Source organism: Heterodontus francisci, chromosome 48, assembly GCF_036365525.1.
Source record: "Heterodontus francisci isolate sHetFra1 chromosome 48, sHetFra1.hap1, whole genome shotgun sequence".
In the NCBI taxonomy this organism is placed as follows: Eukaryota; Metazoa; Chordata; class Chondrichthyes; order Heterodontiformes; family Heterodontidae; genus Heterodontus; species Heterodontus francisci.
This window is the reverse complement of record NC_090418.1, coordinates 14,993,649-15,065,737: the sequence shown is the minus strand read 5'-3', so window position 1 is coordinate 15,065,737 and position 72,089 is coordinate 14,993,649.

Sequence of the window (72,089 nt, the reverse complement as noted above, 5' to 3'; positions counted from 1 at the left end):
TTAATTTACTGAACTCAGACAACTCCAGGGCGTCATGCTCTACTAACTTTGCAGCACAGCTTGACTCACAAGCCCATTGTGTTTACTTTGTTGCTATCACCTTCATCAGATTTGCCTCCGGCTCAAATACTGCTGGAAGCCAAATGTACAGATGCTATCAGGACTCACTCTGTCTTATGTTATCGGATAAATGCCCATGGTTGGGGCCCACATTGTAGATTAAAGGATTGGAATCTAGAACCAGCAGGAATAAACCTGAATAAGTAGTTTGTTGCCAATCCAAATAGTGTGGACAGATTCTCCTCCCCATCCCCACTTGAAACATCAGCATTGGTTAACTTTTGTTTCTCAACACATGAACACCAGACTAGAATTATGACAAGGTTGAGGAAAATCGTTACTTATCTGTGAATGAGATTCACAATCCCTTCCAGAAAAGAGCACGTTAAGGGATGACCTGATCGAGATATTTAAAATTATGAAGGTGTTTGACACTTGTGGAGGAGATAAAAACTAGGAGCCGTAAATATAAGATAGGCAGTAAGAAATCTAATAAGAATTTCAGGCGAGTATTCAGAAAATGGATCTTGCCATCACCTAGAACAGTTGTGCCAGATAAATTTAAAGAGAGACTAGATAAGTACATGAGCCATAAAGGAATAGAGAGATATGCAGACAGGTTCGGATGAAGTACGCTAGAAGGAGTCTCATAGAGTCATAGAGTTATACAGCACAGAAACAGGACCTTCGGCCCATCATGTCTGTGCCGGCCATCAAGCACCTAACTATTTCAATCCCAATTTCCAGCACTTGGCCCGTAGCTTTGCATGCTATGACGTTTCAAGTGCTTATCTAAATACTTCTTAAAAGTTGTGAGGGTTTCTGCCTCTACTACCCTTCAGGCAGTGCATTCCAGATTCCAACCACCCTCTTGGGTGAAATTTCTTTCTTCAAACCCCCTCCAAACATCCTTCCCCTTACCTTAAATCTATGCCCCCTAGTTATTGACCCCTCCGCTAAGGGAAAACGTTTCTTCCTATCGAACCTATCAATGCCCCTCATAATTTTGTATACCTCAATTATGTCCCCCCTCAGCCTTCTCTGCTCTAAGGAAAAAAAACCTAGCCTTTTCAGTCTCTCGTCATAGATGAAATGCTCCAACCCAGGTAACATCCTGGTGAATCTCCTCTGCACCCTCTCCAGTGCAATCACATCCTTCCAATAGTGTGGTGCCCAGAACTGAACGCAGTACTCCAGCTGTGGCCTAAGTAGCGTTTTATATAGCTCCATCATAACCTCCCTACACCTATATTCTATACTCTAGCTAATAAAGTCAAGTATCCCATATGCCTTCCTCACCACCTTATCTACCTATGCTGCTGCTTTCAGTGGACAAGTACACCAAGGTCCTTCTGACCTTCTGCAATTCCTAGGGTCCTACCATCCATTGTTTATTCCCTTGCCTTGTTAGTCCTCCCAAAATGCATCACCTCACACTTCTCAAGATTAAATTCCATTTGCCCCTGCATCGCCCATCTATACCATTCTGTAATCTAAGGCTTTCCTCCTCATTATTTACAACACCACCAATTTTCGTGTCATCTGCAAACTTACTTATCATACCTCCGATATTCACGTGTAAATCATTAATGTACACGACAAACTGGAAGGGTTCCAGCAACGATCCCTGTGCTACACCACTGGGCATAGGCTTCCACTCACATAAATAACCCTCGACTATTACCCTCTGTTTGCTACCACTAAGCCAATTTTGGATCCAATTTACTTAATTGTCCTGGATCCCATGGGCTCTTACCTTCTTAACCAATCTCCCATGTGGGACCTTATCAAAAGCCTTACTGAAGTCCATGTAGACTACATCAGCTGCTTTACCCTCATCTACACATCTAGTCACCACCTCGAAAAATTCAAGCATGTTCGTTAGACATGATCGCCCCCTAACAAAGCCGTGCTGACACTCCCTGATTAATCCCTGCATCTCCAAGTGGAAATTAACCCTGTCCCTCAGAATCTTTTCCCATATTATCCCAACCACTGATTTTGACTCAATGGCCCATAATTACCAGGTCTGTCCCTGCTACCCTTCTTGAATAATGGTACCACATTCTCTGTCCTCCAGTCCTCTGGCACTTCTCCCGTGGCCAGAGAGGATCAGAAAATTTTTGTCAGAGCCCCTGCTATCTTCTCCCTTGCCATACATAATAGCCTGTGATACATCTCATCTGAGCCTGGGGATTTATCCACTTTTAAGCCCGCTAAAACATCCAATACTTCCTCCCTTTCGATGCTAATATGTTCAGGTATATCACAATCCCCCTCCCTGTTCTCAACACCTACATTGTCCTTCACCATACTGAACACAGATGAAAAGTAATCATGTAAAACCTCACCTATGCCCTCTGGCTCCACACAGATTTCCACTTTGGTCCCTAATGGACCCTACTTTTCCCCTGGTTATCCTCTTGCCCTTAATATACTTCTAAAATGTCTTAGGATTTTCCTTTATCTTGCCTGCCAATGTTTTTTCATATCCCCTCTTCGCTCTCCTCATTTCTTTTTAAAGTACCCCACTACACTCTCTATATTCCTCTCGTGTGCCTGCTGTTTTCAGCACTAGGAATCTGCCATAATCTTCCTTTTTCCCCCTGATCCAATACTCTATTTTACTTGATATGCAGGGTTCCCTGGACTTGTTGGTCCTACCCTTCACCTTAGTTTTAGAGATACAGCACTGAAACAGGCCCTTCAGCCCACCGAGTCTGTGCCAACCATCAACCACCCATTTTACACTAATCTACACTAATCCCATATTCCTACCACATCCGCACCTGTCCCTATATTTCCCTACCACCTACACTAGGGGCAATTTATAATGGCCAATTTACCTACCAACCTGCAAGTCTTTTAAGAGATTATAAGAGGTTATAAGAGATAGGATTTATAATCATCTTGAAAAGAATAAGTTCATTAGCGATAGTCAGCACGGTTTTGTGAAGGGTAGGTCGTGCCTCACAAACCTTATTGAGTTTTTTGAGAAGGTGACCAAACAGGTGGATGAGGGCAAAGCCGTGGATGTGGTGTATATGGATTTCAGTAAGTCGTTTGATAACGTGCCCACGGTAGGGTATTGCAGAAAATACGGAAGTATGGGATTGAAGGTGATTTAGTGCTTTGGATCAGAAATTGGCTAGCTGAAAGAAGACAGAGGGTGGTGGTTGATGGCAAATGTTCATCCTGGACTTTAGTTACAAGTGGTGTACCACAAGGATCTGTTTTGGGACCACTGCTGTTTGTCATTTTTATAAATGACCTGGATGAGGGTGTAGAAGGGTGGGTTAGTAAATTTGCGGATGACACGAAGGTCGGTGGAGTTGTGGATAGTGCCAAAGGATGTTGTAGGTTACAGAGGGATATAGATAGGCTGCAGAGCTGGGCTGAGAGATGGCAAATGGAGTTTAATGCGGAAAAGTGCGAGGTGATTCACTTTGGAAGGAGTAACAGAGTACTGGGCTAATGGGAAGATACTTGGTAGTGTAGATGAGCAGAGAGATCTTGGTGTCCAGGTACATAAATCCCTGAAAGTTGCCACCCAGGTTAATAGGGCTGTTAAGAAGGCATATGGTGTGTTAGCTTTTATTAGTAGGGGGATCAAGTTTCGGAGCCACGAGGTCATGCTGCAGCTGTACAAAACTCTGGTGCGGCCGCACCTGGAGTATTGCGTGCAGTTCTGGTCACCGCATTATAGGAAGGATGTGGAAGCTTTGGAAAAGGTGCAGAGGAGATTTACAAGGATGTTGCCTGGTATGGAGGGAAGGTCTGATGAGGAAAGGCTGAGGGACTTGAGGTTGTTTTCGTTGGAGAGAAGGAGGAGGAGAGGTGACTTAATAGAGACATATAAGATAATATGAGGGTTAGATAGGGTGGATAGTGAGAGTCTTTATCCTCGGATGGTGATGGCAAACACGAGGGGACATAGCTTTAAGTTGAGGGTTGATAGATATAGGACAGATGTCAGAGGTAGTTTCTTTACTCAGAGAGTAGTATGGGCGTGGAACGCCCTGCCTGCAACAGTAGTAGAGTCGCCAACATTAAGGGCATTTCAGTGGTCATTGGATAGACATATGGATGAAAATGGAATAGTGTAGGTCAGATGGTTTCACAGGTCGGCGCAACATCGAGGGCCGAAGAGCCTGTACTGCGCTGTAATGTTCTTTTGGCTTGTGGGAGGAAACTGGAGCACCCGGAGAAAACCCACACAGACACAGGGAGAACTTGCAAACTCCACACAGGCAGTACCTGGAATTGAACCCGTGTCGCTGGAGCTGTGAGGCTGCGGTGCTAGCCACTGTGCCCTTAACGGGTAGATATTAGCTCTGAAGCCTCACTATTTCCTCTTTGAATGACTCCCACTATAAAGCTTGGGTCTCTGGGTTACTAGTCCAGTGACAATACTCCGATGCCACCGCCTTCATGTGAAACATTATGCCAGCATGGGCAGATTGGACTGAATGGCCTGTTTCTCTGCTGTAAACTCTATGTGATATAAAGTGCATCAGTGAGTTAATTAAACAAGCAAAGGATCTTCTGGATCGGTCTCCAATCAGTTTTGTTGCACAGCCCCTTTTGTGGCTTAGATGGGTTAGTGCCTCACTTCAACGACCCATATTCTCGTGCAACACTTCCAGGCTAGTCCAATGAAGCTCTGTATTGTGGAATGTGCTGTTCTTCGGAGGAAGCATGAATTCTTTTGTTTAGAGTGATACTAAGCCAAGGTCCCGTCTCCTGGTTCAGTGGGGTGCTAAACCAAAGCAACCCCCCCCCCGCCACCCCCACCACAGTGGGAAGTTAAACCAAGGCCCCATCTCTATTTATAAATCAATGGCTAGACTGCCTCTATATTTTGACCGCTCTTTCTTCACTGCCTCTGTGTAGCACAGAGATACAGCAACAAAGAGAGATACAGTGAAAATATTAAGCTCTACAGAGATCATACACCAGCAGAGGGGGATAGAGAACATACATACATACGAACATACATATGAATGAGGAGCAGGAGTAGGCCACTCGGCCCTTCGAGCCTGTTCCGCCATTCAATAAGTTCATGGCTGAACTGATTACTCCAATTTTCCACCTAACCCCGATAACCATCCACCCCTTTTATTAAATCAAGAATCTATCTACCGCTGCCTTAAAATATTCAAAGACTCTGCTTCCACCACATTTTGTGGAAGAGAATTCCAAAGACTCACGGCCCTCTGAGGGAAAGAATTTCTCCTCATCTCTTTCTTAAATGGGCGACCCCTTATTTTTAAACAGTGACCCCTAGTTCCAGATTCTCCCAAAAGGGGAAACATTCCTTCCACATCCACCCTGTCAAGTCCCCTCAGGATCTTATATGTTTCAATCAAGTCGCCTCTTACTCTTCTAAATTCCAGTGGATACAAACCTAGCATGTCCAATCTTTCCTCATAAGACAGTCGCCCATTCCAGGTATTAGTCCAGTAAAACTTCTCTGTACTGCCTCCAACGCATTTACATCCTTCTTTAAATAAGGAGACCAGTACTTTACACAGTGCTCCAGATGTGGTCTCATCAATGCCCTGTATAGCTGAAGCATAAGCTCCCTACTTTTGCATTCCATTCCCCTCGCAATAAACAGTAACATTCTATTACGTGCTGTACCTGCATATTAACCTTTTGTGATTCATGCACTAGGCCACCCAGATCCCTCTGCATCTCAGAGCTTTGCAATCCCTCACCATTTAGATAATATACTTCTTTTTATTATTCCTGCCAAAGTGGACAATTTCCCACTTTCCCACATTATACTCCATTTGCCAGGTCCTTGCCCACTCACTTAACCTATCTAGATCCTTTTGCAGCCTCCACTGTCCTCTTCACAAGTTACTTTCCTACAAATCTTTGTGCCATCGGCAAATTTAGCAACCATATCTTCGGTCCCTTCATATAAGTCATTTATATAAATTGTAAAACGTTGAAGCCCCAGCACAGATCCATGTGGCACACCACTCATTACATCTTGCCAATCAGAAAAATGACCCATTTATGCCTACTCTGTTTCCTATTAGCTAACCAATCTTCTGGGTGCCAATAGGTTACCCATATACAGTGAGCTTTTATTATCTGCAATAACCTTTGATGTGGAACCTTATCAAATACCTTCTGTAAATCTAAGTGCAATACATCCACCGGTTCCCCTTTATCCACAGCACCTGTAACTCCCTCAAAGAACTCCAATAAATTGGTTCAACATGATTTCCCTTTCACAAAACCAAGTTGACTCTGCCTGATAACCTTGAATTATTCTAAATGCCCGGCTATAACATCTTTAATCACAGCTTCTAACATTTTCCCTAAGCCAGATGTTAAGCTAACTGGCCTGTAGTTTCCTGATTTCTATGTCCCTCCCTTTTTGAATAAAGGAGCTACATGCGCTATTTTCCAATCTAACGGAACCTTCCCCGAACTTAGGGAATTTTTGAGCATTAAACCTAACGCATCAACTATCTCACTGGTCTAGTATGAAAAGTATAACTGTGGACAGCGCTGCAGGAAGACGCCAGTAGAGGGAGATAGAGAGGTGTGGCTGAGTACAGTGAATGTGCTTTATATTAAATAAACCTTTCTCACAATTTAATTCCATAGCCTCTAAATTACATTGCAATTCCGAATGTCTACATATGTGCCCAGGTTTTGCTCTGGAAACTATATGTAGGATGCTACACAATATGAACTGACTGTTAATGGATGCCATCTCACCTAAAATTTCGCACATTGGCTGCTATGCCAGTGAAACAAAGGGGCGGCCTTGACAATGAAATTATCTCACCGTGCAAGCAACTAACACATATATTTTTAAGAATTACACGTGTTTCCTTCTGCAATTCAGAGGATGGAAATCCGGGATAAACTTTAAATTAATGAACTGGAAAAACTCGGGCCTCTGGGCTGATCTCAGTTGTTCATATTATTAAATTAATTTAACAATCCGGTTAACCAGTTTGTACACAGTTCTTATGAACTCCACGCTGAACCTGGGACGAGTCAACCCTTAAATAAAAGTGTTTGAGCAGGAATGGTAGAATAGTGGTTATATTACATCGTCGCTGACTTACAAAGAGTCCCATCACAAGGCTGAACCGGGTATGAATGAAGTATTTCCCTCAGTAAGAGGACAGATAAATTGAACTGGATTAGGAACATTTAGTTAAAACAAATCTGCTTCACCTGATGCAGATAAGAAATGAATTTTCTGGATATCAGTGAGGTGGGAGCAGTTGAAGGAAGAATTCAGAAGGGGAGCTGGAGCACAAAATATTTGCCTTTCCATTTTGAGCTAGTGGCGATGAAATAAATGTCATTTTCTATCTTACACTCAGCACTCATTACGTAGGGACATTTTACACACTGCAACTATACTCAAGTTCCCAGGATGACTGAAGAGTATCTACCTAGAACAGAGAGATGTGGCCCCGGTATACTCTCGTGAACAAGGAAATGGGCCTTTGATTAAACATCACCAGAAGATGGAGATGAAAGCTCTATTTAACATTGCCTGAACTGAGAGACGGGGCTTTAGTTTAACATTTCCTGGATAAGAAACCACAGTCTTGTTTTAATATCACCCTGATAGTGAATGTGTCACCTCCCAAATCTGTTCCCATCTTTCCTGGAGCTTCATGCTTGAATTCCTCCAATCAGGTTACGCCCTTTGCCACAGCACCGAATGAAGACTTATCAAAGTCACAAATTACATACTTTGCGACTGTGAAAAGGACAAACACTCCCTCCTTGTACTTCACGAACTGCCTGCAGCCTTTGACATGGTTGACCACACATCTTCCTCTAACGCCTCTTCACTGTCATACAGGTGGGTGGCACTGCTCTCGCCTGGTTCTATTTTTATCTATCTAATGGGAGCTAGAGAATCACTTGCAATGGTTTCTCTTCCTGCTCCTGCACAGTTACCTCTGGTGTTCCCCAAGGATCTATTCTTGGTCCCCTTTGATTTCTCATTCACGTACCGTCCCTTAGCAACATCATCCAAAAGCATGGTGTTAGTTTTCACATGTATGCTGATGACACTCAGCTCTGCCTCGCTACTAATTCTCTTGACTCCTCCACTGCTGCTAAATTATAAGACTGCTTATCCAAACTCCAGTACTGGATGAGCAGAAATTTCCTCCAATTAAATATTAGAAAGATTGGAATCAGTTTTTTCATTCCCTGCTCCATAATCTGTTCCCTAGCTTCTGACTCCATTCCTTTCTCTGGGGTTATGAATGCTGGACCACGTAACATGATTATCTATTAAAGTTTGTGACATTTAAAAGTTAAAGATGGAGTTCAGAAGATCAGCTGGCCTCACCGCCACTCTGTGAAAGGTCACCAGGACAACAGGGAGTACAGATCAAAGACTGTCTTCTGAAGAAGAAAAACTACAGCGTTAACACCTGAAGAACAATGGATTTCGCTCTACCAGACCTTTGGACGATAAAACAAGGAGTCAACCATTGAGAAAATTCTAACTAACTAAACAGGAGGTAGCACCTGGGGGAATGGAAACGCCTGTGGAACTCAGACTATTGGTCTCTACATTTTGGTGCAGAAAAATTAAATATTGAATACTAAGTCCAGATAAATTTAACAGACTTCCTATGTTTCTATGTTCCTATGACTTCAGCTCTGCATTAGATCATCTGCTGCCTAAATTCTCATTTAAGGCCTTCATTACCTCTAGCCTATTCCAATACTATGTTGACTGGTCTCCCACATTCCATAGAACCATAAACCATAGAAAAGTTACTGTACAGAAGGAGGCCATTCAGCCCGTCGTGTCTGCACTGGTCAGAAAATCTAGCGCCCAATCTAATCCCCCCCCTTTCAGCTCCTAGTCCATAGCCTCGCGGGTTACAGAACTTTAGGTGCATGTCGAGGTACATTTTAAATGACTCGAGGGTTTCTGCCTCCACCATCATTACTGGCAGTGAATTCCAGGCACCCACCACCCTCTGAATAAAAAAGTTTTTCATCATGTCACCTCTAATCCCTCTACCAATAACCTTAAATCTGTGCCTTCTTTTAACTGACCTCTCCATCAGGCCACTCATAATGTTGTATGCCTCTATTACGTCACCCCTCAGCCTCCTCTGTTCTAAGGAAAACAACCCTAGCCGATCCAATCTTTCCTCATAGCTGCAACTTTCAAGCCCTGGCAACATTCTTATAAATCACCTCTGTACTGTCTCCAGAGCAATTATGTTCTTCCTGTAATGTGGTGACCAGAACTGTACACAATACTCCAGCTGTGGCCGAACCAGCGTTTTATACAGTTGCATCCCTGCTTTTGTATTCTATACCTCGGCCAATAAAGGAAAGCATTCCATATGCCTTCTTCACCACTCTATCTACCTGTCCTGCGATATTCAGGGACCTGTGGACATGTACTCCAAGGTTTCTCACTTCTTCTACCCCTCTCAATATCCTCTCGTTTATTGTGTATTCCCTTGCTTTTTTTCCGACTCACCACAAACTGACAGTATCCAAAGCTATGCTTCTCGTGTATTAAATTGTATCAAATCCCATCCTCTTATCACCCTCGTGCTCACTGACCTACATTGGCTCCCGGTTAAGTCGCATCTTAATTTTAAAATTCTCATACATATTTCCAGATCCCTCCATGGCCTCGCCCCTCCTTATCTCTGTAATCTCCTCTAGCCCCATAACTCTCCAAGATATCTGCATTCTTCTAATTCTGGGCCTGTTCTGCTTCCCTGATTTTAATTGCTCCAAAATTGGTGGCTGCGCCTTCAGTTGCCTCGGAGTCAATTTCTGGTATACTACCCTCTCCACATCTCTCCATCTCTCCACCTCACTTCTCTCCTTTAAGGCACCCCTTAAAACCAACCGCTTTGTCCAAGCTTTTTGTCATCAGACCGTGGATCACCTTTTGTGTCTTGGTGTCATATTTTGTTTTATAATGCTCCTGTATAGCATTTTGTGATACTTTATCACATTAAAGGAGGTATATAAATATAAGTTGTTGTTGTTGAAAGGGAGATGTGACCGCAGGGCAACACTCCATCAATATAAAACCTCAGTTTCCTGACCAAATGATAATTAGATGGGACCTCGGCTTCATATTCCGCTGAATAAGGAGACAGGGTCTGGAGTTATTCTGAGTCTGAATAGATGAGCTTTTCTGTTTAACATTCGCCTGAACAGGAAAACTGGGTTTTGGCTTAATATCTTCTGAACAGGGAGCCCCAGTCTTGTTTTAACATCCACCTGGCAGGGAAACGCGACCTTGGTGCAACACACTCTTGAACAGGAAGGAGCAGCATCATAATAACATTTCAAATGAACATGGAGGGTAACCATCAATTTAGCATCCCGATGAGCAGCGGACAGGATCTAGAGTTAACAAGCCCCATGAACAGAGAGATAAGAGCCTAGGTTTAACATTTCCCAGAGCAGGGAGATCGATTCTTGGGTAAGGACACACCTGAAATTAAAGGCACCTTCGTTTTACCATCACCATGAATAGAGAGGTTGGGCTCAGTTTAACATTCCTCTGAACAATTACAGGTAAGAGCATCTCCTTACACCTGCTTCATGCACTTCCCTCTTCCAAGCCCAAATCCTACTCCCTTCTGTATCCGCCCTGGAAAAATAAGCAAATACCCCCATTTGGTTACAACTGCATTTTCAGAATTGCACTGTCTAGCCTTTGGCCCTCCATTCGCTACATGATTGTCTGGGAAGCCAGGGAGGAGATTGCAGAGCCTTTGTCCTTGATTTTTATGTCGTCATTGTCGACAGGAATAGTGCCGGAAGACTGGAGGATAGCAAATGTTGTCCCCTTGTTCAAGAAGGGGAGTAGAGACAGCCCTGGTAATTATAGACCTGTGAGCCTTACTTCGGTTGTGGGTAAAATGTTGGAAAAGGTTATAAGAGATAGGATTTATAATCATCTTGAAAAGAATAAGTTCATTAGCGATATTCAGCACGGTTTTGTGAAGGGTAGGTCGTGCCTCACAAACCTTATTGAGTTTTTTGAGAAGGTGACCAAACAGGTGGATGAGGGTAAAACCGTGGATGTGGTGTATATGGATTTCAGTAAGGCGTTTGATAAGGTTCCCCACGGTAGGCTATTGCAGAAAATAGGGAAGTATGGGATTGAAGGTGATTTAGTGCTTTGGATCAGAAATTGGCTAACTGAAAGAAGACAGAGGGTGGTGGTTGATGGCAAATGTTCATCCTGGAGTTTAGTTACTAGTGGTGTACCACCAGGATCTGTTTTGGGGCCACTGCTGTTTGTCATTTTTATAAATGACCTGGATGAGGGTGTAGAAGGGTGGGTTAGTAAATTTGCGGATGACACGAAGGTCGGTGGAGTTGTGGATAGTGCCGAAGGATGTTGTAGGTTACAGAGGGGCATTGATAGGCTGCAGAGCTGGGCTGAGAGATGGCAAACGGAGTTTAATGCGGAAAAGTGTGAGGTGATTCACTTTGGAAGGAGTAACAGGAATGCAGAGTACTGGGCTAATGGGAAGATTCTTGGTAGTGTAGATGAGCAGAGAGATCTTGGTGTCCAGGTACATAAATCCCTGAAAGTTGCCACCCAGGTTAATAGGGCTGTTAAGAAGGCATATGGTGTGTTAGCTTTTATTAGTAGGGGGATCGAGTTTCGGAGCCACGAGGTCATGCTGCAACTGTACAAAACTCTGGTGCGGCCGCACCTGGAGTATTGCGTGCAGTTCTGGTCACCGCATTATAGGAAGGATGTGGAAGCTTTGGAAAGGGTGCAGAGGAGATTTACTGGGATGTTGCCTGGTATGGAGGGAAGGTCTTACGAGGAAAGACTGAGGGACTTGAGGTTGTTTTCGTTGGAGAGAAGGAGGAGGAGAGGTGACTTAATAGAGACATATAAGACAATCAGAGGGTTAGATAGGGTGGAAATTAGGATGGTGATGGCAAACACGAGGGGACATAGCTTTAAGTTGAGGGTTGATAGATATAGGACAGATTTCAGAGGTAGTTTCTTTACTCAGAGAGTAGTAGAGGCGTGGAACGCCCTGCCTGCAACAGTAGTAGACTCGCCAACTTTAAGGTCATTTAAGTGGTCATTGGATAGACATATGGATGAAAATGGAATCGTGTAGGTCAGATGGTTTCACAGGTCGGCGCAACATCGAGGGCCGAAGGGCCTGTACTGCGCTGTAATGTTCTATGTTCTCTGTTCTAATATTTCTACAACTACTGAAAGGCTCAACCACACCCTCACTTCCACCTTGTATGCCATATTTCCAAGAAAACTATAACTCTCGCCTTCACCCTGGCTGTTTCTCCTAGTATGGCCCTCATCCCTGCTCCCTTAATTTTAAGGCACACAGACTTGTAAAGATGTGACAGGCCATTGGTTTAGCCATTCAACAGCAAATCTGGCGGGACTACATAAAGCAATATCGGGACCTGATCCCGTCTGCTAAAACTGCTCATGTATCCTGAATCATCCTGGAATGTAAAGATAACCCCTGGCTTTTGTTAAACATTCCATTAACAGGGAGAACGGGGTCTCAATTTAGCAAACCCTGAGTGAAAGATGAGCCCTCGGTTTAACATATGAATGGAGAGACCTCGACTCGGTTTACCATCCCCTGAGCAGACAGATCCTCTTCAAAGAAGCCCGGCCTCAGCTTAACACACCTCTAAGCATTTCCCCCGAACAGAGAAAGAGGTCATCCATTCAGCATTTTGCTGAACAGGGAGGAAGAAACTGCAGTTAAAACGCCCCTCAATAGAGAAACGAGAGTTTTGGTTTCACATGACGCTGGGCAGCGTGATTGGGCCTTGTTGAAAAGAAAGGCGGACATTCAGTTTAATCTCCCATGAATAAGGAATGTTGCCTTGGTGCAACATTCCTTGCAATAGGCGTATGGGGCCTCAGTTCGGTCCCGCACCCACGCACCCTGAATGGACAGACAGGACTTCAATTACCAATCCTCCTTTACTGGACAAGCGAGATGGCGTTTCAGTTTAACATTCCTTTGAATATGGAGGTGGGTCTCCGTTTAACAGCATCATAATCAGGGAGGTGGAGGTTTGGTTGAACACCTCCCTGGAAAGCGAGAAGAAACATCATGTGAACATCCACATGAACCATGAAGCAAAACATTGTTTAAGACCCCTCTTTGTAGGGAGACCACCTAGGTTTAACGCAACCCCTGAGAATGTAGATGGGGCTCGGATTAATCCCCAACGTGAACAGTTCAGAGAACCATAAAGCACAGCAGGAGGTCATTCCACTCATCATGACTGTGCCAGCTCTGTGAAAGAGTTAACGATTTCTCCCACTTCCTTGGTCTTTCCCCATAGTTGTGGGAATATTTAGTGTTAAAGTCGTACTCCGATTTCCCTTTGTAAGGCACTATTAAATCTGCTTCCACCACCCTTTCAGGCGATGAATTCCGGGCATGACAACTCGCTGAGTAAAGGAAAATAATCGCCTCAGCTTTTCTTTGGCTTGAATGGCAAAGACTTTAGATCGGTGTCTCTGGTTATCAACTCTTATGCCAGTGGAAACAACGTCTCATAGCTACTCTATTAAATCCTTCCTTATTTTGAAAGTTTCTGTTAAATCTCCTTTTAATCATCTCTGCAGTAAGGAGAATAACCTCAACTTCACCTTCTTCATGAACAGAAGTACTACATCCCTGGAACTATTCTAGCATCTCTGCACTGACTGCAAGGTTGTGGCATCCTTTCAATATATTTATGCCCAGAATTAGGTACCAAACTCTTTCTTAGGACTAACCACTGATTTATAAAATGGGGAGACGGGACCTTGGTTTAATCCTCATCCTGAAAAGCGAGACGGGACCTTGGTATAGTATCACCCTGCACAGAGAGATGTTGCCTCGTCTTAACATCCTTCCGTACAGGGATATAAGGGTTAGTGTCCCATCTGAAGGACAATACATGGCACAATAGAGAGCTCCCTCGTACGTACGGCCCACAGCCATCTAACAAACTGAGAGGGGGTCGTGCTACCAAAGTAGTGGGGACCAATGCAGAAGATCCTTTAAAGCTTTAGTTATTAACTTGATATACACTATACATGTCAGCGTTTGTTGCATACGAGCCTCATTCTGCTGCAATGGCTTCAGCTGTGGCTCAGTTGATAGCAGATTTGCCTCTTAGTCAATAAGTATCGGGTTCAAATCCTGCTCCAGGGGCCACATTTCCAAAGTGGAGATGGGAAACAGCAGACGTGTCGGGTATTTATACTGAAATTTGTCACTGCTGAGAAGCTGATTCAGATGGCAATTTTCAAGTGGGAAAGCTTTAATTGGTATGCAGACGTGTTTCCCGCCCTCGAAGAACAAGTAGGATTGAAGGGGCAGAATGAACACTTGCTCATGGCTGTCCACCTGGGTCTATTGCTGGAGGCCATGAGGGAGAGGAGGGAGGTCTCTTCTTGGAGGGTGAGATGAGGAGGGCACCTCATCATGCAGCAGGTGCATCTCTCTGTTCAGTGTTATTTCCCACTGCCCTCTCACGTCCTGCTCATCTCAGATGAGCTATCTCCTTCCAGGGCATCACTGTCCTCAAGGTCCACACCTCTCTGGAGGGCCATGTTATGCAGAGCACAGCAGACCACCACAATGACTGAGACCCTTGCAGGAGGGCATTGGACAGTGTCATGCGACCCAGCCAGGCACTAGATTCACATTCACAGATGCCCGATGGCCTGCTGAGCAGTAGCATTGATTGTTTTGCCTCTGTGCCTGTCTGAGACTCCTGTAGAGGGTTCAGTAGCCAGCTTTTCAAGGTTTTGCCCTTGGAGCCAAGGGGATGGTATGAAGCACCAAAGCAGCCCTGAATGGCTGATGATGAAGGCGATATGGCAGCTGATAGGAATACAAGTGCACACATTGAGGAAGTTGTTATTGTGGTGTTGGACCACTTGGACAGTTCAGGAATGGACGCCCTTCCTGTTGATGGAACTCATTGTCTGGTCGCTGGGTAATTTGATGGCCACATGGGTACAACCAGTGATGGGCTGCTTGAAGGAATCCATTGATGGTGTCAAATCCGAATAGCCTCTGGCACAGTACAGTCTTATCTGTGTCAAAGTGCGTGGCGTCCCCATCCCCCTGAAAAGGGCATCCGTGACCTGCCTGATTGCCTGATGAGATGCTGGCTACTCGATGCCACCTAGATCCACAGCTGATTCCTGGAATGTCCCGGTTGCATAGAAGTTCAGGGTGCCTGAAACTTTGACGGCATCAGGTAGGGGAGTGCCATGGAGGCCATGAGGCCTCAGGTCATTGTGGATGAGAACACATAGGACAGAGACCACCTGCCTAGATAGGGGTATATCCCCTAGGGCACTGGCGCACTGTTATTTGCAGGTATCTGACACTTGGGCTGTGTACCTGATGGCTTAGATGGCGCCTCCCTTCCCTTGCAGCCACCCTACAACTCCACCCCCCTCCACTGCACTCCACTGGTCTCCAATCGTCAATGAGGTTGCATCTGCCACAGTTCATTCTGACTGCTCTGTCCTAAGTCAAAGTAGCTTGTTCCCATATGACCTCCATCAACTGGGGCTTGACTGCTCACCAGGCCTTCCGATGCCAAACCGAGCTACCACTGTGATTCTAGTGGCTTCACTTCTCTAGCCGGTTCCTTGGCACTCTTCAATATGACATTTAACTCTTCCAGCTTCAACAATATCAACAACGATATCTAAGGCAGCTACTTTTATTTGCTGCTTCTCCTTTAATTTAGTCAGCCTTTCCCATAGCCCTCATGTCCCTCACGATACTGACATCTTCACAATCCTGTCGTGATGTGATTACTCCATGGCGTTTTCCACGTTCCCTGGCATATTAAAAGCTCCCTGCTCCTGACAAGCCTGCTTTTTTATTCGTTCATGGGATGTGGGCGTCGCTGCTTAGGACAGCATTTATTTCTCATCCGTAATTGCCATTGAGAAGGTGGCAGTGAGCTGCCCTCTTGAACCACTGCAGGCCTGGGGGTATAGGTACACCCACAGTACTGTAAGGAAGGGAGTTCCATAATTTTGACCCAGTGACAGTGAAGGAACGGCGATATAGTTCCAAGTCAGAATGATGTGAGGCTTGGAGGGGAACTTGCAGGTGGTGGTGTTCCCTTGCATCTGCTCCCCTTGTCCTTCTATGTGGTAGAGATCGTGGGCTTATAAGGTGCTGTCTGAGGAGCCTTCGTTCATTGCTGCAGTGAATCTTGTAGACGGTACACACTGCTGCCACTGTGCGCTGGTGGTGGATGTGTGCCAAAACGTGGGTTGTTTTGTCCTGGATTGTGTCGAGCTTCTTGAGTGTTGTTGGAGCTGCACCCATCCAGGGAAGTGCAGAGTATTCCATCACACTCCTGACTTGTGCCTTGTAGATGGTGGACAGACTTTGGGGAGTTAGGAGGTGAGTTACTCACCACAGTAGCCGCTGACCTGCTCTTGTAGCCATGGTATTTATATGGTTACTCCAGTTCAGTTTCAGGTCAATGGTAACCTGCATGTTGTTGATAGTGGGCGATTCAGCGATTGTAATACCATTGAATGTCAAGGGAAGATGGCTCAATTGCCTCTTGTTTGAGATAGCCATTGCCTGACACTTGTGTGGCCCGAATGTTACTTGCCACTTATCAAACCAATCCTAGATATTGTCCTGATCTTGCTGCATTTCTGCACATACTGAGTCTGTACTTGATGAGTTGTGAATGGCGCTGAACGTCAACGAGCTTCCCCACTTCTGACCTTATGATTAAAGGAAGGTAATTAATGAGGCAGTTGAAGATGGTTGGGACCAGGACACTACCCTGAGGAACATTTGAATTGAGGTCCTGCAGCTGAGATGATTGACCTCCAACGAACACAATCACCTTTCTTTGTGCTCAGTACGACTCTAACCAGTGAAGATTCCCGCACCCCCCACCCCCTCTCCTCCGATTCCCATTGACTCCAGTTGGTTGGGGCTCCTTGATGCTGCACTCGGTCAAATGTTGCCTTGATGTCAAGGGTACTCACTCTCACCTCACCTCTTGGATTCAGCTCCTTTGGCCATGTTTGAACCAAGACTGTAATGATGTCAGGAGCTGAGTGGCCCTGGCAAAACCATAACTAAGCGTCACTGTGCAGGTCATGGCCCCTTGATAGAACTATTAATGGCACCTTCCATCACTTTACTGATGATTGAGAGCAGACTGATGAGGATGTAATTGGCCAGGTTGAATTTGTTCTATTTTTGTGTACAAGACATTCCTGGACAAATTTCCTCATTGCTAGATAGATGCCAATGTTTTTGCTTTACTGGTACAGTTTGGCTCGGGGCACAGCAAGTTCTGGAGCACAGGCCTTCAGTACTATTGCTGGAATGTTGTCAGAGCCCGTAGCCTTTGCAGTATCTAGTACCTTCAGTCGTTTCTTGATATCACGTGGAATGAATCGAATTTGTTGCAGACTGGCATCTGTGATGCTGGGGACTTCAGAAGGAGGCCATGATGGATCAGCAACTCAGCATGTCTCGTTGAGGATATTTGCAAATGTTTCAGCCTTATCTTTTGCACTGATGTTCTGGGCTTGTTCATCATTGAGGATAAGAATATTTGTGGAGCCACCTCCTCCAGTTATTTGTGAAGGTGTTCATCAGTTCTTTAATGAGTTTAACATGTACTTAACTGGATGCGGGCGTCCGACCCACAATCTAACTGCAAGTTGCACTTTAAATATAGCATCACGTTCCAGATGCAGAGAGTCCCACTGTTGACTTCCAAGAATTCTATCTTCAAATCGCACTCACTGCTGGTCCCTGCTCTCAGCAGAGTCTGAAATTCCGGCACCAGAACTTAATCATAAAAGTCCAGTATTAGAGTGAGAGAGTGCTGGAATCCAGAGGCGATGTCTTTTGGATGAAATATTAAACCAAGGCGTCATCTGCTTTCTTAGTTATACACAAAAGATCCCATAGCACTATTTCGAAGAAGAGCTGTATTGTCATCCTCGGTGTCCTGGGCAATATTTGTGCCTCAATCAACATTATTAAAACAGATTATCTGGTAATTATTACAGTACTGTTTGTGGGAGCTTGCTGTGTGCAAATTGAATGTGAGTTTCCGACGACAGTGACTATACTTGAAAAGTACTTTATTGGCTGTGAAGCTCTTTGAGATGTCAGCTGGTCATGAAAGGCCTGATATAAATTCAACCCTTTCTTTCTTACTTCGACTAACCCTTCTGCACATCTTCCTATTGTGACTAATGCGCTAATCTAGCGTCCTTCAAAATGCCTCAGTGTTATTCACCTCAGCTAACCCATGAGATAGTCAGATCCATTTTTAAAAAACCCTCTGGGTGAAGAGGTTTCTCCTGAGTTCTCAATTAGATCACTTAGCGTCTATCTTATATTTATGCCCCCTGGTTTGGAGTCACCCACAGTCGAAGCATCTTCTCTACATGTACTTTAGCAAATCTCTTCATATTTTTTAAATACCTCTATCAGGTCACTCTGCCCCCCGCCCCGCCACCTTCACCCCTACCCCAGTCTTTTTTTATAGATAGAGCTGGGAGCTGTGTACCTCATTCACAAATAAATGCCAAACTGTGCTCCAGCTCTGTAATAATTTGAGCCTTGTGTTCATATCTTGAGAAAATAAAGTTAATTAAAGCTAATGTTTAAGCTGGGAAGAAGAATTTATTCCACCTTGTTGCAAACGTCTTCAGGTATATTCGTGGTGTTTCTGCATTCTAAGCCTTTACTGCATGATGCAGCCCTGAACTGTGGGCCTTTGGCCGATAAGATATGCCACTGAGTCCTTATATCATCTGTACATTTGGGTTCCAGCTGTTCTTGTGTCAAAGGCTAATCATTATTTGTACTTTGATTAAAACGATAGCAGAAACATAAACACAATGGGCTTGTGAGAGAAACTGTGCTGCCAATTTTGCTTAGCAGAGCATGACGTCCTGGCTTGAACACAAGCTGCACCTAGTTTCAGTAAATGAAGTTAACTAATATTTTTACACTGATACTTAAGTTTTTCTCCATTTTTATGCTCTTATGCAATTGTTCTTAGAATATCGGTGGCTATGGCAAGGTGGCATTCCTTGCCTTTCTCTAGTTACCCTTTCGAAGGAAGCGGTTAGTCTCTTTCTGAATCATTGTAGTCTGTGTAATGAAAGTGCTCGTACAATGGTCTAAGATGGGGAATTTTAGGATGGAACACTCACGATATATGTGCAAGAATGGATAATGTGTGATTTGGAGGAAAATGGGCAAGTGGAGGTGATTTACGGTACCACAGAGGCCGAATTCCACCCCGTCCTCCTGTGTACCTTGAACTCGTAAAACAAATTTACGACTCCAATCAACATCCTGGGGTGGGGAGGGAGGGGATAAGTAATTATGATAAAGTACGAAAAAGAAGCAAGGTCAAAAAGCATTTTGGGGATGCATTCACTTTAATGTGCCCTTGGCAGTGTGTAGGAGCTGGTCAGTGCTCCATGTTTACCCCTCTGTGACTGTTCTTGCCTTGGAAATGTATTGAAGCTGGTCAATACTCGATGTTTGCTCTATTTTACATAGTCTTGCCAGGCCAGTTTACTCCAGAGGAAAGCGGCCGTGCTTCCCCCGGGTGTCTAGTAGGTCTGAAAGGCGCAATCATTTTTTTAAAAAGTGCATCTGTTTTTCCATTTTCTGAGCAGGGGAACATTTATTAGCTTGACATCTTTGGTAGGACTAAATTGACAACTCCTTCATCAGATCTGGAGGTTCTCGTCTCACTCCAGAACCTTGAGTAACTAACCTATGTTGACCCAAAAGTGGATTACTGATGAAGCACAATATTTTCAGAGGTGCCGTGCTTCACACGAGAAACTTCTCTATCTATGTGAATTGGTGTAAAATACCCAAGAACATTACACGAAGTAAACCCAACTAACGCTTAGCCTGCAAACAACACTAAATATGGTTTAACCAGCCATTCATCGCATTGTTGCCTGTGGGAATATTTTGTGTTTAACTTGGTAGCTGTGTTTGCACTGAATTACACCGGTGACCGCATAAGAAACTAAATTGTCTGAAACTGTAAAAAAAAAGCTCAATGTAATAAAAATTCTTCTCCTTTACCTTTCATTCACAGTGGCGCAGTGGTTAGCACTGCAGCCTCACAGCTCCAGCGACCTGGGTTCAATTCTAGGTACTGCCTGTGTGGGGTTTGCAAGTTCTCCCTGTGTCTGCGTGGGTTTCCTCCGGGTGCTCCAGTTTCCTCCCACAAGCCAAAGACTTGCAGGTTGATAGGTAAATTGGCCATTAGCAATTGCCCCTAGTATAGGTAGGTGGTAGGGAAATATAGGGAAGGTGGGGATGTGGTAGGAATATGGAATTAGTGTAGGATTAGTATAAATGGGTGGTTGATGGTTGGCACAGACTCGGTGGGCTGAAGGGCCTGTTTCAGTGCTGTATCTCTAAAACTAAAAACTAAAGAAGTGACATCAGTTACAGGTTGGAATCTGTCTGGTGGCTTATTCTGTTAATAGTCTATTGCCTACAGGAAACACAATAGAACATAGAAACATCGAACATCTAAGGCACAGAAAGGGACCATTCAGCCCATCGTATCTCTGCCTGCCAGAAAGAGATGTCCAACCTAATTCCACTAATCCCAATTCTTGGTCCATAAGCCCTTTCATTCACATCATTTCAAGTGCATATCCAAGGAATTTTTGAAGTTCTATGAGAGTTCCTCCCTCGACCACCCTTGCAGTTCCAGTGCGTTACAAGGCCCGACCACCCTCTGGGTGCAAGCATTTCTCCTCAACTCCTCTCAAACCCTTCTACCAATTGCTTTAGATCTATGCCCTCTGGTCATTGACATCTCTTCTAAGGGAAATCGACTGCTCATATTCACTCTATGTAGGCCCTTCATAATCTTATAAATCTCAAGTCAACCTGTCCAATTTTCCCCCATAACTAAAATTCTCCAGTCTTGCCAACATCCTTATGCATTGTTTCTGTACCCTTTCCAGCAGGGTGATATCCTTCCTGTAATGTGGTGACCAGAAATGTACACAGTACTGTAGCTATGAACTAACTAGTGTTTTATACCGTCTACCTCCTGGCTCTTATATTCCATGCTTCATCTAGTAAAGGAAAGTATACTGTAAGCCTTCTTAACTGCCTTACCTAGGTGTTCTGCTAACTTCAGAAGTCCGTGGATATGTACTCTAAGGTATCTCTGTTCATCCTAGCACCTATTGTGCATTCCCTTGCCTTTCTTGCCCCCCCAAATTCATTGCCTCAAACTTTTCTGGATTGAATTCCATTGGACACTTTTCTGGCCACATGACCAGTACGTTGATATCTTCTTGCATTGTGCATCTTAATTCCTCACTATCAAACATGGTACATTTATACTGTCTCCCAAACAAAGATAGGTAGGAGGGTAAGTTGTGAAGAGGACATAATGAGTCTGCAAAGGGATTCAGATAAGTTAAGTGAGTGGGACAACATTGGCAGATGGAGTATAATGTGGGAAAAAATTAACTTGTTCACTTTGGCAGGAAGAATAGAAAAGCAATATGTTATTTAACTGGAAAGAGATTGCAAAACTTTGTAATGCAGAGGTATCTGAGTGGCCTGGTACATGATTCACAAAAACGTGAGTATGCAAGTAGAGCGAGTGATTAGGAAGACAAATGGAATGTTGCCGTTAATTTCAGGGAAATCGAGTATAAAAGCAGGAAAGTTCTGCTACAGTTGTACAGGGTGTTGGTGAGACCATAGCTGGAATACTGTGAACAGTTTTCATCTTCTTACTTAAGAAAGTGTATAATTGCATTAGAAGCAGTTCAGAGAAGGCTCACTTGACTGATTATTGGGATGAATGGCGTTATTTTATGAGGAAAGGATGAGTAGGTTGGGCCTATAGCTATTGGAGTTTAGACAAATGAGAGCTGATTTTATTGAAACATATAAGATCCTGAGGGAACTTGACAGGGTGGATGATGAAGGGATGTTTCCCCTTATGGGAGAGACTAGGGATACAGTTTAAAGATGAGGAGTCTCCCATTTAAGATGGATATGAGGAGATATTCTTTCCTCTCAGGGGGTTGTTAGTCAGTGGACTCCTCTTCCCCAGAACCAGTGGAGTCAGGGTCACTGAATATTTTTAAGACTGAGTGAGACAGATTCTGCACCCTCTCTGCACTAATGCTTTGTCTTTCAGAACACCATTAACATACCGTTTGCCCTTGCTCCATGGCCTTCTGGTCAGTTATTCTCTGTGACTCTCCGTCCTATCACCTTGCTTTTAGTTATCTCTTGCCCCACCCACGCTTTATTTGCTCAAAACCTATTACATTTCTAACATTTGCCATTTCTGATGAAGGGTCACTGACCTGAAACGTTTTCTCTGATTCTCTCTCCACAGATGCTGCCAGACCTGTTGAGGGTTTTCAGCATTTCTTGTTTTTATTTCAGATTTACAGCATCTGCAGTATTTTGCTTTTATATTAGACAGATTCTTGATTGACAAGAGAGTCAAAGGTTATATCAGATAGACAGAAAGTAGAGTTGAGGCCACACTCAGTTCAGCCATGATCTTATCAAATGGCAGAGAAGGTTCGAGGGGCCGACTGAGCTAATTCTGCTTCTATTTAGTATGTTCGTATGTAGATATGTTCGCATTTTCCAATAGTTTGCCCAACACCGAGGTGAGGCCAACTGGCCTGTAAATGCACAATCTAGCCCTTCAACCCTTTTTAAGCACCAGTGCAAAGTGAGGAGTCCTCCAGGTCTCTGGCACCATGCCTGTAGTCATAGATAATTGGAATATGGTGGTCAGAGCCTCGGTTATTTCCACCTTCGGTTCTCCTAGCAAATCAAGATACATTCCAGCCGGGGCTGGTGAGTTATCAACTTACAAAAATGTTAAAATCCTTAATATTTCCCCTTTCGTTACATTTGGCACAGCTAATATTTCACATGCCTCCTTCTTAACAACAATAGTCGCATCGTCCCTCTCTTTTGTGAAGAAAGATGCAAAATATTCATTAAGAATCATGCTTCATCTTTTACCTCCAAGTTACCTTTTAGGTCTCTAATAAGGCGTGCTACTTTCCTTATTTTTCCTCTTACTCTTTATGAATTCATGTTTATTTGTGTCTTGATTTGACTTGCCAATATTTTTCCATGCCCATTCTTTGCTTTTCTAATTTCATTTTCAACTTCATCCCTGCCTTTTCTGTACTTCTTTAGGATTTCTGAGGTATTGAGCACTTGGTATCCGACATAAACTTCAAGTTTTAGCCTTATCCTTATCTATAGGCACTTTGATAGCCGGCAAAACCTAGATTTGGCATTCCCATCCTTTTTCTCCAAGGAAACATATTTGTTCTTCATCCTGTGAATCTCCTCGTTGCATTCCTCCCACTGCACTGACACAAATTTCCCTTCAACTAATTGTTTCCACTGTACATTTTCCAAATCTGATCTCAACTTAGTAAAATGGTCCTTCCTCAATTTAAAACGTTGACTCTTGGTCTATATTTGTTTTTTGTTCTATAACTATCTCAAGTCTAACTAAACTATGATCCATAGTCCCAAAATGCTCTCCTACTTATACCCTTTCCACCGGGGCAGCTTCATTTCTTATAAATAAGTCCAGAACTGCCCCTTTTTGGGCTTGCTACATACTAGCTAAAAAGAAATTCTCACCTGATCACTTTAATATTGCTGCACCCTCTATACCTTTTACACAGATTTTATCCCCACTAATATTAGGGTAGTTGAAAGCCTAGTAATACTATTGCTGCTGCACTTCTCATTTTTAAATCTCCCTCTGACTGTTTGGGGGTCTATAGTATGCTTTTCGCATTGTGGTTCCCATTTTTATTCCTCTGTTTAAGCCACATGGCCTTATTTGATGATCCTTCTAGCATATTATCCTTCCTCACAGCTCCGATTGTATCTTTAAAGCAGATGGCGACCTCAGTCATTTTTACCTCCCTCTAACCCACTGAAAACCCTGAAACAGAAAATGCTGAGCTGCCACTCCTGACCATATTTAAGCCATGTTTCAGTACTAGCTATGATATTATACTTCCAAGTATCTATGCCCTCATCTCATCTGTCTTATTCACCAGACTACTTGCATTGAAGCTTATACCACTTATTTCTGAAAAAACTCCTTTGTTCCCCATTTTCTAGCCTTTGCAATAGTTCCTGAGACCAGTGCATTTAACTGGAGTCTTTCATGCCTTCTGGACATTCCAAAGTGATTTACAACAAAGGAAGTGCATACAAAAAGATAGGAAAACAACACAGATACAGACTACTTGACTCAAGAAATCAAGGAAATTGAGGAGATAGTCCTCGTCTGATTTACCGACCATTTTTCAATATTCATTCATCCCCATTGCTTCATGCGATGTAATCCTGCAATCCAAAGAGATCAAAACTAATAGATGTTACTATTTCTTTGAACATTTATGTGTGAAAAAGTAGCTATTATCCATAATCTTGCTGTAAGGATATTTAAATGATTGCACCAGTAATAAAAACTTCCAATTTCCATTGCTTTGGACGCTGCCAGTTATCATCTTAGGAGACAGAGAACAAAATTTGCACCAACAGTTGTTCGAGAACTGCATGCAGATTTTGCATTCCAAAAGAGAATGGACTTTAAAACAATATAGTGCAAGCAGCATAAATTCACTAGGGTGATGCTGGAGATGGAAACCATGGATCTGCAAAGACATGTGGGATACTGCAACAGCTTCCATAGAGCAGAGAATGTTTAATTGATGTCTTTAAAATTAGAAACTGTTTGCTACAGTGTATCAGTAAAGGCTATTTGAACTTTTTGAAATTAATTCAGAAAAGATAAATTCGAAGATATATAAAACAGACAAAGATATAGGGCTATGAAGAAGAGAGTGCAGGCAGTGAGGTAAATTCTGAATTGCTCTAACAAAAGCACACTGTATGAGTGGGATTCTTTCTTTGCTGTATACATGTGTACTTTAAGTTCTTGACAGTACTTGGCCGTCACATCTTATTTATGGAAATTTTGCCATTTATTTAATCAAAGGCACAAACTCTTCGCAATAACAATTTATCAGATAAGCTGACACTTCCAGTCACTGATTCATTCAACCATAGATTTGTTTTATGGTTCTCATGTTGAAACTGCCACGTTAGTGATGGCCAAACGTTTATACTAATATAGAAATAAGAAAACACACAACCGGGAATCAGGATCTATGCCATTTTAACAAACACATCAATTCATTTATTGTTGTAGTTCCCATTCCCTTTGGTGACTGAATGGCTTCTGATAGTGTCCCCATATTTTATTCTGGCTTGTAACATTCTAGGTACTGCCTGTGCGGAGTTTGCAAGTTCTCCCTGTCACTGCGTGGGTTTCCGCCAGGTGCTCTGGTTTTCTCCCACGCCCAAAGACTTGCAGGTGGATAGATAAATTGGCCATTATAAATTGCCCCTAGTGTAGGTAGGTGGTCGGAGAAAGGTGAGGATGTGGTAGGGAATATGGGGTTAATGTAGGATTAGTATAAATGGGTGGTTGTTGGTCCACACAGACTCGGTGGGCTGAAGGGCCTTTTTCAGTGCTGCATCTCTAAATAAATAAATAAGTAAAGAAATTTAAATATATGGACCTTGTCACTTTCTGTTTCAGGACTTCTACCTTCTGTTAACTTTTTTGTCGGTCTGGCAAGTTACAATTTACGTTAAATTCCTGGGCTTCATGAGGAATTAAGGACAGTAATCTCAAAGGTGGAAATACAAAAGGGAGGAAGTGATGCTTCAGTTGTGCAAGCCTTGGTCGGACCCCAAATCGATTGATGTGTTCAGATTATGGCACCAAACCTCGGTAAGTAAAAATTGTCATTAAATGGGTACAGCACAGGTTCTCCTAACACAGACAAAGAGTCATAAAGGCATAGGGTGATTTTGTCACAGAAGGAGTCCATTAATTCTATCAAGCCCATGCTAGTTCTCTGTAGAGAATCCAATCAGTCCCATAACCCCATAACCCATAGCAATGCAAGTTTATTTCCTTCAGGTGCCTATCCAATTTCCTTTTGAAATCATTATTTGCTTCCTCTTAAACCAACCTTGTAGGCAGTAAGTTGTGGCTCAGTACACCTCCCAAATCAGTACCAAACTTTCCCAGAATACCATGTCTGAATCCCTCCAATCAAGTTTCTGCCACACCACCACAGTCTTGAATCGACTCTTATCAAAGTCACAAACGTCATTGTAAGTCACTGCGACAAGGGTAAACTATCCCTCCTCATTCTTCTCAGCCTGTATGCCGTTTTCAACACAGTGATCACACCATTCTCCCTGAACACCTTTCCAGTGTCGTCCAGCTAAGTGGGACCGAACTCTCCTGTACCCATTCTTATTTATCTAATGATAACCAGAATATCACTTCCAATGGCTTGGCTTCCATTCCTGTTCCTGCACCATACCTTTGGTATTCTCCAAAAATCAATCCTTGGTCTCATCGACATGCTGCCCCTCGGCGACATCATCTGATAGTGCAGCGTTACTTTTCACATGTATGGTGATCACCCAGCTCGACCTCACCACCGCCTATTTTGACTCCTCCATTGTTGGTAAATTAGTTGCCTATTTATCTGGCATCCAGTACTGGATGACCAGGAATTTGTTCCAATGAAACATTGAGAATATTGAACTCATCATCTTAGGTCCCCACTCCAAATTCCATCCTCTCCCTGGCAACTGATGAGACTGAATCAGACTGTTCACAACTTTGTTTATATCCTGACCTCGAGATGAGCTTTGGTAACATATCAATGACATCAGTAAAACTGCCTATTTCTACTTCTTTAATCACCCAACATCGCCCTTCCTCAGGTCATCTGCTGCTGAAACCCTTATTCATGCCTTCGGTACCTCTAGACTTGGGTATTCCAAAGCACTCCTGCCTGACCTCTCACATTCTACCCTTTGTAAACTTGAGGGCCCAAACTCTATTACCCATGTCCTTAATTGCATCTAGTCCCATTCAGCTATCACCTCTGTGCTAAATGGGCTACTTTAGCTTCCAGCCAAACCACGCCTGAGGACCCATATTAAAGATAACATACAGACATACGAATTAGGAGCAGAAGTAGGCAATCTGAACCCACCACTTTATAAGATCATGGATGATCTGACTGCCACCTCTACTCCAGTTTCCTGCCTATCCCTGATACCCTTTGACTCCCTTGTTAGTCAAGATGTATCTACCTCTGTCTTAAACATATTCAATGACACTGCCTACACCGCTCTCTGAGAAGAGAGTTACAAAGCCTCACAAACTTCTGAGATAAAACATTTCTCCTCATCTCCATCATAAATGGACAACCCATTATTTTAAACTGTGTCCTCTTGTTCGAGTCTCTCCCACAAGAGGAAACATACTTTGAGCATCGACCCTCATTCTTGTAACCTCCAATGGATACATGCACAGCGTATCCAACTTTTCTTCATAAGATAACACCCACCCCCACTCCATGTATCAGCCAAGTGAACCTTCTCTGAACTGCGTCTAATGCATTTATATCCTTTCTTAAATAAGGAGACCAAAATGTACACAGTTCTACAGATATGGTGTCATCAATACCCTAGGAAACTGTCGCAAAACATCCCTACTTTTTCTATTCAGTTCCCCTTACAATGAACGACAACATTCCCTTTGCCTTGCTCATCAATTGTTGTATCTGCATACCAACCTTTTGTGATAACTGACAAGAACCAAAAGGATCGAGAAGGATAAACTTTTTATATGAGTTATGATCTAAAGTAGGGTGACTGGAATGCTGATGGAAACAGATTCCACAATAACTTTCAAAAGCGAATTGAAAGAACATTTTGGATTATGGAAAGAACAGAGTAGTAGATCCAGTTGGATAGCTCTTTCAAGGAGCCATCACAGCCTTCAGATGGTAAACGGCAACCTGCTGGCGCTATGCACCTATAATCCTTAAGCACATTTGGTACTGTGTGTAAATTGTTTGCTACGTTTGTCTAAGTTACAACATTGAGTACATTTCCAAAGTACTTAATTGGCAGAGAAGTGCAATGAGTCATTCTGAGAATATGAATTGTGCTACACAAATGCAAGTCTTTTCTCAGTTGTTTGAAACAGGTCATGAAGCTTAGAAAAGCGATGCAATCTTACCCAATAGTTAGAAACAGGACCTTTGGGGGCAAGAGAATAATGTATGGAATTCAAGAAGAAGAATGTGTTTTTTAATAAAAGGTGGAAAATGCATCTAAGCAGTAGAGAGTTATAGCAGTTGTGATTATAGCAATTCCTCTTATGTGTATAAAGAACCTAATCAAGACTATCAGAAATGTTCCAAAGGAGTTCACTTAGAAGGTGAAGTGAAGTAACTTGCATTTATAGAGAAACTTTCATGGCGTCTGAATGGTACCAAAGCACCTCACACCAGTGCTTTGTTTTTTTTTTAATGAGAATAAGTGTACTCTTGTAATGTAGGTAAATCAAATGCCGAAATATACACTCCAATGCCACATTTACAACAATGGATAAATGACGAGATAATCTGTTTATTATCGCTGCTTGAAAATTAATATTGGCTAAGGTACCTCTCCAGGCCTTCGTCTTGCAGTACGATGAGATATTTTACAAGACTTGCAAGTCCAGATGGGGCCCGGCTTTAATAACTCATCTAAAGGATAGCACCTCTGAAATTACTGAACGCCCTCAGTAATGTCAATTTTGCATAGGCACTTCTGTCTCTTCTGAGATATGAGTGCTGTCAATCTTTCAAGCCTGATGCAATTTATCCAGCCATGGGATCCGACCTCTCTAGCTAAGGTCTGTCTGAGCTCTTGTACAAACACAAAATACTGCAGATGCTGGAAATAAAACAAAACGTAACCGGCTGGAAAACTCTCAAACTTTTAGGCAACGCCTGTGGAGAGAGAAATAGAGTTAATAGTTCAGGACAAAGAACTTTCTGGCCGAGCTGTTTCTTTTGGCATCTTATGTGCGTTGGTGCAATTGTCACTAGGGTGGGTTGAGAGAATATTATTGTCCAGTTCTCCCCTGGGACGAGGCTTGAATTATTCTGTTCGAGCAGAACAGGATGTAGAGTTAGGTGTGGAAGGCAGCTTGGGAGAGTAACACCCGACATTCTGTTCACTCCCAACCTGTTGGCTCAGCTGATTCTGTGGCAGACTGTAGTGAGTTCAAGTCCCATGTGAGGACTTATGCCTAACAATAAAGATAACCACTCAAGTGCAGTAAAGAGAGAGTATAGTGCAGTTGCTGCTTTTTGGATGACAGGACCTGTCTGCCCTGTCAGATGGACATGAAAGATCCCATGATACTCTTTGGCACAATACCAGAGGAGATATCTCCCGTGTCTTCGCCAATATTTGCCCTCAATTAACAACGCAAAAACACATTATCTGATGTTCGTGGGAGCTTGCTGTGCACAGATTGACTGCCATTTTTCCGACATTGAAACAATGAGTACGTTTCAAAAATGCACAATTGGCTGCAAAGCTACAGGCTGCCCTGTGGTTGTGAATGTCGCTACATAAATACAAGCCTGTATCTCTTTCTTTCTGTATTTGGACCTTTTAAAGTATGACCATGTTTCAAAGACTTTGAGTCAAAATAGATCGAAGTTAGCTTCTGAAATAAAATAAAATACTAAACACAGATACTGTAATTAGGAGAATTGGAAGATGACAGGACTGTTTACACCTGTGTCTATCTTAATATTAATGATTGTTTTGCTCAGAACGTTAGTTAGGGTACAGCTAGCGTGCTGTACTTAGTTTTGTACACTCCATTATCGAAAGACTATCCATGCCAGAGTGAACAGATATCATAGATTCACCATAATTGTTCTAGACATGTCAGACTAAAGTTGCCCAAGAACATTTTGGGTACTAAGATTATTTCCATACGAGAAAATCTAATAGAGGTCTTTAAATTTTTATACATTTAACAAGAAAAAGAAACAGTTCATTCTGTTTATGAAGTGTGTTCAGTGGCCAAGGATTTGCAATTCAAAATTGTCACTGTGAGAATGAGGAGAGGCTTGTTGGAGCATGGGATACTTTGCCACAGGGAATGGTATAGGCAGAGACCATTACATCCTTAAAAGCGAAATTGTATAAACTTGGAAAACATGTGTTATTGTAAGAGTCTATGGCTGTGGGTATAATTCTGAAATGCTTTAGCAAAGGCACCATGAGCAGATTGGCCTCCTTCTGTGCTGTGAATTTGTGTGTTTCAAGTTCGAGCCAACAATCTGCCCTTGCATCGTATCTATAATTGCGAAAAGCTTCGTTTACTTGATCAATCAAACTCTTGGCAGTAACAGTTCATCAGATAAGCTGACACTTTCACTCAATCATCCGTCACATTCTGCATTTTCTTTACAGAAGTTCTCATGTTGTAACTGCTCGTTAATGATTGGCCATGATTTCTAGTAATGCAGTAAACAGAAAAGACACAAAAAATCATGAAATTTACTGGTGTAATATTCGAATCAAAATTGTTATCGATGTGCATGTGATTAAACTTGGTGTATGAATGAGCTCCACTAGTATCCCCAAATTGATTTTTTTCCCCCATTTGAAATAAATTGGTAAAAGATCTTTGCATTTTCTACATCAGCTGTAACACCTCTGGTTTTCACTTTTTCAATTATCCATACCTTTTATTCAACTCTTGATTCTTGGGATGTGAATGAATCTGACAAGGATCAATTCATTGCTCATCTTCCGTGCCTCTGGGACACTAAGAGTCAAAGCTAAAGGGGGCTGTAACACAAATGAAAGGAAGTGATGCTTCAGGTTCAGAAAGTCTTGGTCGGACCCCAGCTGGAGCATTGTATTTAGTTGCAAGCATCTAAAGTCCGGAAACCTGTATGTTGGTCTTGAAGGAGGTGCAGCCCAGATTCACCAGAATTACACCAGATTGTAAACGGTTAAATTATGACATGTGGCCTAAGCTCTATGCATTTGCTTTAGCGAGGCTTCCATGTTAAATTATCCACGTTAATAGTCATCCAAGGCTTCTACTAAAATGGAAACTAGAAATGGCACAGCAAAAAATTACAAGATATAACAGATGTAATATTGAAATCAAATCGCTTATCTATTTATGTTCAGTTCTTGTTGATGTTTGAATTGCCTTTTCTATTGTCCACAACATGCGTTGCCTTTTGCAATATTGAAATAGAGTAACGTAGCTTTTTATATGCCATATACACCCCTTTTGCAATCGTTAAGTCATTTTATTCAATTACTGCTTCTTGGGATGTGGGCAGCAGTGGCAGCACACCATTTATTTCCAATCCCTAACTGTCCTGAGGGGCTTAAACGTCAAATATCAAGGCGACTCATATATGAAATGAAGGAAGAGTTCCTTCAGTTGCAGAACGCCTTGGTCAATTGTGATCAATAGATAAACTAAAGTTCAAGGGGCTATAAAATAGCTCCCCCTTCTCTATCACCAATTATATTTTCCACCTAAAATCTATTTTGTTCTTTCATCTTTATTCCATCTACTTTCTTTGGCTTTTTCTTCTAGTTATTTCATGTGTTAAAGACACTAACTTGTTAACATATAGCCTGAGATTGCAGCTTGCCTGAGATTCGGTAGATTGGGCTGGGTATATGGGAGGCTTGAATGATGACACGAATAAATAAAATGGTTCACTGTGCAGCCGAGTACCAATAACCCAAATTTTTGCAAATAAAGTTAATGGGGAATGAAGATTCTCTGTGGAATTTGAAATTTTGTACTATGTCAAAAAAGGAACTGGAGCAAGCTTGCATTTCAATAATCACTTATGTTTCTCAAATAATGAGGATAACGCTCGCAATCTGTCACTCAATTGCCTTCCCTATATCACTGTCAGCCACTCTTTGTCTCCACCACTTATTAGCTCATTAGCTTGCTCTAGTTCTTTTCTATCTGTCCCTGACATTAACGATAGTTATGTCTCAATTACTTTCTCTTCCACTCAGTTCTCTTCTGTCTCTCTTTGTCAGCCTCTTTCTTCCTAGTTCTTTCTGTGCTCCCTGTTTCTGCGACACATTTCTCTGCCCTTCTTCTACTCGTCTCCTCCAGCCTATTGACGTCTTCACCACCACCCCCCCCACCCCCCGCTATCTGTTACGTAGCTACACTTGGTTAAAAGTTGGGTTTTAAAAAAGGCCTCAGAGACCAGAGCAAATGGAAATAATCAGAAAGAGAATTTAAAGTTGTAGGACTGAGACAACTGAATGCATAGCTGACAAAGGCAGGGTGATGGGATGACGTGTTGCCGAATGAATTCGTCAAAATAACAGAGAGAACATGACAACATAAGAAATGTGAGTAGGAGTACACCATTTGTCCTCTTGAGACTGCTCCACCATTCAGTGGCTGATCTGATTGTGACCTTAATTCTACTTTCCTGCGTGCCTTTCATAACGCTTGACTCCCTTGGTGATCAAAAAGCAGCCAAACTCAGCCTTGAATATATTCAATGACCCAGACTTTACTGCTCTCTGGGGAAGAGGTTTTTAAAAAATTATTTATTCGTTCATTGGATGTGAGTGCTGCTGGCTAAGCCAGCATTTATGGTACATCCCTAATTGCCCTTGAGAAGGTGGTGTTGAGCTGCCTTCTTGAAGTCCTGCAGTTCATATGGGGTAGGTACACCCACAGTGCTGTTAGGAAGGGAGTTTCAGGAATTTGACCCTGCAACAGTGGAGAACGGCGATATAGTTGCAAGTTAGGATGGTGTGTGTCTTGGAGAGGAACTTGCAGGTGGTGGTGTTACCATGCATTTGCTGCCCTTGTCCTCTTAGGTGGTAGAGGTGATGCATTTGGAAGGTGAGGTCTAAGGAGCCTTGGTGCATTGCTACGTGCATCTTGTAGATGGTACACAATGCTGCCAATGTGTATCGATAGTGGAGAGAGTGCATGTTTGTGGATGGTGTGCCAGTCAAGCGAGCTACTTTGTCCTGGATGGTGTTGAGCTCCTTGAGTGTTGTTGGAGCTGATGACTTGTGCCTTGTAGATGGTGAATAGACTTTGAGGAGTTAGGAAGTGAGTTACTCGACACAGGATTCCTAGCCTCTCACCTTATCTTGTAGCCATGGTAGTTATGTGGCTACTCCAGTTCAGTTTTTGGTCAAGGGCTACCCACAGGTTGTTTATAGTGGGGAATTCAGCGATCGTAATGTTATTGAATGGGGAGATGTTTAGATTCTCTCTTGCTGCACATGGTCATTGCCTGTGGCACAAATGTTACTTGCCACTTATCAGCCCAAGCCTGGATATTGTCCAGGTCTTCTGCATTTCTACACGGTTTGCTTCAGTACCTGAGGAGTCACAAATGGTGCTGAACATTGTGCAATCATCAGTGAACATTGCCAATTCCAGCTGTATGATTAAAGGAAGGTCATTGATGAAACAGCTGAAGATGGATGGGCCTAGGACACTACCCTGATGAACTCCTGCAGCCATGTCCTGGAGCTGAGATGATTGAACTTCAACAACCACAATCAACTACCTTTGCACTAGGTACAACTCCGACCAGTGGAGAGTTTCCCGCTAAATCCCATTGACTCCAAATTTGTTGTGTTCCTTGATACCATACTCGGTCAAATGCTGCCTTGATGTCAAGAGCAGTCACTCTCACCTCACCGCACCTCTTGAGTTCAGCACTTTTGTCCATGTTTGAACCAAGGTTGTAATGATTTCAGAAGCTAAGTGGTCCTGACAGAACCCAACTGAACGTCACTGAGCAGGCTATTGCTAAGTAAGTGACGCTTGACAGCACTGAAAATGACACCTTCTATCATGATGATCGAGAGCAGATTGATGGGGCAGTAATTGGCTGGATTGGACTTGTCCTGCTTTCTTTGTACAGGACATACCTGGGCAATTTTCCACCTTGCTGGATAGATGCCAGTGTTGCAGCTGGACTGGAGCAGCTTGGCTTGGGGTGTGGCTAGTTCTGGAGCACAGGTCTTCAGTACTATTGACAGAATGTTGTCAGGGTACATAGCCTTTGCAGTATCCAGTGCCTTCAGTCGTTTCTTGATATTATGAGGAGTGAATTGAATTCTGAACATTAACGAACACTGAGAGAAGAAATTCCCCCTCATCTCCATCTTAACTGGAAGAGCATTATTTTGAAACTGTGCCCCTTATTTCTAGATTCCACCACCGGGTAAACATCCTAGAACCATAGAAAAGGTATGGCACAGAAAGAGTCCATTCAGCCCATTGTGCCTGCACAACTAGCCACCCAATCTAATCCCACTTTCCAGCACCTGGTCTGTTGCCTTGCAGGTTACAGCACTTTAGGTGCAGGTCCAGGTACCTTTTATATGAGTTGAGGGTTTTGAGTTGCAGCAGTGGAGTGGCAGTGAATTCCAGACACCCACCATCCTCTGGGTGAAAAAGTGTTACCTCATGTTCCCTCTAATACTACTACCAGTCGCCTTAAATCTCTGCCCCTTTGTAATTGACCTCTCCACTAGGGGAAGCAGGTCCTTCTAGTCTAGTCAGTGTCGGCCCTCATAATCTTTTACATCTCAATTAAGTCAGCCCTAGCCTATCCAACCTTTCTTCACAACAGCAATTTTCAAGCCCTGGCAACATTCTTATAAATCTCCTCTGTACTCACTCCAAAGCAATTATGTCCTTCCTGAAATGTGGAGACCAGAACTGAATGCAATACTCCAACTGTGGCCTAACCAGCATTTTACACAATTCTGGCAACACATCCCTGCTTTTGTACTCTACACCTTGGCCAATAAAGGAAAACATTCTATATGCTTTCGTCACCACTTTATCTACCTGTCCTGTCACCATCAGGGATCTGTGCACATGCATTCCAAGGCCTCTTATTTCCTCTACACCTCTCAATGTCCTCCTGTTTATTGTGTATTTCCTTGCTTTTTGTGTCCCTCCATAAATGCATTACCTCACAATTCTCTCGCTTGAATTCCATTTGCCACTTTTTGGCCCACTCAACCAAACCATTGATATCATTCCGGAGTCCACAGCTATCCTCTTCACTATCAACTACAAAGTTAATTTTTATGTCATCTGCAAATTTCAAAATCATGCATCCCATATTTAGGCACAAATCATTAACATATAGCGCAAACAACAAGGGACCCAACACGGAGCCCTGTGGAGCACCACAGGAAACCGAATTCAATACGCCAAAACATCCTTTGACCATTCCCCTTTGTTTCCTGTCACTGAGCCAATTTGGGATCCAATTCACCACATTCCCCTGCATCAAGTGGGCGTTTACTTTTCTGATCAGTCTGCCAAGTAGGGCCTTGTCAAATGCCTTAGTGAAATCCATGTAGGTAACATCCACTGTACTACCCTCATTCAGTCTCCTTGTTAACTCCACAAAAAAATTAATTAAGTTTGTAAGACACGAATTTCCCTCAACAAGCCGACTATCCATGATTAATCAATGCCTTTCTAAATGACAGTTTATCTTTATTATCAGAATTGATTCTAATAATTTTCCCACCACTGAGGTTAGATGGACTGGCCTATAATTATTTGGTCTATCTCTCACACCCTTTTGAAACAATGGTACAAAGTTCACAGACCTCCAATCATCCGGTATCTCCATTGTAACTAGTGAAGGTTTGAAGGTGATCTTCAGAGCATCCACTATTTCCTCTCTGGACTCGTTCAGCAGCCTGAGGTAGAATCCACCCAGCCCTGGTGATTGATCCACTTTCAAGGATGTCAGACCCTCTGGTACTTTTTCTCTCATTAGGCTATTGTATCCAATATTTCACACCCCTCCTCTTTAACTACAATACCTGCATCATATCTCTCCTTTGTGAAGAATGATAAAACGTACTCATTAAGAACCATGCCTTTATCTTCTGCATCCTCTCAGCATCTCCCTCCAATAAGACCAACTCTCATTCTTCCAAATGCCGATGAGCATTGGCTCAAATTGCTGAACCTTTCCTCATCGGGAAACTCCTTCAGCCCGAGATCAGCCCAGAGAAAACTTTCTGAACTGCTTCCAACGCAAGTATATCCCTCCTTAAGTAAGGAAACCAAACTGTGCACAGTACTAGAGGTGCCGTCTCACCAATGCCCTGCACAGTGCAGCAAGACTTCTTTACTTCAGCACCCTTGCAATAAGTGTCAACATTCTATTTGCATTCTTAATTACATTATTGTACCTGCAAGCTAATTTTCTGCAATTCAATCAGTATCATATGGATCAAAGGAAGAGCAGGAAAGTCAGATGGTCCATCACCAGTTTTTATTGTGACTGAGGTGTAGGATGGGTTGGGAACTACATTTGACCCCAGAACTCCCGATTAAAGGATGAATAGCCAGAAATCCTGGCCCTAATCACCGTAAAGTGGCTCCTTCTTGTAGAAACATGGAAACATAGAAAATAGGAGCAGGAGTAGGCCATTCGGCCCTTCGAGCCTGCTCCGCCATCCATTATGATCATGGCTGATCATCCAACTCAGTAAACTGTTCCCGCTTTCTCCCCATGTCCTTTAATCCCTTTCACCCCAAGAGCTCTCTCTAACTCCTTGTTGAAAACATACAATGTTTTGGCCTCAAATGTTTTCTGTGGTAACGAATTCCACAGGCGCACCAGTCTCTGGGTGAAATAATTTCTCCTCATCTCAGTCCTGAAAGGTTTACCCCATATCCTTAGACTATGACCCATGTTCTGGATTTCCCCCACCATCGGAACCATCTACCCTGTCAAGTCCTGTTAGAATTTTATAGGTTTCTATGAGATCCCCCCTCACTCTTCTGAACTCCAGTGAATATAATCCTAACCGACTCAATCTCCCCTCATACGTCAGTCCCGTTATTCCAGGAATCAGTATGGTTAGCCTTTGCTGGACTCCCTCTATAGCAAGAAAATCCTTCCTCAGATAAGGAGGTCCACGAGCGAATGCCAATTCGTGGTGGCTGAATGTTCTGGCAATCATTATTGAGCCTCTTACATCAGCATAAAGAATATGTAGCCTGCAGGGTCAGTACACCAGCAACACCCAAGTCTAGGATAATTAAAAAAGGAAATAATAGAAACATTACCATCGATCCATAATTTGAATGAGATATGGTAGTGCACTGATTATGGTATCAGAAGAGACCTTGAAATGGTGAGAAAGAATCCCACCAGCACATGCAATTGATTTGATAAATTTGGTAATTTGAGAGCTAGCGCCAGGAACATCAGTACAGAAACTGCCAGATTAGCGCAGGAACCCAAGTATCTTACTAATGTCTTTCGGGTCAAGAAACCTTTTAAGCCTATCTGCTCGGAGACAAAGCGAAATGAAATTTCACCTTACCTAGTTGAATCTTAAAGCCACTAAAGTGTTTGAAAGTTGTAAGATAACCTCAAATTGAAACCCAGTACCAACCTTCATAGGGTGAAATGGTATGGGCCTTAAATTCAGTCGTTGACCACATCCCAAGAAAACAAAACCAACTCTTTCACACAAATGACCAGTTGATGACAGTTTTTTGGGGGAGTTCTTGAATCATTCCTCCATCAGGGGCCTATTCTCCTGCTTTTCAGATAGGAATTTCTAGACGATAAATGGCCAAAGTATTTTAGTTCAGCTTCCACAATTCAGATATCGGACTGATTTTTTGTCTATTAGTCTACAACAGGCCCAGAGATCTGGTGTTCATTTGCCCAGTGGTGAAATGCTTTGGGAAACGCAGTCCAAAGTTCCCCATTCCTGCCAATAATGAAATACATCCCCGATTCCACGTGTGCCAGGTGACACTGGGCATTCTCATAATGCCACGTTGCTGCATATACCTTGGCAAGCAAGGACAATATACAAGAGCTGAATGAACGCCATCTTTGCTATCTGGGAGATTATCAGAGATTAGTATGTTCTGTTCCCTTGTTCTGTAATCTTGAAAGATCTAATCAGGCACAAGACTATTTGATGGCTTAGAGAATGAGTAGACACTTTAACTTGTGATGTAGATACTGGACGTGGGAAAGTAAACATGGAAAATGTTTTCTGTGACGTTGGACATGCTATTAGTCATACCTACTTGGTAGTACACAACTTGAGTATGGCTGAAAAAAAGGGACATGTTGCTGAAGCTTTTCATCTTGTGCTCATCAGAACAGACACAAGAATGCCAAATTTCAAAGGGAACAACAATTGATACTGCAAGAGACAAATGGTACTAATTGGTTGGCAAGTCAACTCTAATTGGAGAATGCAGTATTGTCCCCCACGCTTTTGTTAATTAAAAATAGATGCAAAACCTGTTATTTTCCTATTTCCCACAGAGGACAGATCGCTGTCTGAATGCGTGTAGCTTCTAGCAAGCATAGGTGAGCCAAATTGTGAGCCTAACTGATGAGGTTAAACTGGTTATTAAATTGGAAAATACCGCCCGTGTTGCGACTGCATTTTAGAAGCATGAAAGAGCTAGTTTCAGTTGTTGTCTCAAATGTGTGAAATAACATAACCTTCCAGGGTAGTTTAGAGTCATCGAATCATAGATTCATTTATGGCACCGAAAGAGGCCATTCGGCCCATCAAGTCCATGCCAACTCTCCACAGGGTTGTGCGATCAGTCACACTCCCTGGCTCGATCCCCATAGCCTTGCAAATCTATTTCTCTCAAGTGGTCATCCAATGTCCTTTAGAAGTCAGCGATTGTCTCTGCTTTCACCACACTTGTGGTGATTGAGTTTAAGGTCATTACCACCCGCTGCATTAAGAAATGCTACCTCGTATTCCCTCTGCACCTCTTGCCCAAAGCCTTCAATCTGTGTCCCCGACATCTTGTACCATGCGTTAATGGAAACAGCGTTTCCTTGTCTAAATGATCTAAGCTGGTCATAATCTTGTACACTTCTATTAAATCTTCCCTCAATGTCCTTTTTCCTATTGAGAACAAAGTCAACGTTTCCAACCTAACCTTGCAACTAAAATCCTCCTTCCCTGCAACCATTCTGATAAAACTCTTCTGCACCCCTCAAGGACCCTCACATCGTCCCTGAAGTGTTGCGACCAGAACTGGACACAGTTTAGTGCCTAACCTTAGCTTTATAAATATTCATCATAACTTCCCTACTTTTCTGCTCAATGCCTCTGTTTATGAATCCCAAGATCCAATATAGTTTACTAACCACTCTCTCAATATGTTCTCCCACCTTTAAAGATCGCTGCACATGCACCCCCAGGTCCCTCTGTTCCTGCACACTCTTTAGTGCCATTAAGTATGTATTGCTTATCCTCATTCCTTCTGCCAAAATGCAGCACCTCACATTTGCGAGTATAAAATTCCATCTACCACTTCTCTGCCCATTCTGCTAGCCTATCTATGTTCTGTTGCAGGTCATGGTTGCCACATGTCCAAGTTTAGTGTCATTGGCAAATTTAAAGATTCTACTTCGTATTCCAAAATTAAAGTCATTTACATAAACAGATCAAACATCAGTGTTCCTAGCATCCTCCAGTCTGAAAAGCAGCCATTTAATACGAATTTGTTGTATACTGAGCACTTTTCATGTCCATGTCCAAAAAGAAAAAGGAAGCATTTGCAAGGGCTGGAAGGCTCGGAACAGATGAAGCACTTGAGGAATATAAAGACAGAAGTTCGGAGGGCGAAGAGGTGTCATGAAAAGTCACTGACAAACAGCATTAAGGAAAATCCCAAGGCTTTTTATACATATATAAAGAGCAAGAGGGTAACCAGGGAAAGGTTTGGCCCACTCAAGGACAGAGATGGAAATCTATGCGTGGAGCCAGAGGAAATGGGCGAGGTGCTAAATGAGTACTTTGCATCAGTATTCACCAAGGAGAAGGACTTGGTGGATGATGAGCCTAGGGAAGGGAGTGCAGATAGTCTCAGTCATCTCATTATCAAAAAGGAGGAGGGGTTGGGTGTATTGCAAAGCATTAAGGTAGATAAGTCCCCAGGGCCTGATGGGATCTACCCTAGAATACTGAGGGAGGCAAGGGAAGAAATTGCTGGGGTTTTGACAGACATCTTTGCATCCTCATTGGCTACAGCTGAGGTCGCAGAGGACTGGAGAATAGCCAATGCTGTTCCTTTGTTTAAGAAGGCTGGCAAAGATAATCCAGGAAATTATAGGTCGGCGAGCCTTACGTCAGTGGTCGGGAAACAATTAGAGAGGATTCTTCGGGACAGGATTTACTCCCATTTGGAAACAAACGAACTTATTAGCGAGAGACAGCATGGTTTTGTGAAGGGGTGGTCGTGTCTTAGTACTTTGATTGAGTTTCTTGAGGAAGTGACGAAGATGATTGATAAGGGAAGGGCGGTGGATGTTGTTTATATGGGCTTTAGTAAAGCCTTTGACAAGGTCCCACATGGCAGACTGGTGCAAAAGGTGAAGTCACACGGGATCAAAGGTGGGCTGTCAAGATGGATGCTGAACTGGCTCTGTCACAGAAGACAGAGGGTAACAGTGGATGGGTGTTTTTCTGAATGGAGTGATGTGACTAGCGGTGTTCCACAGGGATCAGTGCTGGGACCTTTGCTGTATGCAGTATATATAAATGATTTGGAGGAAAATGTAGCTGGTCTGATTAGTAAGTTTGTGGACAACACAAAGGTTGATGGAGCTGTGGATAATGATTAGGATTGTCAGAGGATACAGCAGGATAGAGATCGGTTGGAGACTTGGGCGGAGAAATGGCAGATGGAGTTTAATCCGGAAAAATGTGAGGTAATGCAATTTGGAAGGTCTAATGCAGGTGGGAGGTATACAGTAAATGGCAGAACCCTTAGGTGTATTGACAGGCAGAGAGATCTGGGCGTACAGGTCCACAGGTCATTGAAGGTGGCAACGTAGGTGGATAAGGTAGTCAAGAAGGCATTCGACATGCTTGCCTTCATTGGTCGGGGCAAAGAGTATAAAAATTGGCAGGTCATGTTGCAGCTTTACGGAACCTTAGTTCGGCCACACTTAGAATATTGCATGTAATTCCGGTCGCCACACTACCAGAAGGACGTCGAGGCTTCGGAGAGGGTACAGAGGAGGTTTACCAGGATGTTGCCTAGTCTGGAGGGCATTAGCAATGAGGAGAGGTTGGAAAAACTTGGATTGTTTTCACTGGAACGACGGAGGTGGAGTGGCAACATGATAGAGGTTTACAAATTTATGAGCGGCATGGACAGAGTGGATAGTCAGAATCTTTTTCCCAGGGTGGAAGAGTCAGTTACTAGGGGACATAGGTTTAAGGTGCGAGGAGCATCGTTTAGAGGGGATGTGTGAGGCATGTGTTTGAGACAGAGGGTGGTGAGTGCCTGGAACCTGCTGCCAGGAGAGGTGGTGGAAGCAGATACGATAGCGACGTTTAAGAAACATCTTGACAAATATATGAATAGGAAGGGAATAGAGGGATATGGGCCCCAAAAGTACAGAAGGTGTTTATTTCGGCAGGCATCAAGATCAGTGCAGGCTTGGAGGGCTGAATGGCCTGTTCCTGTGCTGTATTGTTCTTTGTTCTTTGCTCCATAAGTGGCGGCCTTTTGCCCATTAGCGAGTATGAGTGATATGCAGCGAGAAATGATCTGATAGGGGGTAGCCATTGCTGTAGCCACACGCGTGGTATGTTTCACTAACAGCATGCTGCTGTCAAGTCAAAAAGATGTTCTACCTACCACACAATTGATGAATGCAAATATGAATTTTAGTGCTGGTGCTAGGTACAGGGATCGTACATCCTAAACAACTGGTGGATTGAATCAAGCAGCACGTCCCTTCAGCTGTTTGCAATATGCGGATCACTGCTCGTCCTCAACCAGACTATACTTGCAAAACCCATAACATAGTGTCTAACATTGGATGGGATCCCTGATTGGACAGCACTTGATGAACAATCCCGAGTTTGCTTAAAATAACACTAAAACCAATTTTAGTTCATCAGTCGGGTTCACAATGTACTTTTGTACTTGCAGAATCTACATATATTCATTCACAGGGTCTGGTCCTCTGCAGGCAAAAGGAACTTGGCAAGGCTTTGCACCTTTCTTGAATCAAAGTGATTGATGACAACGCTACGTCATCAGAATGCGCCGTGTGCGCACATGCGCACACGGTCTCGGGCCCTCTGCGCATGCGCTGCGGTCCGGATTGCCAGGACCATCTTGCGCATGCGCAGACGACGTCATCGCAAAACGTCATCTTCCTCGGTGAACACGCCAGGTTGGCCTTTGCGCATGCGCGAACTGGTCCTGGCAATCCGGACCCCCAGCGCATGCGCAGATGACCGGAGCCCGTGTGCGCATGTGCGTCAATCTTCCGAAAGCTTCGGCGCGAGTTTTTGAAAATGGAAGGAGGAGAGGTTTCGTCGGGCATTTTATCACAATTATTTGGTCATTTTGGACATTTTTATTTCATTTTTATTAGACAGAGGAGATTGTTCCAAGGTAAGTTGCTCTGAAATTACATTTCAAGGGAGGGGAGGAAAGGGAAGGGAGGGGAGGGAAGGGAAGGGAGGGAAGGGGAGGGAAGGGAGGAGAGAAGGGGGGAAGGGAGGAGAGAAGGGGGAAGGGAGGAGAGAAGGGAGGAGAGAAGGGGTTAAGGGAAGAGAGAAGGGGTGAGGGAAGGAGGGAAGGGAGGGAAGGAAGGGAGGAAGGAGTGAGAGGAGGGAAGGGGGGAGAAGGAAGGAGGGAAAGTAGGGGGGAAGGGAGGGAGGGACGGGGAAGCGAGGGAGGGAGGAAGGGAGGGAAGAAGGGAGGGATGGGGGAAGGGAGGTCGGGGGGAGCAGCGGAGCAGAAGGGGAGTGCCTTTTTCTGTGCATGCGCCATAAACACAAAGACTGGCTGATGAGATGGAGCCAATTAATTTGCCCAACAATTGCCCGGAAGCACCTTCGGATGGAGGTGGCCACGTGCTGGACATCAGTCGCGTGCCACAATCCATGGATCCTGAGCGTTTCGCCCCCTGGCCTAATGATCTGATGGACCATACATACGCCTGCCTGTTCAAAGCTCCACTTCCCCCACCTGCGGTAGCCTCTCCTTGCTGTTCAGTTACACAGTCACCTGTTCGTGCACCCATCCAAGCAGTGCACGTGGAGACACAGCCACATGTTTCCCCATCCGCCCTTGAAACAACCATGCAGAGCCTTGTGAGACTCCGCAATTGCCAGCTGCTGCCTGTCAAGCAAAGAAGGCGTCCAAAGGGGTCAAGCACTTGGGGAACATTCAGCAAGAAGAGACTGAGCACTAAAAGAAACAAGCATCCCGTGTCCAGTGGTAGCACAAATGTGAATGCTCTTGCTGCGTACACAACTGGTGAGGTGGGAGTGCAGTCACACCATTCTCCATCCTCAGTGTTGCTTTAAGGCAAAGGTAGATAAGAGTGAAAGAAATGGAAGATGATGCTGATGGTAGTAGGCAGGATTAAATGGGAATGGATGGGAAGACGCACGAGTAGCATAACCACTAGCAGGGAACAGCTGGGCTAAATGGCCTGCTTTATGTTCATATTCCAAAAGAAATGTGCTTCTTTTCCAGCACCCTCACATCATTCATGTTTTCCCTGAGAGCAGCATTGAACCATCACGAGATAGGGGCAGTTACATCATCCTGACTCCTAAAGCTGAGGTGGGTACTAAGTGATTCATTGGCCTATACTGCACAGCATAACGCATGCACAGCAGTAATTTCATTGGAGGGAGGGAAGATCTGACACTGATGTTCTTTCATTATTTCCTTTCGTGTAAAATGTGCCCTTGAGAAAACAATCCTTGACACTTAAGGACGGCATTCCAGCAAAGGAGGCAGTGCAGGAGATGACGCAAGGATGTGATGATTCCTGCATCTGAGGTGGGTAATAAGTGCTTCATTGGCGACGTTATCAATTGGTGCCTTCACTGCAGAACTTAAAAAGGTGTGCGCAACAGTAATTTCAGTGGATGGAGGGAGGCAAGCTCTGACTCTGATTTGCTTTATTTCTTTTCATGTAAAACATGCCGTCGAGAAAACAATCCTCGAGTCTTAAGGTCAGCATTCAAGCAACGAAGGCAACTGGATCATGCTGCAGAGCTCATCACGATGTGGAAAGGAACATTGCATTTATGGATGAATTGGGAATGCACATTGGGATGTGCTTGGGGAACATTCACCAAGAATAGACTGAGCTCAGACTCTTGTGACTTTGCCTTCTTCACATGGACAATATAGTAGTGGAATAGAGAGCCAAGCATTCATTCACCACAAGGCTCTCCAGGAACAATCTCTTTAGCTGTGCATAGCAGAGACTCGGCCTGTCTGTCTAACGGGAATGCTGGACACAACACTCATGTATCCATGCACAGCAGTTCCTCGGATACTTAATGAACTTAATAAAACTTTTCAATAATTAAACCCAGAATTGTTGAGGTTTTGTTTTGCATGCTATTTCCCCGACTTTGTAACTGCACTTCAGATATTCAACTATGGTGGAGGGGTGGAGGTAGGGGGGTAATGGAGGGGTGGAGGTCGGGGGGTAAGAGAGGGATGGGTGAAGAGGGGGAGGGGTGGGTGAAGAGGGGGAGGGGTGGGGAGAGTGGGGAGAGGGAGCATGCAAAATGCAGGGACCAGACAGTTGCAATGCCTGAAGTACTGTGGAGAAGTAGAGAAAGCAACTGGGTAGGGGAGAAAGCAACTGGATTGGGCATCCGCAGCTGGAGGGAATGGCTGAATGTAGAGGGCCAGAAGCGAGAGGCCGTAGAGACCCGCGAGGAGCGAGCGTGCGAAGACCTTTGTGTCACCGGGTCCAGGGACTGGCCAGTAAGTCTTTTGCTGTTGTGTTTATAGCGCATGCACAGAAAAAGGCACTCCTCTTCCGTTCCGCTGCTCTCCCCTCCCATCCCTCCCCTTCTTCCCCCCCACTCTCTCCCCTTCTCCACCCCCACTCTCTCCCCCTCCCCCCCCCACTCTCTCCCCTTCTCCCCCACCCTCTCCCCTTCCTCCCTCTCCCTCCCCCTCCCTCTTTCTCCCCCCTCTCCCTCTCCCTCTTTCTCCCCCTCCCTCTCCCTCTTTCTCCCCCTCCCTCTCCCTCTTTCTCCCCCTCCCTCTCCCTCTTTCTCCCCCTCCCTCTCCCTCTTTCTCCCCCCTCCCTCTCCCTCTTTCTCCCCCTCCCTCTTTCTCCCCTCCCTCTTTCTCCCCCTCCCTCTTTCTCCCCCTCCCTCTTTCTCCCCCTCCCTCTCCCTCTTTCTCCCCCTCCCTCTCCCTCTTTCTCCCCCCTCCCTCTCCCTCTTTCTCCCCCTCCCTCTCCCTCTTTCTCGTCCCTCCCTCTCCCTATTTCTCCCCTCCCTCTTTCTCCCCCTCCCTCTTTCTCCCCCTCCCTCTTTCTCCCCCTCCCTCTTTCACCCCCTCCCTCTTTCTCCCCCTCCCTCTCCCTCTTTCTCCCCCTCCCTCTCCCTCTTTCTCCCCCTCCCTCTCCCTCTTTCTCTCCCCCTTCCCTCTCCCTCTTTCTCCCCCCTCTCCCTCTTTCTCCCCCTCCCTCTCCCTCTTTCTCCCCCTCCCTCTCCCTCTTTCTCCCCCCTCCCTCTCCCTCTTTCTCCCCCTCCCTCTCCCCCTCCATCTCCCTCTTTCTCCACCCTCCCTCTCCCTCTTTCTCCCCCTCTCCCTCTTTCTCACTCCCTCTCCCTCTTTCTCCCCCCTCCCTCTCCCTCTTTCTCCCCCATCTCCCGCTTTCTCCCCTCCCTCTCCCTCTTCCTCCCTCTCCCTCTTTCTCCCCCTCTCCCTCTTTCTCCCCCTCCCTCCCTCTCCCTCTTTCTCCCCCCTCTGTATCCCTCTTTCTCCCCCCTCCCTCTCCCTCTTTCTCCCCCTTCCTCTCCCTCTTTCTCCCCCCCTCTCTCTCCCTCATTCTCCACCCCTCCCTCTCCCTCTTTCTCTCCTCCTCCCTCTCCCTCTTTCACCCACCCCCGGCACCGCTACCGCTGGTCTCCCCGCGCTGCTCTCCCTGGCCCGCTCCACTCTCTCACTCCGGCCATTGTATTCTGCCACGTGTTTGTTAGTTTTCATCTCTGTGATTTTTTGAGCAGCGCCATCTTTAGTCCTGGCAGCTGCTCCAGTCGCAGGATGTGACGTTTTCGTGGCACATGTTGTATCTGCGCATGTGCCAAAACAGCGCCACTACCGACCGCGTTGTCAACAATTGCGGTCTTCTTGAATTCACAAAAGCATGGGGGACAATAGTTCTATGGTCAACTTGCCAACCAATTAGCACCTCTTTTGCATACAGTGTAAGTTGTTGCTCCTTTGAACTTTGTCATTCTTGCATCAGTCTCGATGAGTGCAAGACGAAAGGCTTCAGCTAACATGTTTCTTTTCAGCAATACAATTGGTAGTTAAGCAATATAAAATCGGAGGAAAATGTGTCCAAAATTATTGAAATTATGTGTAGAGAGGGGAAAGCATCGAGCTTGATCCATTCTGGGATAACGTCTGCACATCATCGTCCTCCATTTCCCCTTGCTTACCCCACCATCCAGCACGTATGGCATGTTTTACAAAACTGCACCACGTCCTTGGAAAGACATGGCCAGTTAAAATGTTGACTCTTCCGTGCTTGGGTCTTCCAGATCCCCATATGTCCCGCCATAGGAATTTCATGTGTTAACTTTAACACTTCCCAGCGATACCTTGGATTTACAACCATCCATTCTTCGACCGCACATCTTTGAGGAGATGTCCACTTCACCATCAGCACTCCATCTTTAATATAATATCCTTCTGGAACTCCTTTTTCCTTAGCTTCTGTTTGAGCTGATTGTGTCACTTCGTTTAATTCTGGATCAGCCTGCTGATTTCCTTTGGATTATCCAAATCTGCAAAGAAAGTTTCAGATATTCAGTTATCTGTCTGTGGTGCCAGTTTTGCCTCCAACAATGGAACTTGTTTAGCCGTTGCTCGGATTACTATACTGAAGGAAACATTTCTGGAAACTTTGCCTGTAACTGTTCTGTCTCTTTAAGTTCATTTGTTTTTTCTATGACTACTGAAGAAGCTACTATTTCTTCTCTGGCCAAATCATTGCCCAGAAGTTGGTCAAATCCACCTACTGGCAAGCTATGGACAACTCCTACAGTTACCGTTCCAGACATTAGGTCACAGTCTATGCACACCCGATTCAAAGTACAGGAATATAGTCCACGCCACTACTATTCACTAAAACTTTAGCGTGCAGTACACTCTGTGGTGGAAATGTTATGCCTTGGCCCAGCAAAAGAGTTTGGCCACCTCCTGTATCCATAAGTATATCTATAGGTTTTCCGGTCTCACTTGAGGAATAAAAAAGAATTCCCTATAACTCTCAGGTATCTTATTCACAACCGCTGCACTCACATGGATTTTTGTATTTGGCCTGACAACTGCAGTCAAAGCTAAAGCCTGATTTGCTGTACTCTTGGTCAGGGCTCCTTTCTTTACAGTGGCTTTGTGTACCTAATAAGTACCTTGTAACTATACAACTGGATTGTTCTATTTTACTAAAAAAAGTCACATCAGATGAAACTCTCCACCGAACAAAGGCAGTGGAGGGGTGCCACCACCGCCCGGTAAACAGGACCTGGAACACGCAGAAATCAGCAGCTGCCAGCTTTGTAACTTGCAGCATTCTGCACGAAGATGTCCCACCTTGTGACAATGATAACTCTTAGGTTTGCGGACCTCACTTCCACCCTCAACATCTTCCTTTCTGGTCCGAGGAGGAGATAATGGGCCTCCAGCTACTTCCCTTCCTTTCACTTTCCCACCTTCTATCCTTTTCGTGTTTGTAGGGATGACAGACAAAGCGTTTGGGCTTATACTCAGGCTCATAATCACTAGCAATTTACGCTGCCATTGAAAGCTATTTGTTCTCTACATGGGGACTTTCTAACGGAGGGAGTGATTTTTAAAAATTCTTCCAGGAGAATTAGTTGCCTCAGGTTCTCATACGTGACTTTCATCTTTACTGCCCATATCCAACAATCAACATCAATATGCTTTAGCCTCTCAAAGTCTACATAAGTCTGCCCAGACAATATGTGGAGGTTTCAAAACTTTTATCAGTACGTTTCAGGGACTAACACATATGCCACGAGAATAGCCTTTTTTGCCATCTCATAAATTGCAGAAGCCTCTTCAGAAAGCATGGCCTACACTTCATGAGCACTGCCTATCGACCTGCTTTGCATAAGCAGCGCCCAGATTTACTTTGGCCATTTTATTTGTTTGGCTATCTTTTTTAAATAAATGAAAAATGCTTCTACACCCCTTTCCTCAAACATAGGGAGAGCTTGTATAAATATAAATGGCTAATCGCTATATCCTGGGTTGAATTTTGATTCTTCTTCACCAGAATATTCACTGGCGGCAGGACCAGCCAATTCTTTTAGTTCCAGCTTTCTAACTTCGAGTTCCCTTCCTCTTCTTTCTTATTCTCTCTGAAATGCTCTCTTTTTCCTTGTCCTCTTTTACAAATTCAATTGTTTTCATTGTCAATTATTTTTCAAACTCAAGTTTATTCAATTCTATGCCTATTTTTTTAATTAAAGCTAACATTTTTCAATTTCTATTGCTTTTTAATTTTCCCTGTAAAGCTTAAGTATTCCTATTTCCTGTTCGTACACAAGTTTTTGATTTATAACAGAATTTTAGCTAATTCAACTGCACTACTCCCGGTTTGCTTTCTTCTTACAATTCCAAATGTTGTGCCAGTACTTCAATTATGTCTGCTTTCTTAGATCCTGGTTTCAACTCCAACCCCAATTTTGCTGAGAATGTTGTTAGCTTAAGCTTGCATAAGTAACCCAAATCACTCAGGGATACATCTTTCTTCCCCAAGAAATGTCGCAGACAATATTAAAGGCTTTCAGATGGTGTAAACATTATTCGACCACGCAAGAAACCTCGTTCTTTTAAGTTTCCTATTTCAAAAAAAATTCACCGAAATTTCCAACACCTGTGCAATTATTTCCAGATTTAAAACGCAAATTCTCAAAAATTTAACCGAAAAGGGAAAAACTCATAACACCTCCACCGTTGCAGAACTGAAACACCATTTTTAAATGCGGTTCCTGACAAAGAACAATGAACAGTACAGCACAGGAACAGGCTATTCGGCCCTCCAAGCCTGCGCCGATCTTGATATCTGCCTAAACTGAAACCTTCTGCATTTCCAGGGTCTGTATCCCTCTATTCCCATCCTATTCATGTATTTGTCAAGATGTCTCTTAAACGTCTCTTTGGTACCTGCTTCCACTACCTCACCTGGCAACATATTCACCACCTTCTGCGTAAAGAACTTGCCTCGCACATCCCCTCTAAACTTTGCCCCTCTCACCTTAAACCTATGTTCCCGAGTAACTGACCCTTCAACCCTGGGAAAAAGCTTCTGACTATCCACTCTGACCATGCCACTTCTAACTTTGTAAACCTCTATCATGAAGCCCCTCCACCTCTGTCGTTCCAGTGAAAACAATCCGAGTTTATCCAACCTCTCCTCATAGCTAATCCCTTCCAGACCAGGCAACATCCTGGTAAATCTCTTCTGTACCCTCTCCAAAGCCTCCACGTCCTTCTGGTAGTGTGGCGACCAGAATTGCACGCAATATTCTAAGTGTGGCCTAACTAAAGTTCTGTACAGATGCAGCATGATTTGTCAATTTTTATACTCTATGCCCCAACATTCCGTACGCCTTCTTGACTATCTTATCCACTTGCGTTGCCACTTTCAGTGACCTGTGGACCTGTACACCCATATCTCTCTGCCTGTCAATACACCTAAGGGTTCTGCCATTTACTGTATACTTCCCACCTGCATTTGATCTTCCAAAATGCATTACCTCACATTAGTCCAAATTAAACTCCATCTGCCATTTCTCCGCCCAAGTCTCAAACCGATCTATATCCTGCTGTATCCCCTGACAATCCTCATCACTGTCTGCAACTCCACCAACCTTTGTGTCGTCCACAAAACTACTAATCAAACCAGCTACAGTTTCCTCCTAAATATTTATATATACTACAAACAGCAAATGTCCCAGCACTGATCCCTGCAGAACATGACTAGTCACATCCCTCCATTCAGAAAAGCACCCTTCCACTGCAACCTCTGTCTTCTATGACTGAGCCATTTCTGTATCCATCTTGCCAGCTCACCTCTGATCCCATGTGACTTCACCTTTTGTATCAGTCTGCCATGAGCACATTACAATGCATAAAAAAGTACAGAAGTTGTAAACTTTTTAAACACATTTTTTTCACTCATTCATGGGATGTCAGTGTCACTGGCTAGGAAAGAATTTATTGCTCATCCCTAATTGCTCTTGAGAAGGTGATGGTACGCAATCCATGTGGGGTAGGAACACCCACAGTTCTGTCAGGAAATGAGTTCCAGGAATTTGACCCAGTGACATTGAAGGAGTGGCGAGAATGTTCCAAAACAGGACGGTGTGTGGCATGGAGGGGATCTTGACGGTGGTGGTGTTCCCATGAATCTGCCATCCTTGTCCTTGTTGGAGCTAACCCCATCCAGGCAAGTGAAGAGTATTCCATCACACGCCTGACTTGTGCCTTGTGGATAGGCTTTGGGGAGACAGGAGGTGAGTTATTCACTGCAGAATTCCCAGGCTCCGACCTGCTTTTGTAGCCATGGTTTCTGGTCAATAGTAACCGCCAGGAAGTTCATAGTGTGGGATTGAGCGATAGTAATGTCATTGAACGTCAAGGGGAGATGGTTAGGTTCCCTCTTGTTCGAGATAGTTATTGCCTGGCACTTGTGTGGTGCACAAGTTACATGGCTACTTATCAGCCGAGCCTGGATATTGTAGGTATTGCTGTATTTTTACACAGTCTGGTTCAGTATCTGAGGAGTCGTGAATGGTGCTGAACATTATGCAGACATCAGCGTCCACCCCACTTCTGATATTATGATTGAACAAGGTCATTGATGAAGCAGCTGAAGATGGTTTGGCCTAGGTCATTACCCTGAGGAATTCCTGCAGTGATGTCCTGGAGCTGAGATGATTGACCTCCAACAATCACCACCATCTTTATTTTCACTAGGCATGACTTCGACCAGCAGATAGCTTCTCCCTAATTCCCATTGACACCAGTTTTGCTGGGGCTCCTTGATGCCATACTTGGTCGTATGCTGTCTCTCACCTCACCTCTTGAATTCAGCTCTCTTGCCCATGTTTGAATCAAGGATGTAATGAGGCGAGGAGCTGAGTGGTCATGGCTACCTCAAACTGAGCGTCAATAAGCAGGTTATTACTGAGCAAATACCACTTGTTGGCACTGTCGATGACACCTTCCATCACTTTACTGATGGTTGCGAGTTGTCTGATGGTAATTTTCTGGGTTGGATGTCTCCTGCATTTTGCGACTAGGACATGCTTTTTTAAATTCATTCATGGGATGATGGGCGTCGCTGGCTAAGCCAGCATTTATTGCCCATCCTTAATTGCTCTTGGGAAGGAGGTGGTGAGCTGCCTTCTTGAACTGCTGCAGTCCATGTGAGGTAGGTACACCCACAGTGTTGTTAGGAATGGAGTTCCTGGATTTTGACCCAGCGACAGTGAAGGAACGGTGATACAGTTCCAAGTCAGGATGGTGTGTGACTTGGAGGGGAACATGCAGGTGGTGATATTCCCATGCATCTGCTGCTCTTGTCCTTCGAGGTGGTAGAGGTCACGGGTTTGGAAGGTGCTGTCTAAAGGGTCTTTGTGCGTTACTGCAGTGCATCATGTAGATGGTACACACTGCTGCCACTGTGCATTGGTGGTGAGGGGAGTGAATGTTTGTGGATGGCATGCCAATCAAGTGGGCTGCTTTGTCCTGCATGTTGTCGAGCTTCATGAGTGTTGTTGGAGCTGCACCCATTCAGGCAAGGAGAGAGTATTCCATCACACTCTTGACTTGTACCTTGTAGATGGTGGACAGGCTTTGGGGAGTCAGGAGGTGAGTTACTCGCCGCAGGATTCCTAGACTCTGACCTGCTCCTGTAGCCACTGTATTTACATGGCTGCTCCAGTTCAGTTTCTGGTCAATGGTAGCCCCTAGGATGTTGATAGTGGGGGATTCAGCGATGGAAATGCCATTGAATGTCAAGGGAGATGGTTAGAATCTCTTTTGTTGGAGATGGTCATTGCCTGGCACTTGTGTGGCGCAAACGTTACTTGCCACTTATCAGCTCAAGCCTGGATATTGTCCAGGTCTTGCTGCATTTCTACACGGACTGCTTCAGTATTTGAAGAGTCACAAATTGTGCTGAACATTGTGCAATCATCAGCGAACATCCCCACTTCTGACCTTATGATTAATGGAAAGTCATTGATGAAGCAGCTGAAGATGGTTGTGCCCAGGACATTACCCTGAGGAACTCCTGCAGTGATGTCCTGGAGCTCAGATGATTGACCTCCAACAACTACAGACATCTTCCTTTGCACTAGGTATGACTCCAACCAGCGGAGGGTTTTCCCCCTGATTCCTATTGTCTCCAGTTTTGCTTGGGATCCTTGATGCCATACTCGGTCAAATGCTACCTTAATGTCGAGGGCAGTCACTCTCACCTCAACTCTGGAGTTAAGCTCTTTTGTCCATGTTTGAACCAAGGCTGCAATGAGGTCAGGAGCTGAGTGGCCCTGTCGGAAACCAACTGGGTATCACTGAGCAGGTTATTGCAAAGCAAGTGCTGCTTAATGGCACTGTTGATGACACCTTCCAGCACTTTGCTGATAATTGAGAGAAGACTTATGGGGTGGCAATTGGCCGGGTTGGACGTGTCCTGCTTTTTGTGTACAGGAAATACCTGGGCAATTTTCCGCATTGCCAGGTAGATGCCAGTGTTGAGCTATACTGGAACAGCTTGGCTAGGGGTGCAGCAAGTTCTGCAGCACAGGTCTTCATACTGTTGCCGGGATATTGTCAGGACGCCTAGCCTTTGCAGTACCCAGTGCCTTCAGTCGTTTCTTGATATCACATGGAGTGAATTGAATTGGCTGAAGTCTGGCATCTGTAATGTTGGGGACTTCAGGAGGGGGCCCAGATGGATCATCAACTGGGCACTTCTGGCTGAAAATTGTTGCAAATGCTTCAGCCTTATCTTTTGTACTGATGTGCTAGGCTCCCCCATCATTGAGGATAAGGATACTTGTGAAGCCACGTCCTCCACGTAGTTCTTGAATTGTCCACCACCATTCACGACTGGATGTGGCAGGACTGCAGAGCTTAGATCTGATCCGTTGGTTATGGGATAGCTTAGCTCTGTCAATTGCATGCTGCTTATGCAGTTTAGCACGCAAGTAGTCCTGTGTTGTAGCTTTACCAGATTTATCCCTCATTTTGAGATATGCCTGGTGCTGCTCTTGGAATGCCCTCATGCACTTGTCATTGAACCAGAGTTGGTCTCCTGGCTTGATGGTAATGGTAGAGTGGGGGATATGCCGTTCCATGAGGTTACAGATTGTGGTTGAGTACAATTCTGCTGCTGCTGATGGCCCACAGCGCCTCATGAATGCCCAGTTTTACATTGCTAGATCTGTTAGAAATCTATCCCATTTAGCATGGTGATAGTGCCACAGAACATGATGGACTGTATCCTCAATGTGAAGGCGGGACTTCGTCTCCACAAGGACTGTGCGGTGGTCACTCCTACCAATACAGTCATGGACAGAAGCATCTGCGGCAGACAGATTGGTGAGGACAAGGTCAAGTATGTCTTTCCCTCGTGTTGGTTCCCCCACCACCTGCCGCAGTCTGAGTCTAGCAGCTATGTCCTTTAGTACTCAGCCAGCTTGGTCAGTACTGGTGCTACTGAGCCACTCTTGGTGATGGACATTGAAGCCCCCCCACCCAGAGTATATTTTGTGCCCTTGCCACCCTCAGTGCTTCCTCCAAGTGCTGATCAACATGGAGGAGTACTGACTAATCAGCTGAGGGTGGTAATCAATAGGAGGTTACCTTGCCCATGTTTGACCTGATGCCATGAGACGTCATGGGGTCCGGAGTCAAAGTTGGGGACTCCCAGGGGAAATTCCTCCCTACTCTAGACCACTGTCCCGCCACCTCTGCTGCAACATGTAAAACGTTTCTGGAACTGGAAGATTTAGGGATTGTTCTAAGTGAAGACTTTGCGTCTGTTTTCACAAAAGAGGGGAATTTAGACTGAGTAATTACAGGACAGTCAGCCCAATTTTTCAAGTGCCTAAGTTACTTGAAAAATTCAGTGGGAGATTCTAACTCGCCATTTATGAATTAACAAGGGCAGTCAGCATCGATTTGTTAAGGGAACTGCGTGTCTGATGAACTTGATTGGACATATGAGGAGTTCACAAGGAGGGTCGTTGAGGGTAACACATTTATTGCAGCATGCCTTGATATTAGCAAAGCTTCTCCCTGGCAAAAAAGGGTGGACGATAATTGTCTGCCTTTCCAGTAAGACCCACATTCCGAGAATGACTTGAATCAAATTGTTCTACTATTACAGTGTGAGAAGTACATATTGATTTTAAGCTGAAACTTAAAAAAAAGCTGACTGAGAAAAGTAAAGTTGAAATAATTTACGAAGTATCTGCACCAATATGCTCCTCACAACATCAATGTTATCACAGGGCGACAAATCCTAAAATCAGTTCTGCTCGTTTCTGTCATTCGAAAACTGCCAACCAATGTTCCATTTCCGTGGTGTGTCTTATGATTTTCTGCAGTCATCTGCAATAGATGGAACAGCATGAACTGATGAAGCAGCGTAAAGCTGCTGCTGTCACTCTGTGCATAATGTGTTAATATATATGCTTTGTCAAAGTCAATGTTAACACAATTCCACTAATTATAAAGCGCATACTGCAGTAAACTACCCCGGCAGTGACAGTTCTAATTCAAATATGTTGTTCTCTTGATTTCAGTATATTTCAGAGAGCAGAATTCGAGATAAAAGTTTTTATTTTACCTTCACCACTTCGGCCAGTTCCTCACCCTTGCTACCTGAATGTATAAATAGAATTACAGATTGGCCAACTGTTAAAAATCTCAATTGAAATAAAAGTCAGGAGTTCAGCGCTCAGTTGACACGCTGACAATCTTCTCTCTTCAGCCCAGATGTCCATTGCAGCCAAGAAGATGAAACAGATGAAACATTCTCAGGAAGGGTCACTGACCTGAAATGTTAACTCTGCTTCCCTCTCCAGAGATGCTGCCAGACGTGCTGAGTATTTCCAGCATTTCTTATTTTTATTTAAGATGAAACTGGTCTTGGGTGATAGTACAAAATGGGCGATAGCAAGGTGGTTGACCTTTTTTCACCACAAAGCTGTTCTCCCTGTACTCTGAACGTTCACAGTATCAGTACAGGATACAACACAAACTGCCTACTGAAACTTTGTGCAAACTGGACGTTCAGGCGACACTCAAGCAAGCAGCAGTGGCAAAAAAGCTCCTACCCTGGAGATAATAAGTTCTGCAGTCTCATAGTCTGAAAGACCAATAGTCCAAAGATGAATTTAATAATTCAGAGCACGGGAATTTTTAATCCAAGCACAAAGGTTTGAGAATTACAGTTACGTTTTGACAAAGAAAAACCTGATGTCTGTAAAAAAAGCGGCAATGAGTCTGTTGGGTTGTTTTAGAACCCAGTCCTTATATTAGCTCTGCAGAAAATGAAACTTTAAATTTTGTGGTTCAACAGATACACTACTGAGAATACAGAGCCCATGAATTATGCATGCCCTAATATCACTAACATGAATTTCAGTCCCTTCAACTCTACTTATGCGAGAACAGCAAATATTAATGCGAAATTGCAGATTCCCAACCTTTGTGAGAGGCACCTGTGGATTTCTAACTTAGTGCCAATGCTGAAAATTAATTAATTGATAATACATAATGGAGAGAAAAATTTACCTGCTTATCCAAAGAAAAAGAGATGAAGGGGAAAGAGAAGCACTGCAGTTTTTTTATAATGTGTTTAGCTGTTATGTTTATAATTGTAATGAAGATAAGTTAATTTCAATTATATTTCCAAACCGTTTATAGATCGTTCACAAAAGCTAAAAATGCAGAAAGAGCAAATATCAGACTTGCCATTGCCAATATATTTATAGATCATTCACAAAGGATCATCTTATTAAGGTGCTTCCTTAATAATATTTTGAGGACATGTGTTTTTTTTGAGATACAGCACTGAAACAGGCCCTTCGGCCCACCGAGTCTGTGTCGACCATCAACCACCCATTTATACTAATCCTACACTAATTCCACATTCCTACCACATCCCCACCTATCCCTATATTTCCCTACCACCGACCTATACTAGGGGCAATTGCTAATGGCCAATTTACCTATCAACCTGCAAGTCTTTGGCATGTGGGAGGAAACCGGAGCACCCGGAGGAAACCCACACAGAGACAGGGAGAACTTTTACCTTGTTCACCTTCATTGCTTTCTATTTCCCTCCTGGTGTTGGTCAGCTATGTGGCCTGGTCCAATCTGCACCTTCTCCTTTGTTATCTCTTGCCCAACCCCCACCTCACTTGTTCATAATCTGTGACTTTTCTAATATTTGTCAGTTCCGAAGAAGGGTCACTGACCCGAAACGTTAACTCTGCTTCTCTTTCCACAGATGCTGCCAGACCTGCTGAGTGAATCCAGCATTTCTTGTTTTTGTTGCAAACTCCACACAGGCAGTGTGGACATGATGGACTTGGAGGTTCACTGGAAGGACACCTGGGACTTTGTTTAAAAACAGACACTTACTGGATGAGACAATGAAGTTAAACCAACATAAGGAGCCTATTTGAGTCGTTTATAGAGAAGTCACATGCCTGGGGTTATGGCTCAGGCTTTTTGATTTCGCTTTTGGATATTGTTTGGAGTTCAGTGGGATTGCAGCCAGTTGAGAGAAGCAACCATCTCCTTCTGTTCTACCTCTTTCAGAAACCATGAGAATCCAGTGTGTGGCTGAAACTGCTGCTGCAGTTTCCCTTCAGAAATGAACTGCTCCAGAAAGATCCCAGTGATGGCTGTCTGCATGTACCTGGATGCCAGACCAAAAGAGCATTTGGAGTATTTCATATCTTATCCCTTTTCTTCAAAAATTGACAATAACTTGCCAAAGTATTACTCATGATGTTGATAAATGCAAAATATTGCGGATGCTGGAAATCTGAAATAAAAACAGGAAATGCAGGAACCACTCAGCAGGTCTGGCAGCATCTGTGGAGAGAGAAGCAGAGTTAACGTTTCTGGTCAGTGACCCTTCCTCATATTATTCATGATGTTGATCTCTGCAGGGCCAGTTTTTAATTATTCTTTATTTTTTCTTTAACCAATGTGTATGTGTATGTGTGTGTGTGTCTGAGTTTATTTTAGAAGGGTATATATTTATACTTTAGTCTTTCAACTGTGTGTTAAAGCTTTGCATTGTTACTGAATAACTGTTGTTTCATAATAAATCAATAATTTTGATTGCTTGTTTAAGAAACTTGTTTGATGGAATTTTATGCTGATAAATAAAATAAAGTATATAATTGCCTGCATCAGTAACTGGGTAAAACATTTAGATATATGTTGTGAACCACGGAGAAGTAGAACTAGTGAAAGATAGTGCATTTCTCCAACCTCGGTCATAACATATAATTAGAGGCTCGGTCCTGGATTGCCCAAGGCCGACGAACTGCAATTATAAACGGGTAATAAGAATTTTTTTTTTATTCTTTCATGGGATGTGGGCCAGACCAGAATTTATTGCCCATCCCTAATTGCCCTTGCTAGTGGCTTGCTAGGCCATTTCGAGGGCATGTAAGAGTCAACCACATTGTTGTGTATCTGGAGTCACATGTAGGCCAGACCAGGTAAGGACAGCAGATTTCCTTCCCTAAAGGACATTAGTGAACCAGATGGTTTTTACAACAATCAGCAATGGTTTCATGGCCATCATTAGACCAGCCTTAAATTCCAGATTTATTAATTGAATTCAAATTCTACCTTCTGCTGTGGTGGGATTCGAACTCATGTCCCCAGAGCAATACCTGGGTCTCTGGATTACTTGTCCAGTGACAATACAAGTATGCCACCGCCTCCCCTGAAGGGGAGGGCAAAAGGAAAAGGGCAAAAGGAAACCGCCAGTTTTTTATGCATTAAAGTAAAGCTTAAACAACCAGAATGGCTACTTTTGATGCAAGTGCATTTGTGCAGCAGACTGGAATAGATTATGATTCTTTAAAGGCATTGTCCATTGGCGAGATATTAATTGTGGCTGAGCACTTGAAGATACATATTAGATCAAAAGCTAGGAGACCTGACATTCAGGGATTAGTGACCAGACCGCTCAATATTGAAGTGAAAGAGCCCGAGGGATGCACGGATGTGAAGAAGACAAAGTCACACTGGCACAGATTCAGTTGAACATGAAGAGGTTAGACCTAGAATTTCAGAGCAGAGAAAGGGAGTGATATAAAGAAAGGAAAAATGAAGAAAGAGAGGAAAGGGGGAACGAGAGTGCATTTCAAAAGGAGAAGCAGAGCGGCAGGAGATAGAAAGGGCAAGAGAAAGAGAGGACAACGAATGAAAAAGGGAATAACTGATTACAAGACTGGAACTAGAAAAGAAGAGGATGCCCTTGACCCCGATGAAAATTCGGGTGGCGAATGACCTAAATCCAACCCAGGACCCAGTAGAGAGCTATTTAACTTTGTGCAAACCATCCCGAGGTTTGAGGAAAGGAACACAGAGGCATTTTTCATTTTCTTTTTAAAAATATGGCTAACCAGATGTGGTGCCTGAAACAAAACTGGACACTGCTCAGGCAAGAAGGTTGAGGAGGCATTTTCTGATTATGAGATGGCAAAAAAGGTTATTCTCCCTGCTTATGAGTTGGTCCGTGAATCTTACAGGCAGAAACTTCGCAACATCTGGAAACATCCAGGGCAGAGTAATATAGCAAACGAGAAGGTAAATCAAATTAATTCAGATTATTGGGTACAGGTACTAAAGGTAGATCACAAGTAAGAGACCCTTAGAGAATTAACTCTAGTAGAAGAATTTAAATATTCACTCCCTCCGTTGGAGAGAACCCACATAGAGAACCAGAAGGTTGGAACAGCCAGACCAGCAGCTGAGATCGCTGATGATTATGAGCTTGTCCTACAAGCCCAAAGCCTTTTGCCATCACCCCACAAGCCCGAGAAGGATAGAAGGTGAGAGAGTGAACAGAAGGCAAGTAGTCAGGGACAGGAATGGACAACTGGGAACGGCTTGGGATGTCCTCCTCCGGTCAGAAAGGAAGTTCAGAGGGTGCAAGTGAGGTCCAAAAGTCAACCTGTTCCATTGCCACAATGTATGGCACTTTTGAGCAGATTGCTGGAAGATGTGGGGTAATGCCATTCGACCTATTGGGGTACACCATGCCAATGCATAGAAAGGGGCCCTGACCGAGAGTATGACTGAACAGGCTGTAGCTCTGACTGCAGCTGTAAAGCCAAATACAAAAAACACTGTGATTGTGGGGGTTGTGAACACGACACCTGAAATTTATTGAGAATTCTTGTCAAAACGAAAAGTAACTCCTTATTCTTCAAGTGAGGCAGGTAAACCTATAGTTATATTTAGGGATACATGAGCCTAACCCTAACCCTAACCCTAACCCTAACCCTAACTCGAACCCTAACCCGAACCCTAACCCTAACCCTAACCTATCTTCTTTTGCTGGCGAATGGTATTGTTTTTCCACCAGAGAGCAGATTGAATGCCAAGGTTTTCGTGACTTCTATCAGTGGGGAGTATATACCCACATCTTTTTATCAGGTGTGTCCAGAGTGTGATGTAATGTCTGGAACGGCAACCGTAGAAGTTGTCCATAATTGCATGTAGACAGAGTTGATCTACTCCTGGGGAATGATTTGGCTGCAACGAAGGTAATAGCCTCTCTAGTAGTCATGGAAATACCAAGTTAAGTTAAGGGGAAAAATCAGTTGCAGGAAAGGTTCCAGGAATTATTCCTTCATATGTAGTGACCCGAGCAATGGCTAAACCAATTCCATTGTTGGAGGTCAAATTGGCACCACAGACAGATATTCGGCGATCTGAAACTTTCTTTGGGGATTTGGCTATTCCAAAGGGAATGCTGAATAAGCTTTCTCTGATCAAGTCTCAGCAAGTCGATCCAGAGTTAAGTAAAGTGACACAATTGGTTCTCACTGAAGCTGAAGCAAAGGGAGTTCTGAAAGGTTATTATATTAAAAATGGGATTCTGGTGAGGATGTGGAGACCTTCTCATAGACCTGCAGATGAAGAATGCATGGTTGTTTACCAGATTGTGGTAGCGCCCAAGAATCGGTGGGAATTATTAAGGGCAGCCCATGAAATGCCTATGCCGGGACATGTGGGGACCAGAAGACCCAATCAGGAATGAGTCGATAATATTACTGGCCAGATGTTCACAGGGGCGTGGTGCAGTTTTGTAAACCATGCCATACATGCCAGATTGTGGGAAAACCCCAACCTGCCATAAAACTGGCACCTCTAATTCCCATACCAGTTTTTGACGAACCATTTAGTAGGGTGCTGGTAGAATGATTGGGACCTTAACCGAAATGAAAAGCAGGACATCGAAAAGCAGATGACACAAGGCTGGGAGCTGGTATGAGTTGTAAGGCGGATGCAGAGAAGTTCCAGTGATTTGGACAGGTTGATTGAGTGGGCCAATACATGGCAGATACAGTAGAATGTGGATAAATGTGAGGTTATCCACTTCACTGGTAGAAACAGAAAGGCAGATTATTATCTGGTTGGCGATAGATTGGGAAACGGGGAGGTGCAGCGAAACCTGGGTGTTTTTGTTCATTAGTCGCTGAAAGTAAGCATGCAGGTGCAGCAAATTGTAAGAAGGCAAATGGTATGTTGGCCTTCATAGCGACAGCATTCGAGTACAGGAGCAAGGATGTCTTGCTGCAATTATTCAAGGCCTTGCTGAGACCGCCTCTGGAGTATTGTGTGCAGTTCTGGTCTCCTCATCTGAGGAAGGATGTTCTTGTTTTGGAGGGAGTGCAGCGAAGATTCACTAGACTGATTCCTGTGATGGCAGCACTGACGTATGGAGAGAGATTGGATCAATTAGGCTTGTATTCGCTGGGGTTTTGAAGAATGAGAGGGGATCTCATAGAAACCTACAAAATTCTAACAGGATTGGACAGACTAGGTGCAGGAAGGATGTTCACGATGTCAGGGAAGTCCAGCATCATGGGTCAGAGTCGAAGGATAAGGGATAAGCCATTTAGGACTGAGATTAAGAGAGATTTCTTCACCCAGAGAGTGGTGAACCTGTGGAAATCTCTACCACGGAAAGCAGGTGAGGCCAAATCATGAAATGCATTCAAGAAAGAGTTAGATATCGTTCGTAGGGCAACTGGGATCAAGGGATATGGGGAGAAAGCGGGAACAGGTCACTGAGTTTGGATGATCAGCCACGATCGTATTGAATGGCAGAGCAGGCTCGAAGGGCCGAATGGCCTATTTCTGCTCCTTTTTTTCTATGCTTTTTCCCTGTTGCTATATACTCACTATTATTGATATGGCTACTCGGTTCCAAGAAGCCATTACCTTGAGAAAAAATTATGTGAAGTTTGAGGTAGAGAAGATAACGCAGTTCTTCACTCAATATGGTTTACAGATTAAGATCCGGTTGGATCAATGTTCCAATGTTATGTCTAAAAGTTTTAAGGAAGTTATGACTAATCTGTGTATCACATAAAGTCCTCTGCAAACCGGCCACAGACACAAGGGGCTTTAGAACGGTACTATCAGACCCCCAAAACAGTTATCATGGCATACTGTCATGAATATCCCCTTGACTGAGACAAAGGGTTGGAATTTCTTTTCTTTGCCAAGGGATTCACCTAATGAATCTATCGGTTTTAGTCCTTATGAGTTAGTTGATGGAGATGATGTGAGAGGTCCTCTAAAATTAATTAAAGGAACGTTTTTAGATCAGAGCGATGAATCCTAACATTTCGGGAGAGGCTCACAAGAGCGTGCAAAGTGGTTCAGACGCACCTTAAAGCTTCCCAAACAACTATGAAGAAATGGGAAGACAATTATGCGAAGACCTGACTATTTCAACCAGAGGATAATGTATTAGTATTAGTATTGCCTTTGCAGGTTAAACAGCTGAAAGCACGGTTCTGTAGTCCAAATAGAGCAGTCAAATGGTTTGGCAAAGTAAATTATTTGATTGACACACCAGATCACCAGAAATAAAAATGGCTGCGCCTTAGCAATATGCTGAAATAATATCATTGCCAGGAGGAGGAAAAGCAAGCACAGGTATGTCAGATAACAAGGACAATGAAGGATGGCGGTGATAGTGAGGTTAAGGTTGAAAGAAGCCGAGACAATTCCCAGATGGAAACTCCTATTATCGTGTTAGCTCGCACCGAATTGGTAGGGACATTAGACACTAAGCTTTCATATTTAGATACAGAACAACGAGAAGAAATAACAAGACTAGTCACAGCATTTGAAGGAGTCTGTAGGGACAAACACAGATGTAAAATCTTAGCCATACAAGATGTGGCTGTCCGTGAATCTGTTCCAGAAAAACAGCATCTTTATTGCTTAGGTCCAGAGAAGAGGCACAGGTGAAAGCAGAAATCAAATACACGTTGGTAAACCATATAATTGAACCCAGTTAAAACATCTGGCGTTCCCCAGTCGTGTTGGTGCATAAGCCTGACAGATCAGCTATATTTTGCAAAGACTACAGAAAGGTGAATACATTAACAACGTCAGACTCCTACCCAATTCCTCGCTTGGAAGACTGTATTGACAGCGTTGGCAGTGCCACGTTTTTTTCTTTACCAAAATAGATCTGTTAAATATGCTTTCAGATTCCTTTAACACCCCAAAGTAAAGAAATATCGGTCCTTGTCACACAAGACGGTCTTTTCCAATGTTCAGTGATGCCATTCAGACTGAAAAAAAATGCCCCAGCAATTTTCCAGAAACTCATGCATCAAGTGGTAGCCAGTGTTCCTAACTGTATGGTTTACCTTGATGATGTGCTGGTATACAGTGACATTTGAAAGGACCACTTGTAACAACTAGAAGCTATGTTTAGAAAATTACAGTCGGCTGGGTTAGTGATAAATCTTGCCAAAAGTGAATTTGCAATAGCATGGGTAACCTACCCTGGGCAAATAGTAGGGCAAGGTGAAGTTTTGCCAAGAACAGCAAAAGTACAGGCATTGGTCGAGTTCCCTGCTCCTAAGACGAAACGAGAAATTATGAGGTTTTCTGGGATGTGTGGTTTCTATCCCAAGTGTCTACCAAATTTCAGCACTATAGCTGCTGAATTTAGTACAAAAAAGCCAAGGTAGTGTGAGCAGGAGAGTACAAGCATCTTTTGAGAGGCTGAAAACAATTTTGACCAATGAACCAGTGTTGTCTGCCCCAAATTTCACTAAGCACTTCAAGGTAGAAATCTGTGCCACTGACCTGGGTTTAGCTGCATCCTATCACAAGAAGACGAATCAGGCATAGAAAGGCCAGTGGAATACTTTTCCAAAAAGCTAAATTTGAATGAAAAGAGACATTCTACTGTGGAAAAAAAAAGAAACACTGGCCTTACTCTAGCTCCTCAACATTTTAAAGCATATGCCTGCCATGACTACGGAAAGGAACTGGCATGTATTGATCACAATCCCCTAGTCTTTGTGCAAAAATCATAAACACAATTCCAGACTATTTTGATGGAGTTTACTATTGCAGCACTATCACTTAAAGATTCTCTACAATGTGGGGGGGAAAAATTTAACTACTCATGCTTTGTCTAGAATTTAACTTTTCTATCAATTATTTGAGTGCAATGATGGTACAGGGCAGAAATATATGTGTTACTGGTAAAGAGTGAATGAGTATGAGTGTGTAAATATGTTATAATACTTTATCATTTTATGTTGCTTTTGTTGACATTTTATAATGAAGCACATTTAAGCATGGCTTCTTACTCCTCCAATGATGGAGGTATTTAGAATTAGAACATTACAGCGCAGTACAGGCCCTTCGGCCCCCGATGTTGCGCCGACCTGTGAAACCATCTGACCTACACTTTTCCATTTTCATCCATATGTCTATCCAATGACCACTTAAATGCCCTTAAAGTTGGCGGGTCTACTACTGCTGCAGGCAGGGCGTTCCACGCCGCTACTACTCCCTGAGTAAAGAAACTACCTCTGACATCTGTCCTATATCTATTACCCCTCAACTTAAAGCTATGTCCCCTCGTGTTTGCCATCACCATCCGAGGAAAAAGACTCTCACTATCCACCCTATCTAACCCTCTGATTATCTTATATGTCTCTATTAAGTCACCTCTCCTCCTCCTTCTCTCCAACGAAAACAACCTCAAGTCCCTCAGCCTTTCCTCATAAGACCTTGCCTCCATACCAGGCAACATCCTAGTAAATCTCCTCTGCACCCTTTCCAAAGCTTCCACATACTTCCTATAATGTGGTGACCAGAACTGCACGCAATACTCCAGGTGCGGTCTCACCAGAGCTTTGTACAGCTGCAGCATGACCTCGTGGCTCCGAAACTCGATCCCCCTACTAATAAAAGCTAACACACCATATGCCTTCTTAACAGCCCTATTAACCTGGGTAGCAACCTTCAGGGATTTATGTACCTGGACACCAAGATCACTCTGTTCATCTGCAATACCAAGAATCTTCCCATTAGCCCAGTACTCTGCATTGCTGTTACTCCTTCCAAAGTGAATCACCTCGCACTTTTCCGCATTAAACTCCATTTGCCATCTCTCAGCCCAGCTCTGCAGCCTATCTATGTCCCTCTGTACCCTACAACATCCTTCGGCACTATCCACAACTCCACCGACCTTAGTGTCATCTGCAAATTTACTAACCCACCCTTCTACACCCTCTTCCAGGTCATTTATAAAAATGACAAACAGCAGTGGCCCCAAAACAGATCCTTTTGGTACACCACTAGTAACTAAACTCCAGGATGAACATTTGCCATCAACCACCACCCTCTGTCTTCTTTCAGCTAGCCAATTTCTGATCCAAAGCTCCAAATCACCTTCAACCTCATACTTCCATATTTTCTGCAATAGCCTACCGTGGGGAACCTTATCAAACGCCTTACTGAAATCCATATACACCACATCCACTGCTTTACCCTCATCCACCTGTTTGGTCACCTTCTCGAAAAACTCAATAAGGTTTGTGAGGCACGACCTACCCTTCACAAAACCGTGCTGACTATCGCTAATGAACTTATGCTTTTCAAGATGATTATAAATCCTGTCTCTTATAACCTTTTCCAACATTTTACCCACAACCAAAGTAAAGCTCACAGGTCTATAATTACCAGGGCTGTCTCTACTCCCCTTCTTGAACAAGGGGACAACATTTGCTATCCTCCAGTCTTCCGGCACTATTCCTGTCGACAATGATGACATAAAGATCAAGGACAAAGGCTCTGCAATCTCCTCCCTGGCTTCCCAGAGAATGGTAGGATAAATCCCATCTGGCACAGGGGACTTATCTATTTTCACACTTTCCAAAATTGCTAACACCTCCTCCTTGTGAACCTCAATCCCATCTCGCCTAGTAGCCTGAATTTCAGTATTTTCCTCGACAACATTTTCTTTCTCTACTGTAAATACTGACGCAAAATATTCATTTAACGCTTCCCCTATCTCCTCTGATTCCACACACAACTTCCCACTACTATCCTTGATTGGCCCTAATCTAACTCTATTCATTCTTTTATTCCTGATATACCTATAGAAAGCCTTAGTGTTTTCCATGATGCTATCAGCCAATGACTTCTCGTGTGCTCTCCTTGCTCTTCTTCGCTCTCCCTTTAGATCCTTCCTGGCTGGCTTGTAACTTTCAAGCGCCCTAACTGAGCTTTCACATCTCATCCTAACATAAGCCTTCTTCTTCCTCTTGACAAGCGCTTCAACTTCTTTAGTAAACCACGGCTCCCTCGCTCGACAACTTCCTCCTTGCCTGACAGGTACATACTTATCAAGGACACGCAGCAGCTGCTCCTTGAATAGGCTTCACATTTCGATTGTTCCCATCCCCTGCAGTTTCCTTCCTCATCCTACGCATCCTAAATCTTGCCTAATCACATCATAATTTCCTTTCCCCCAGCTATAATACTTGCCCTGCGGTATATACCTGTCCCTGCCCATCGCTAAGGTAAACCTAACCGAATTGTGATCACTATCACCAAAGTGCTCACCTGCATCTAAATCTAACACCTGGCCGGGTTCATTACCCAGCACCAAATCCAATGTGGCATCGCCCCTGGTTGGCCTGTCCACATACTGTGTCTGAAAACCCTCCTGCACACACTGGACAAGAACTGACCCATCTAAAGTACTCGAACTGTAGTATTTCCAGTCAATATTTGGAAAGTTAAAGTCCCCCATAACAACTACCCTGTTACTCTCGCCCCTGTCGAGAATCATCTGCGCTACCCTTTCCTCTACATCTCTGGAACTATTTGGAGGTCTATAAAAGACTCCCAACAGGGTGACCGCACATCTCCTGTTTCTAACCTCGGCCCATACTACCTCAGTAGACGAGTCCTCATATGTCCTTTCTGTCGCTGTAATACTCTCCTTGATTAACAATGCCACCCCTCCCCCCCTTTTACCATCTTCTCTGTTCTTACTGAAACATCTAAATCCCGGAACCTGCAACATCCATTCCTGCCCCTGCTCTACCCATGTCTCCGAAATAGCCACTACATCGAGATCCCAGGTACCAACCCATGCTGCAAGCTCACCCACCTTATTCCGGATGCTCCTGGCATTGAAGTAGACACAGTTTAAACCAGGTTCTTGCTTGCCAGTGCCCTCTTGCGTCCTTGTAACCTTATCCCTGACCTCACTGCTCTCAACATCCTGTACACTGGAACTACAATTTAGGTTCCCATTCCCCTGCTGAATTAGATTAACCCCCCACGAAGAGCACTAGCATATCTCCCCCCCAGGATATTGGTACCCCTCTGGTTCAGGTGAAGACCATCCTGTTTGTAGAGGTCCCACCTACCCCAGAAAGAGCCCCGATTATCCAGGAAACCAAAACCCTCCCTCCTGCACCATCCCTGCAGCCACGTGTTCAACTCCTCTCGCTCCCTATTCCTCGCTTCGCTATCACGTGGCACGGGCAACAACCCAGAGATAACAACTCTGTTTTATCTCGCTCTAAGCTTCCACCCCTCGCTCCCTGAATTTTTGTCTTAAATCCCCATCTCTCTTCCTACATATGTCGTTGGTGCCTATGTGGACCACGACTTGGGGCTGCTCCCCCTCCCCCCTAAGGATCCCAAAACGACGATCCGAGACATCACGAACCCTGGCACCTGGGAGGCAACACACCAACTGTGAGTCTCTCTCGTTCCCACAGAACCTCCTATCTGTTCCCCTAACTATGGAGTCCCCAATGACTAATGCTCTGCTCCTCTTCCCCCTTCCCTTCTGAGCAACAGGGATAGACTCTGTGCCAGATACCTGTACCCCATTGCTTACCCCTGGTAAGTCGTCCCACGCAACAGTATCCAAAACGGTATACCTGTTGTTGAGGGAAACGGCCACAGGGATCCCTGCACTGCCTGCTGGTTCCCACTCCTTCCCCTGACGGTAACCCATCGACCTACTTCTTTTACCTGAGGTGTGACTACCTCCCCATAACTCCTCTCAATAACCCCCTCCACCTCCCGAATGATCCGAAGTTCATCCAGCTCCAGCTCCAGTTCCCTAACGCGGTTCTCCAGGAGCTGGAGTTGGGTGCACTTCCCGAAGATGCAGTCAGCAGGGACACTCTTGGCGACCCTTACCTCCCACATTCTGCAGGAGGAACATACAACTGCCTTAACTTCCATTCCCACTATTCTATAATCAATATGGTTTTTCCATAATCAATATTTTTGAAGTCTTGTGTTTCAAGAACTGTGAGGATTTGTCCAACGTGTTGTTTTCCTGAAAAGGTCACTGGAAGGACACTTGCGACTTTGTTTGAAAGTAAACACTTATTGGAAGGGACAAAGGAGTTAAATCAACATAAGGAGACTTGCTGGCTATTGGAGCTGTTTACAGAGAAGTCATTTGCCTGAGTTTATCGCTCAGGAATTTTGGCTTTGTTTCTGGATACTGTTTGGAGTACAGTTGAAGAGATGCAACCGACTCATCCTGTTCCAGCTCTTTCAGAAACCCTGAGAATGCAATGTACTGGCTGAAACTCCTGATGCAGTGATTCTCCAGAAATGCCTGACAGATTAATCCCTGATGGTGCCTGAAAAGAACTGCTCCAGAAAGATCCCAGTGACAGCCTTGTCCATGTCACCAGATCAAAGGGCCAATTGGAACATTGCACATCTTATCCCTTTTTTTCAAGAATTAACAATAACTTTGCCAAAGTATTTTTTCAAATTGATCACTGCAGAGACATCTTTGCATTTTTTATTTATTTATTTCCTTTAACGTGTGTGTGTGTGTGTGTGTGTGTGTGTGTGTGTGTGTGTGTGTGTGTGTGTGTGTAGATTATTGATACTTTCATAATTCAAATGTATGTTGAAACTTTGCATCTTTACTGAGTAAGTCTTGATTCATAATAAAGGAGTAATTTTAGGTGTGTATTAATTAAGCATGGTTGGCAGATTTTTATTCTGAAACCAGAATAGATAATGTATATAAAAGCAAAATAAAAGAAAACCCTTCCGAAGAAGGGTCACTGACCCGAAACGTTAACACTAGATAATGTATATAATTAGTTGTATCAGTAACTGAGTAAAGGATTTAAATTTATGTTGTGTGCCATGGAGAAGTGGACCTAGAGAAAGATCATGCATTTCTTCAACTTCGATCGTAACGATCATAGGAAATAAGAGCAGGAGTAGGCCATTCGGCCCGACGATCGTGCTCTGTCATTCAAACAGATCATGGCTGATCATTTACCACTACACCATTTCCCCCCACAATCCAAATATCCCTTGATTAATATCCAGAAATCTGTCAATTTCTATCTTGAGAATGCTCAGTAATTGAGCTTCTACAGCCTTCCGGGGTAGAGAATTCCAAAGAGTAACAACCCACTGAGTAAAAAAATTCTTCCTCACTTCAGTCGTAAATGGCCTGCTCTTTATTCTGAGATTGTGTGCCGTTCCTCTTGACTCAACAGTCAGAGAAAACATCCTATCCATATCTACCTTGTCACGCCCTGTAAGAATTTTGTAAGTTTCAATGATATCACCTCTCATTCTTCGCAACCCTGGAGCATACAGACCCAGGTTCTGCAACTTCTCCTCATAAGCAAATTCTGTCATCCCAAAGATTAGTCTGGTGAACCTCCGTTGCACTCTCTCTATGGCAAATATATCCTTCCTTAGATAAGGAGACCACAACTGCACATAATGCTCCAATTGCAGTCTCACCAAGGCTTTGTACAATTTCAGCAATACAAATTTACTCCTGTACTCAAGTCCCTTTGCAATGAAGACCAACAAACCATCTGCAAAGGATCAAAGGTGGTCGCTTAGATTATGTGAATTAGCTTTGTTGTGCACATTTTGTTGAGCTATAACTTATCGTGAAAGAAAATGATCAAAACATATTTCATTTCATGACATTGCTGTCAAATGATTAGGTATTTATCAAAAAACTGGAACAAACTGATCAATAATTTGTACATGTAATCTGTATGAATTGAAAATATAATTTATTTGTAAATAACCCAGCTAATCCGTACTTTATGAAGCCCTAACAGTGCAAGCTCCTGTACGCAATTTTGTGGGAAAATTAGATTTCCAATTACAAACAGTGTTAACCGAAATCCATTTGTTCCACAGGATTTCCTTCTCCTGCTCATAATGGTAATTGTTTTCACTCTCATAATTTATTGACTTTTATTATATTCATTTTGTTTTATGTATAAAATAATGGTCAACATGTCGATTGATGGATAAATATAGGCCATAACAAGTCTGAGCAGGAACGATGTTCTTAATAGCTAATGCCGAATCTGTGCATTACCCTGCCCTGCTGATAGCTGACATTGCAAAATATTAACGGTGTGAAGTTTCCTCTGATGATTTAGTGGCAAGAACTGAATGTATTTATGTAACATGTTCTACTACTTTTACCACAAAACAGGGAAAAAGTGCCTGATTCTAATCTTTTCCTTGATTAGATGTCCATGGGCTACTTTGAGAACGTGGAACATTACACGTCTGAGCTAAGCTTGTAAATCCCAATCTCTGAACTGATAACATAATGAGATGATCTTTGTTAGCTCGACACCTGACTATTGAATTGCTCTCCTGGCTGGCCTCCCATCATCAAAGCTGCATAAACTTGAGCTCAACAAACACCCCTTTGTCCCTATCCTGACTCTCGTCGAGAACAGTCCATCCATCAACCCCGTGTTCACTAATTTACATTGACTGCTTCAATTTAAAGAAATCTCATCCTCATTTTCAAATTCCTTCAAGGCCTCACCGCTCAGAATCTTTCAAACAGATAATTATCTGAGATCTCTGCACTCTTCAAATTCTGACCTTTTTTGCAGCCCATCTTTAATAGCAGCTGCTCCAAGTCCTTGCCACTGTTGGCAATATGGGGCCGGGACTTTCCAGCACCGAGGCATGTGGCGGGCCCCTCCCATAAGCATTTTCCAGGCGCCCTGCCATGACCCCCGACGTTGAGGTGTCGGCAAAATTCTGCTGTGTGATATCAATCAAAATTATTGCCCATGTTTGCCTCGTAAATCTGAGGTTTTCAATTAAATGGCATGGCTCTGTTCAAAGATCGATGTCAAATAATTAAGGTCAGAAATGGAGATGTTCCCTGATGATTGCACAGTATTCAGTACCATTTGCGCCTCCTCAAATCCTCAGATACAGAAGCTTTCTGTGACCACATGCAGCAAGATCTGGACAACATTCATGCTTGAGCTAATAAGTGGTAAGTAACATTCACACTACACAAGTGTCAGGTCATGAATATCTCCAAAATTAGAGAATCTAACCATTGACATTTAATGGCATTGCCATCACTGAATACCGCACCAACAACAACCTGGGGCTTATCATTGATCGGAAACCTAACTGGACCAGACATCTAAATACTGTGACGAAAAGAGTAGGTCAGAGGCTAGGAATTCTCTGGTAAGTAATTCTCAAAGCCTGTCCACTATCTACAAGCCACAAGCCAGGAGTGTGATGGAAAACGTTCCACTTTCCTGGATGAGTGCAGCTCCAACGACACTCAAGAAGCTAGATGGTATCCAGAACCAAGCAGCCCACTTGAATGGCAACCCATACATTACCTTAAAAAAATATACTTGCTCCACCACCGGCATACAGTGACAATTGTGTGTACCATATATCAGAGAACTCCTCTTTGCTGACGATGCTGCTTTAACATCTCACACTGAAGAATGCCTGCAGAGTCTCATCGACAGGTTTGCGTCTGCCTGCAATGAATTTGGCCTAACCATCAGCCTCAAGAAAACGAACATCATGGGGCAGGATGTCAGAAATGCTCCATCCATCAATATTGGCGACCACGCTCTGGAAGTGGTTCAAGAGTTCACCTACCTAGGCTCAACTATCACCAGTAACCTGTCTCTAGATGCAGAAATCAACAAGCGCATGGGTAAGGCTTCCACTGCTATGTTCAGACTGGCCAAGAGAGTGTGGGAAAATGGCGCACTGACACGGATCACATAAGTCCGAGTGTATCAGGCCTGTGTCCTCAGTACCTTGCTCTACGGCAGCGAGGCCTGGACAACGTATGCCAGCCAAGAGCGACGTCTCAATTCATTCCATCTTCGCTGCCTTCGGAGAATACTTGGCATCAGGTGGCAGGACTATATCTCCAACACAGAAGTCCTTGAAGCGGCCAACATCCCCAGCTTATACACACTACTGAGTCAGCGGCG